The sequence below is a fragment of the Phaethon aethereus genome, assembly GCF_964289735.1.
Source record: "Phaethon aethereus genome assembly, chromosome: 1".
Taxonomy (NCBI): Eukaryota; Metazoa; Chordata; class Aves; order Phaethontiformes; family Phaethontidae; genus Phaethon; species Phaethon aethereus.
The window spans coordinates 117,865,574-117,934,278 of NC_138575.1; the positions used below are offsets into that span (position 1 = coordinate 117,865,574).

A 68,705-nucleotide genomic window follows, 5' to 3' on the forward strand; every position below is an offset into this window, starting at 1 on the left:
TATATATAGTGTAATTTTATTTTGTTGATATTAGGTTAAGACATCTTAACACTGTCTCAGGACCTTGAAACATGATTATTGATTTATCACAGTTCTATGAACAGCTTTTCTGACATATTATACCTCAATGTCACCATTTAGCTTCTGCTTGCCTTCGGAAGCTATGTAACGAACTCAAACCAATGGTAATGATTTCTTGGGAAACGTCTCCTGATGTGTTGCTTGGAAAGCTGTTGTTTTATTACCTATTTCCTGGGTAAGGACTGGTTTATGCCATTAGCGTCTTCCTTAAAGGTCATGTTCTGGGGTGTTTTTTCTTTCTGACATTTGTCCACATTCAGCACATATGGAAAAATTAAGTTTGCAGATGTGACCTATGTTGAGTATGATAATATTTCTGAAATAAATCAAAACTAATTTGCCTAGAAATATTATTGAGGAACTGTTTTAAATGTCAGCGTGCTAGTGAAATTAACAGTTGTTCTTTTATTGAGCATGCTGTTCTGCTGAAGTTACCCTCTTAGCAATTGTCGAAGTATAAAATCTGTTCTGAAAACCATCTTTGCCATTTATTACTGAGGATGTTTACACTCATAAAAGTTCCTAGATTGACCACAGTGTTCAATTGGAAATATATTATGTTAAAGTTACCTTGAGCATTTGTATGAAATTTTCTGTCCTGTCCTGTGTAGTTGTGCAAAGGACTTGATGAGACCTAGTCATGACAAGATTATTTCAGCCTGGATACTTAAGAGAGGAAATCTTGACTGTGCTGAAACAAGTGGAAAAAATTTTGAGTTATTTCATTGTTGTCAGTATTTAAACCAAATGTGAATGATGCATCTACCCAGCAACGCTACTGGTACAGTCACTTTGTTCAGATGTCTTACAGATACCTTTCTAAAATGAACTGGATTGATATTACTTACCAATTACAAGTGAGTGATATAATTTATATATTTTTACGTGGGCTTGTGAAATAAATAGATAGTACTATATATGTTGTTTCTGTGTTTGCACAGGTTAATGGCTGATCGAGTGCTCGTGATTGGCAGTGGAGGGAGAGAGCATGCGCTGGCCTGGAAGTTGGCCCAGTCTCCACATGTGAAACATGTGTTTGTTGCTCCAGGAAATGCAGGAACAGCTGACAATGGGAAAATTTCCAATTCAGGTAAAAAGGGGGGAAAGATAGAATATTGTGCCAAGTAATCAGTAATATGGGTGTTGGAATTGAAATAAAACTGACCACATTTGGGTTGAGTCGGTAGGAGATAACAATTATTCTTTTCTTTTACAGGTACCACAGATTTTTTAAGGCATAGACGTGTTTTTTTTATGTATGTTTTGTTTCTGAATTTTAGACCTGCCTAGTAAGTCATCATACTGTATCTATTTTTAGCCTAGCTTCTTAAGAGTGAGGCTTATATGAGACTGTGTATTTCTACACCTCATGTCTTTCCTCCCACTGTTATGCTTGAATTCACTTACCAATTTCATCAAAATGTAGCAGAGGTATAGAAAACTCAAAGTTATTAACTTCTGCGTAGAAACTTCATTGGTGTCTGCCCAGGCTGCTCAGCTAAATTTAGCTACAACATGCACTGCCATTGAGGAATCTTTGCTCAGCTGTTGAAATTGAGTTTCCTTATGAACTTACAGTTTTATGTTTTAAAGTTTTTATTCTCTTATGATAAGCAGCTTTTAAAAGTTTATATTGATTACATATAGCAAATAAAATATATTTAATAAGTTATCAGACGTATTAAAAACAGTAGTGCAAATTGGAAATGTTCACTGTTCCTTCTGGACTCTGTTATTAGTATATTGTTTGTTTCACTTTGCTCTTCATGGGCTGTTTCATTATTTTAATCATACTTCTTAGGGAGATAGAACAATGACATTCTCATCTCCCCTCTCTTATTTAGGCTTTACAGTGGTAACAATTAAATTTCCTTTTCCTTTTCAGCTGTATTAGTGAGCAATCACACTATTGTTACCCAGTTCTGTAAAGATCATAACATTGGACTTGTGTTAGTTGGACAAGAAGCTCTTTTGGCAGCTGGTAAGGCTGAAATAAATTAACTTGGCAGTAAAAATGAGTACCTTGAATTCTGCTTTTGAAATGATGTCTTCCGGATCTTAGGATACACACGACTTAACTAAACTGAAGAGCAAGAAAATTTGGGTTATCTTGTAAATGTAAATTGTAGTTACTGAAAACAGTTGGCTTCATAGCTATATGCTGCTTTTTGCATGTTAGAGATCAGCAGGGGAAATAATTCAGGATCAAGAATCAGTAATGGCTACAAGTACTCTTGTTTCTTCTGCTCTGCTTTCCTTTATATAAAGAATTTTCTTGCAATAGTCCTAACATTGTTGCTGTAGGCAACAGTACCCAGACTGTCACGTGCATTTATTGTAATGTGCATCTCCATGTCTTCAATAGTGAACAGAAGTACCAGACAGTCCTAACTGTGACAGTTCTAAGTAATGTAAGGAGCTAAAGACCTCTTAAGACTAAATGATAAAGCAGGTCATTGGATATGCAGAACCTTATTTTAAAGGATGAATTAGCTGTTTGAGACAAGGAAAAATGTAACAGACTGCCGGAATGGTTATGTGGTTTTCCTTTTGTCAAAATGACTTGATGTTTCCAAAGAGATTACTTTGTTCTTTTGCTCAATTTGATAATTAGGGATTGTTGATGACTTGAGAGCAGCAGGAGTTAGGTGTTTTGGACCATCTGCAAAAGCAGCCCAGCTGGCATCCAACACTAGTTTTGCCAAAGCCTTTCTGGATCGACATGGGATCCCAACAGCAAGATGGAAAGCCTTCACCAATCCCCAGGAAGCTTGTAGGTTTATTATCAGGTAACTGTTTTGATACTGGAAACTCCTCTGTCAGGTTTTCTATGCATTTGGCCTTCACCCATGATAGTTACCTAGAACTAGGTAACTTTTCAACTGTTGTCGTTCTTCTCAAATAGCTGCTGAATGAATTAGTTTTGAAGAGACAGATGGTGAAGGTGCAGGGAACTTAGGTTGATTTTTCTGTTCACAGATCACAGCTCTTCTTTGATCAGCTTCTTCAGGATGCTAGTTAGCCATTTAAAAGACAAAAAATGGTGGCAGAAAAAAATATTTCAATAGATCTTTCTCTAAGGGTAAGAATAATTTCTACACAGATACCAGCAAAATGCTATCTGTGGAGTGCTTTGGGAGGGACTGGTCAAACACTCATAACTTAAGGAGGATACTCTTATTTCTTCAAGGCTAGGCAGCATCTCTCTTACACGGAGAGAGAAATGTAACTGCATATGTCTGTAGTTGCTTTGAGTGGTAATGCCTCTGAAGTCAGGGGATCCTTTGGGAGTGTAACTTACCACTGTGACTATTTTGGTCCAGTCCCACAGCAGCTGCTCTGTTCAGCTACGCTGGACTGTGGCTGTGTGTCGGTTTCATGGACTTCTTGTCTTTGCTGTCACATGCTACATGTGGTATAATCTAGTGGAACTTTTTTTTTTTTAAATAAAAACAACCTTTTCACTGACTTTGCTCTGTAACAGCATTTAGTCTCTATTACTGCCGTGTAAAGAAACAGGCCAACAACTTGTATGTCTGTAAGCGTGCATAAGACTCACGTCAGCACACTGCGATATGGAGAAAGGGAGCTTTGTGTGAGCCTGCTTTGGCTGCTTGTATAAATCTAGGGTTGAGATTTGTCCTAATATAAATCATAATGTAGAAAGGAGGAATGAGGTGTTATTTCAGAAAACAGGCTAGTAGTGTGTAGAATCAGCTCTTCAAAAGGGACATTTTATTTGACCGTCCACAAGCCGAGGAGAGGTGAATGGATAAAGTGTAGTTATGTTGTTTTGTTCTTTTTTTTTTCTTTTAGATTGAGTTTGCATTTAAGAGTAAGTGGAGCAATTCTGAGGATACAGTGTTAATACACTAGTTCTAACATCCTTTACATGCAAGACCTAACTTAGCCTTAACTTTGTAACTCTGAAGAGAACTTCCATAGTGGTTTATAAGATTATGTACTGTAATCCGGTGTTATGAAACTGTAAATCATCAATGAGTTCATCTTTCCAAACCTATGACAGGAATAAAACAGTAAGCCAACTCAGGGAAAAGAGGAAGAAACTGCAAGGTGTTAAAGCTCAGCAACTTGTCCAAGGATATACATTGAGTTGGTGTCACAACCAACACCAGAATTAATGGATTTCTGGTTCACAGTCCTGTGCTGAGGGCTGTAGGAGCCCATTCACCTCCATGACAGGATGGGCTAGCAGGGAATGTATTTCTCTGAAGTGTTATTCTTCAGCTGTTCAGAAAGAAGGAAAGAATATGAGAGGCATTCAGCTTAAAAATGATAATTTCACTGGATGCAGTAGGGATACCTGAATCTCACTTTTGCTTTCATTTAAAGCACAGACTTTCCTGCACGAGTTGTACGAGCGAGGGGCCCTGCTGCTAGAAAAGAAGTGACTATTGCAGCCAGCAAAGAGGAAGCCTGCAGAGCTGTCCAAGAGATTATGCAGGTGGATAAATCTTCAGTTAATCAGCAGGAATCCAATTCTTGATGTTCTATAGCCCATGAATTTGTAATTTCAGCCACAGGAAGAAAGTATTTTCAGGAGAAACTTGCCCATTTGACTAAGGAATTTCTCTGGGTATCATCCTCAAATTCCTCATGTTTGCCCCAGACAGTGGGCAGTGAGCAGGGCTTTGTAGAATTTGTGACTGAACTCTCATTCCAGCACTGAGTCCTGCTGCCCTGCCCCTCCAACTGTTTCATGTTTCTTTGGCTCCCGAGGTCTGATAAGGTGCATTTCAATGTCCCTTCCTTATCTCCATATGAGAGTCTATTAGCTTTGCTCAACATACCAGAATTCAAGAAAGCTGCTACTTTTCATCTACATTGTTATTTTTCTGTTAAAAGAAAATAAAGACAGGATTTAGCTAGTAGATGCCATGTTTGCTAACTGGAGAAATTTATTATTTTTGTACAGGACAGAATGTTTGGAGAGATGGTTGTTATTGAAGAACTTCTTCAAGGGGAAGAACTTTCTGTATGTGATCGACGGTGTGGTTGTGTGCTTTTATTCTTTGGCATTAGTGCTATGCTCTGTGCATAAACATACAAGTTTATTGTTTCAAATAGTTTTTTTGTTTTATTTGCACTTACATAAATAAATATGCAATCTAAGCAATTTGATGTCATACTAATGTCATAGTAATCAATGTATGTTATCAATAGAATTTTCTCCTACATTAGCCATAAAATTGCAATTATGGTGATCTTTTTAGGTAGAAAGTGATCTTTTTTTCCTAAAGTGACCTAAAACATGTTTCTATGGACTTTGTCTTTGTAATTCTTGTTACATCAATAATCTCTGCTAATATTTAGTGCCTATTTTAGCACTTTCCTTATCGTGGATTGCTACTCAGTGGCAGGATAAAACTTAAGCAAGCATATTATATGCCACATGCAAAACTGCCAACAAGTTCTCTGTGCAAGATCTGTCCTGTAACTGAGAATACCTCACACTCATTCAGGCCCCTGATCTGCAAACACAGATGTTTAACTTGAAACGTATGAATAATCTGTCAAGTCAATGAAGATTATTCACATGTCTGAAGGTAAGCCTATGTCCACGTGACTAATAGGTCAAAATCTAATTCATCAGAATGGAATTGTTGTGAGGGCTGCCATTCCTGTTGATTATTTAAAAATGAGAAAGCAAGCTCAGTGAATCCTTCAGGTCAGTGGGCTTGCAGCAGAATAAGTGGGACCTACTGCTTTCTGTCTTTGATTCCTAAATTTTCCTGGCAGAACTGAGCCTCAGCCTGTGACCAGCAGTCTTAACTTTCTTTTAGGACAGGACATTGTCACTGTTTCTGTGTTGTGTGTGTCTCTTAATAGTGCTTGTGCTTCACGGATGGTGTCACTGTTGCCTCAATGCCCCCAGTCCAGGCCCACAAACGATTATTGGATGGTGACCAGGGTCCAAACACTGGAGGGATGGGAGCCTATTGCCCAGTTCCTCAGGTATGCAGTCCTCCTTTTCAACCTGCAACAAGGCTGATCACATCTGTGGTTAAAATATATGTCCTTTAGTGCCCAATCTTGTTTCTATCACATAGGCCAGATTTCTTCCTGAATTGATTGATGCTTTGCTTGTGTAAGGGCAATACAGTGCTCAAACTTTAGTAGTCATTCTTTAGGATTTAATGAGCTAGTGTTCTGAGGAATGTTGTCTCTTTCACCTTTTCCATTATTCCTAAACTTGGTGTTTCTCTGCTCCGATTAGCATAACTTGAAATGTCCCTGGAAAACTCCATGCATGCCTGGAGTCTTTGTGTCTTGAACATAACCTTGCATTTCTTGTTGTTGATTCTTAATGCTGACTGCATTGTTCTAAATATGCTGCTGAAGTACATTATTAGTGTGTTTTTCTCTAAGCACAGAAACAATCTTACTGTGTACAGCCCAGGTTTCCAGTGTCTCAAACCTCCTTAAAATTTCTAAAGAAAGAACCAAACAAAAAAATCTTGGGAGACAGAGGATCAGTGCATCTGTCCTTCAGGTAGCAGCACCCTGATGGAAAGAGTGCACTGGCTGGGGGGAGAGCAGAAAACATAGCTGAGGCATTTACTTACCCCAGTCCTTCAAGGTCCTATGAGCTAGCCCAGCAAATGTCATCACTGTCTCAATCAGTTTGATGTTGATCGTCAGGTTCCAGAAGTACTTCTGGAGAAAATCAATGATGCTATCCTTCAACATGTTGTTGAGAGTATGAGACAAGAAGGAACAGCATATGTAGGTAAGTAAGCATTCAACTGAAAAACAAGGTAAAGTCATACCAAGATTAGTTTCATTGTTAGGGATTGATTTTGAATCCCAAATAGTATTTGTTTAAAAAAATAATTATTTTTTCATGCAGTATTAAGCCTCACTGGTTTGGCTTTTAGCTCTTCCTTTGGAGAGAAGAACTTTCATCTTTTCTCCACAAAACATACTGTATTTTTATTAAATGTTTTGTATTTAAACAGTTGCAACCAGACGTTCTGTAGTTCAAGGTATAACACATACTTAAGTACAGTTGTATTGTTCACTTCTATATACAGCAATTTAAGGGGTTTTTTTCTTAAGATCTTTGTCTTAAGGCTGTTTTGAAAATGGAGGGTGAAGCTCACAGCTGTCTTTTAATGCCAATGGCTGCTTTTGGTACTGAAGAGTGTCAGATCACATACATGTAAAGAGTTGGGTTCCAGTCTGCAATGTATTCTCTGCTATTTGGTAACTTTTTTAGAAAGTCCAAGTCCACAGTAAGAATATAGTGGGTGTTGAGCATTTTTAGGATGATGCTGGAGGACCTGATGCTTTATGGCGTTTAAATTTTCACACTTCTTATTCTCTGGGGATTGGTTGTCTGATTATACAGTGAAAGGCCTGCTTTAGATCACCACATGCATATATGTGTGTTGAGTAGAAATCACAGCATGCCATCCTCAATAAGTTTTTGTTTGTTCTTGTTTGTTAGTAGCAGTAATGAATTTTGGTTTGTTATTTTTGCCTGAAATACAGAATTACACATCTATATTTATGCATAACAGGAGTGCAGTTAATGGTAAGAAAACTGCGACATCTGCTTAATGAGTGGGATTTTATGTGACCTGTTTTTTTCATCCTGTCAGTTCCTTCTGATCTCTGATGACCTGCAATTAAAGGGCTGTAGCAGCAGGCGGAACTCAACTTTGTGATGCAGAGAGGTTGCTTTCCATTGTATTCGGTCTAAAATGTGATGTGATGTTCCTCAGGTTGTTGCTAGCCACTTTGTTGGTTATTTTGGAATTATTTGATTTGTGTGTAACTGCTTGCAGAATCCCTGCTCCTAATTCTTTACGGGTTGCAGAAATGCTTCCCACATTCCAAAATACTATGTTGCATTTAAAGGAGTTCTTGAAAAATAAACATTTACATTCATTTGCTTGGCTGTGTTCTTTCTGTTCAGGTGTGCTGCAGACAGGTTTAATGCTTACCAAAGATGGTGTGAAAATTTTAAACTTTAAATGTCAGTTTGGTGACCCTCAGTGCCAGGTGAGTGAAAGATACTGGAAACTTAAATATGCTTAGGGAAATGTATGTGATATATTTGGATCTATGTCTTATTTTATTTTAACTAATCAGCTTCTGTGAATTATTAATTAAAGAATTTAAGTTAAAGAGCTGTTGCTCAGATTGTATTTTTCTGGAGAGAAGTGGACTGGGAGGGGCCTAAATTCATGTTCCTTCTACATAATCTCACATGTCCTGTTGTAAATTTCTGCCTGTTACAAAGAGATACTGCAAATTAATGCTCACCTATAGTTTCCAAATCTACTCGTATAGGAAAATACAGTATTTTCCATTTGGCAGGTACAGATTTTACTCTATTAATTGAATTTTCCCTAAATTGAATTTCAACAAGTCAGCAAAATAAGAATTAACTTCTATCACTATGAAAATTTTCTGCAGGTAATTCTTCCATTGCTTAGAAATGATTTTTATGAAGTGATTCAAGCAACAATCGATGGCAAACTCTGCAGCTTCATGCCAGCCTGGTCAGAAAATAGTACAGCTGTGTGTGTGGTCATGGCAAGTCCAGGATACCCAGGAGACTATGACAAAGGCATGGAGGTAACAGGTAACTTCAGTAGGTTGTTTACTCTTTAATTTTAGCCTAGTACTTCAGTAAGTTTGCATTTACATTTTCTCCCAGGGAGCTGTACTGCTTTCCTCCACCCTACTCATCCGAATCTGCCTTCATCCATTATTCCTTGTCCTTGTGGAAAGGATCAGTAAGATCGTTTAACTGGAATGCATGCCTGTCCAGAGTAGCACAGGGGCTAAATGATTAAAATTACATCATTCTATAAAGCTCTGTAACTTGTTGCTGAGATAAGAAGGTGATGAGACATTATGTCCTTCTGAAACAACTCTGGTGCGTCCATGTGTAGTACTTCCACAAACTATACTGGAAACACGGACCACAGTGTTGTCAGCTCATGACTGCTTATTGCTAGTTTTGCTCCCTTGCTGGGAGGTTACTTGATCTTAGCTAATGCCTGACCAAGTGATAAGGATGAGACTTGAGGACCTGTGGCCCTTAAAATAGGAGCGGTTTATGCCTCCACCATCAGCTTGGTTCCATTCCTTGTGCCAGCCAGCCAGGTCATTACTGTGTAATACTAGTAAGAACTTCTTCTTCACAGGGCTTAAAGGGTTTTTGGGAAATTGGGCATGTGGGCTTTAGATCAATACTAATTGTCTGTGTTAAAATTCTTGAGGTTTAATATTAAGATTAAAATTTTTTTAAATGTTTTGAATCAGAAGGAACTGTTGCAGAACTATTTCTTTCCCCTCAGCTACTGCTTTGCCAGTACAACACTATGCCTTGTGTAAAGCAACCCAGACAGCTGACCTTATTTCAAGGCCACCTTATTTTTGTCAGAACTCCAGTTACCCTATATCGCCCAGGGAGGAGGTCATGTTATATTGCTTTTTCTCTTGTCAAGATTTCTGCTGTCATGTTCTCCTTGCCCACCATCCTCTTCCGGTTCACTCACTGTATTTATTTTGTTTTGTCAGTGATATTCTGCAAAACTGCATTTCTGTAACTGTAAAAATCCAAACCAAGTAACTGAATTAATACCTCTGCTAATGAGCTGTCTTTCATTAGACATACTCAGGAACTTTTTTTAGGTTGGTATTCATACTTTTAGGAGTGAGGTTGTATGACCATCCTGCTTATTAATCACAAAAGAGGGCAGTCAAAGCAATGAAATTCAATTCATTCCTTTTATTATTATACTCCAACCCCTGGAATTTTGTGGGGTTTATTCATTTTTTTCCTATTTTCCACATTGGTTCCCACATTTTAATGTCTTTAATAAACATTTTATTCTGGAGTATTTGCTAAAACGGTGGGAAGGAGTTAGGTTTCCGTTGCAGCAAGGCCAGCTGGGGCTCAGCTTTGACCTTGTCAGGGCAGTGCTGTGGCAACGTAACACACTGTACTTTCAGCGAGTATAAAGGTCTCTTCGACTTGTTTATAAAAATCTGTCTAGCTGACAGCAAGGGGAAAACTGTGTTTTGTTTCACTTTTTCCAAATGATGACGGTAGTTCCTCCTCTTCCCTTATCTTCTCCTCAAAATATGAATCTAAAAAAACCCTGAGCAATTTTGCTTTCCTCTAACAGGAAAATACTTGTAAACAAATTAAAAGAACAAAATATGTCATTTGTTTTAGCTATTGGGCAGCCACCTGCAAGTGTTTATGGAGTACTGATTCCAGGTATGGTAGGGAATTTTGTGGAGTGGGCACAGCAGAACAGCAAGGGGAGTGCTGAGGTAACATTAACGCTAATGGTTTAATATCAGGGAGAGGAGAGAATCCAAGCAGTAAACTGCTATGAATTGTGATTTTGTACAGGAAAGCCCTGCACAAATTACTCACAATTACAATACTCAGCACAGTTTTGCCCTGGCACAGGCTATTTATATGTCCTGTTGTGGCTCCTGGATCCCTTATTTCTGTTCCTGTGTCATCTGTGTCCTCACTGGATGTCTCAGAAGGGAGTCTTAGGGACAGTGAAGTGGGATACCCTTCAATGGTAATGCTGTTTCTTGGAAGAAAGGTAAGGTAGGAAGCTTTATTGTTATTCTCCCTTGCCTGAAGAAAGGACTTCAATCTTCACTGCTTTGCCAACATAGTATGTGATTTAAGATACTCACGGAGTTCCTTTTGCTTTTGTAGGGCTGCTGCAAGCCAAAGAGTTAGGGCTGGAGGTGTTCCATGCTGGCACAACGCTGAAGGATGGAAGAGTGGTGACAAGTGGTGGCAGAGTCCTGTCCATTACTGCTGTTAAGGAGGACCTGATGAAAGCACTGGGAGAAGCCAACAGGGGTGTAGCAGCCATACGTTTCAAGGGTGCCACTTACAGGAAGGATATTGGCCATCGTGGTATACGGCTTCTCAAACAGTCTCTGTATGTAAGCAAAGGCACGAGCAGAAATAGATGCTAGTCCAAAGTTTTATATCTGTTGTTCCCATTTGTGTGATGAATGATGGTCTATGCATAAAGTGTCACTACTGCTGCTAGCATGTCCTTTACTTTCCCTTTACAGGGGTCTAATATACAAAGAGAGACACGTGGAAGCTGTAACCAGTGATGTTTTATTTCATCAGCCGGAAACATCAATTGTAAGTGGTACTAGATCAGGTAAGATGGGGAACAATCTTTGAATTTCTTCGGTATATTGAATGCAACAGAACTCTTTTTTCCACAGGAGGTGAGCAATGCATTCTTGGCATTGAAATTGTGCTTGAGAAACTGGGCTGAGGTCACCACGAAGAAAGAAAATTCCCATTTCTTTCTCATCACTCCTCTTTTGCTTAATTAAAAATAGTTTGCTTAACATGGGGATGATTTCACTTCTTCAAGGTTAGTCTAGTGAACAGAATAACTCCTGGATTAATGGATTAATGGAATAGTTTTGTATGTCACTGGACAGAAATGATCCTACCAGGATCCAGTATATAGGAGTACAACATCCAAACAGTTATTAGGGTGTGGCTAACAATCACTGAACTTGTTATTTGCTCTTCAGAATATGTTCTTACTCTTAGCAGTGATCTGCTGAGGAAAATTTCTTGATTTTTCTCCCCTTAGAAAAAAGTAGTTGCATAAAGAAAAAAAGGCGAGCTGTTAAAAGTTTGGTAAAATGTTTAACCTTTGCTATACACAATTCATAGGTCACATATACAGAATAATAAAGATCTATTTACACCATGAAATATTTTACTTTGGGGTCGATGCTTCATAAAGCTGTGCATGTTTCTGTCAGTGGACACAGTGCTGTCTTCTCCAAGAAATCATAATTTGCAGTACTTGCCATGATGAGTGTTTTGGGTCTTTTTATTTCCCTTAAAAATGATCCTTGACATGTTTGTACTTGGCAGGCAGTCATTCAGAAGTAGGAGGCTTTGCTGGTTTCTTTGACTTAAAAGCGTCTGGTTATGATGATCCTATCCTGGTATCTCAAACTAAAGGCCTTGGACCTAAACTGCAGGTAACTGCAACTTGACTGTAGCAAAGCTTATGTTATGTCCCAAGACTGTTTTAAATGCCACAGCCAATTGCACCATCTGCACCTTTCTGAGCATTTTAACTACATCTCAAGGCCACTGCAGTGGTCATTTGAACTTTGTAGATGATCTTTTGAGCAGGGCCTGTGCATATGTCATCGAGAATCTGGAAGTTCTGGGTATTTTGTGATGAAATGATAATAAACCAAAACATTTAGCTGGGCACTTGAGGAACTAAGAACCAGAATTTCTACTGTAAAATAGATGATCCATTGGCTTTGAGAAAGATCAGTTCAGAGAGGAATTGGTTCAGTGAAGTGCTGAAATGGAACTGTCAGACTTAGCTTAATAAATTGTATGCAGAGACATAGTATAATTACTGCTGTCTGGGCACTGGGAAAAGAAGGATAGAGGAGATGAGAATAAACATTAAAGAGGAAAAGAAGCCAATAGATAAAGAATGCTAATTACACCAGAACACATAGGATAAGTTGGGCCAGGAATATATTTATATATTGAATCAGAAGAAGGCTTTCAGCCTTCAGAGGAGTGGAGGTCTGAAGCTGCCTTTCACTGATCAAACACAGCGACTTAACTTGTTTCAAGTCGGTGTTTATACCTTTAGTAACGGGATGATATGACGTGGCTTCCTGCAACAGCAGGAGACTAAGCATAATAATCCAGAAGGTCTTTTGCAGTCTTGCATCCTTGGACACCTCTGAGCATGAAAAAGTGATTGGTGCTGGCTCTTGTGAGTCTTTGTTCCAACTGCTTGGCAGAGAGACATTCCAACTGTGTTTACACAGACTACTCCCAAGACTCTTCCTTGGCCAAAAAAAGTTGGCCAATGCCTATACAAATTATTACTATATCAGTGGGAGGGAGATGTTATAATGCAACAAAAGACATGGGTTGACTGGTTTCCATAGCACTTCTAAATCCACCAGCCAGTGAAAGATTCAGGCTTGTAATCCAAACTCAGACTTTGTTTAAGTGCTGATCTGTTACCATTTTGAAGCCAGTGATAGTATTTATCTGCACTTTTCCTTTGCCCGTCTTTCTGTACTGAGCTTTTTTGCACTGATATGACTACACTGATAGAGCTGTGCCAGTAAAAGATAGTTACCTTGAAAATTTATCCCTACATATGCAGCCTTTGTCCTATTTCAGACCCTGATATGATAACTGCCAGAGGTGAACTGCACTGTGTGATCTGATGCTGTGCATCTACATCAGCAGTTGGCACAAGTGGAACCGCTCTGGTGTATCCCTGACAGTGTAGAAACCTCTGCTTGTAATACAGTAGTGTAAATGTCGCCACTTTATAGAAGCCATGATGTCTGATTCAGGTTTCATTACTTGTAGGATGCAAACACTGTGATAACTTTTTTGAAACCAAATAACAGCCTTCACAAGGGAAATATTATTGCTTTGTGAAAGACCTGTCTTTAAAGGGAGCCTACAGACCAGGCCCACATTGTTGTATATGACATGAGATAGCTGAGATCAAAAGACTTCTTGGGGAGGGTGGGAGTGGAGCATCTCATTCCCTGTGGACTTGGAGAAGAAGAAGAAAACTGCTTAATAAATTGTTTCAGTTTTGCTGCATGGGCCAGTGAAATTAGTAGGCAAAAGTACTACAGAACACACAGTGATGTTTGAACAACCTGATTTTGGTTTTGGAAATTACTAGGGTGTTCTATAGGTTGAAAATCCTGGGAATTTGTAAGTGCTTTTAGACACCTCTTATTCTGGATTTGACATAATATTTCAAAAAGCAACCAACCAACCAACCCAAAATGATAATTTCTGGGTAGCTGGAGCTAGACTTTGAATTAATGTTTCAAAAAACAAACTAGATTTTTCTTTTCTCTACAAGAAAATGGGCTGGTTTCTCTTGATTTAAACTAGATGATGTACCAGGTTATCTTCTGCATGTATGTTCTATTGTGATTCTTTTCAGGGAAAAGAAGATTTCTGCTTATTTATCTGAGTAATATCTGAGTTTTGTGTATATCTTGTCACTGCTGCTGGTTCCCACCATGTTTTGCAGATCGCACAAGTATGTAAGAGACACGACACCATAGGTCAGGACCTGGTTGCCCTGTGTGTCAATGCCATCCTGGCTCAAGGAGCAGAGCCTCTGTTCTTCCTCAGTTATTTTTCCTGTGGCAAACTTGATGTTGAAGTGACTGAAACAATCAAAGAAGGAATAGCTGAAGCTTGCAGAAATGCAGCATGTGCTTTCCTGGGTATGAACACTCCCCTCCTTTGAGATTTGAAGGTTCTGATGTTGGAAGGATTAGTAGTGCAATAGACTTTGTAGGCAGAGGCAGTATGTGGCATTAGAATGGTTAGTTTCTGTTTGGTGGAAAAAACAGTCAAGCATTGGGCTTAAACTCGTCCTTATCTCTAAAATGGGTCAGCACAGAGGCATGATTTTTGCTGTTCACGCATTTGGCTGTTGATTCTTGCTTATTTATCATTGTACAAAGGAGAGCAAAACCGGATGCCTCACATTCTTGACGTGTTAATATGTTTTCATTCCCTCTCTGATATTTAGTCGTAGCAGGGAGGTGCCAGATAAGTAGCATGAAATGGAAAAAACCCTCACATTTCTTCTTTCATTAACTTCTTGAAGCTTTGTTTTGTTGAAGTCTTTGAGGTAAGATAAGAAACCAAGAAGGATTTTTAAAATATATCTGAATGTGCTGCTTAGGCTTCATGTCTCTGCAGCCATCCTGGATACGTTGCTTATTTTTGGAGATGCTATAGATTTAAAGTTAACAATAAAAACTGTTTACAGCTAGTGCTGACTGCTTTCTCTCCCCACTTAGGCAGGGAGATGGCTGAGGTGACTGGCATGTATTCTTCTGGAGAGTATGACCTGGCTGGCTTTGTGGTTGGTGCAATGGAGCGAGGCCAGATGCTTCTGGGGCTGCAGAGAGCTGATGAGGAGGATGTGCTTATTGGACTGTCCTCTTCTGGGATTCATGGCCGTGGCTTTAGCATCATAAGGAAGATTCTCTTAATGTCCTCCTTACACTACTCCTCACCAGCGCCTGGCAGTTGTGGTGACAAGACTCTAGGTACAGTATCTTTCTTCTCAAAAACAAACCTGCAAATGAATTGTGTTCAGACATTTTCATAACTAGGTGCTGCCAAAGGTTGTTCACTTCAGGATGGGTTAGGGTTAATCAGTTATTGTGGTAGGTATGTGGGGTTGCATCCACAGTTTTGGAAGAGTGGGCCAGCACTATTTCCCAAGGTTGTCTGCCACAAGGAGCAGAAGTGAACCTGTTCAGAGGAGCATTCCCACTAAACACCTAATGACCTTTTAAACAAATTGATTGAATTGACACTTTTGTTTGCAGGAGATATATTGCTGACCCCAGCAAAAATGTACAGTCCATCTTTGCTGCCTGTCCTTCGCTCAGGGCATGTGAAGACTTTTGCCTTCATTGCTGAGGAGGGGTTGCTGGAAGGCATCTCCAGAATCCTGCCAGAACATGTCAGCGCTGCCCTAGGTAAATATCAAAGATGACTGTTTCTGTTTGACAAAATTTACATACAGCATGGACTTGACTTTTCAGCTTTGGGTATCACCTGGTCAGTGCTTTTCCAAAAAGCCTACCAAAAACATTCCTATTTCAAGTAAGCATCAGCTGATGAGCACCACTCTCTCATTGGAGAAGGGAAATTTAAGGAGAGTTTGAAGGCGGCTCATCTCTAGGAGAAAAGGGATTTGAGAAGATTGTGTGTTCTGCAAGACACCTCTCCATACTAAATATTTTGACCAAACTTTGAAGCTTGTTGAGAGAACTAATTTGCATTATTTGCTCCACAGTATGTGTACACACACACATGTTTAATGCAATTTTGTGGTAGGTGGTAGCTTCCTCATAACAGATTAGCATTTGACATCTGTAAGTAAGGTAGAACTTCTTCTGTGTAAGCCAAAATTGAGTTACATTTTTATGTATTAATAAATTCAAAATATTAAAGAAAACCATATTAACGTGAGTCCAAAAATATTGTGAGGGTGGGGAGGGGGGAAGATGGCTGTCTGTCTGTATTTCTCTAGAATGAAATTAGAAAGGAAAGAAATAAACCCAGCTTACTAATGTGGTCCCCAACTTGCTTGCTAGTGCCTGGAACCACAGACAAGATAACAAGCCCAAGGGATTGTTAGTTTTCTAAAGTGAAGTCGAGATGACAAGTCTGCACCATCAAGCTTTCCAGAGACAGCCTAAGGCCATGCTTACATGAGTAGGGTCACTGTGAAAGACCATCCATGCTTCTCATCTGTGTGTAGACTGCTCAGCCCTGTTCCAGTCTGCCCATCCACACACCTAAGTATACACTCTTATACCAATTATTGATTCTTTGAAACATAAAACCAGTATCTGCTTAAGTAGTCTAAAAAAGCCAAAAGATGATTTGTCCCATGGCTCTTTTATCTCTTACAGAAGAGATATAAGTCATCTGTAGCTTTGTTCTTCTGGCTGATGAGGGATGAATACATTTTAATTTGCTGTCATTTCCTACATGTTCTCATTAGAAAGCCTAGAGAAGACTTGGCTTGCACAAATGATGACTAGAAACCTCTGGTCATGCAGCACACATAAATTTGACTGGAAGTTGGGTCAGTGTCCTCCTTGGACAGTATTCTTAAAATAGCAAGAATTAGTCTCTATCAGCTCTTGTAATATACCACTCTCATTGTATATAATAAAAGGTGAGTAGCAAACATTTGTGCTGACCATATACAAATTTCAATCATTTTCAGATGCTCTCACCTGGAAGATTCCTGAAATCTTCTGCTGGCTTTACAAAGAGGGAAACCTTTCTGAGGAGGAGATGGCTCAGACCTTTAATTGTGGGATCGGTGCAGTCTTGGTTGTGCCGAAGGACCTGGCTCAGCATGTTCTCAAGGACATACAGAGACATGAGGAAGCTTGGCTGATTGGCAAGGTTGTTACCCCTTGTCACACAGGTTAGCAGGAGTCCTAACAGGAAATGGAGATACAAAAATTAAACAGAGTATGGTTTGATTCCAAGTGTAACAGATTCATTGTCTCACTTCAGAGGGGTGGCGGCTCACTTTAGGATGCACTATTTAATTTTTAAGTTGATACAAGGTAAGTTGTCTTAGAGTGTGATTCTGTGAGGCACTGAGTATCTCCTGGGAGGTACAAGTTATACCCAGGTCTGCAGGCACTGAGGAGACTCCTTACTGCGAAGTTTGTGTAGTTCATGTCTTTTTTTCTGTCATTTCACTAGGCTGGAGGCTGCTTAACACCTTCACATCTAGATTTCATTATTAAATACATAGAGAAGTGAATGACTTGTTTTCAGAGTGACAATACTTGAATAGTGTCTTACCTAGGTACCTGGTTGAGACTCAAGTAAATCCCTCTGATGACAGTCTGCAAGGACTCACATTATTTAATTGATTATATTTTGCCACAATCATGGTAATCAACCCACCTCCTTTCCAACCCCTTCCCAACTCACATGGATCCTGTGTAAAGATTGAGGATAGGCCACAGCTGTGTACAGTCATATGTGATGGTAAGTCTTCATTCTGGTATGTCCATTGCTTGACATACAGCAAGACACGAGCCAAAATCCCTCTGGAAGCCAAACAGCTTGGGGAGGAGTTTGGGCAGCCAAAATGCAACCTCAGCTCTGTCGACATCATCTTCAGTTTAATTTTGCAGCATGAGAGAAAGAGGAAGACAGATGTAAAAGACAGGGATAATCCTTGAAAAGATTATGCCATACCTAGGCCTTTGGAGACAATTCTGCAATTGAGTAACACAAAAGAGATCAGCACAACTAGCATGAGTTGGTTTGTTCAAGTAATGTACATTTTTGTAGTTCAGTTAGTGCTAGCAGAAATTATTTGCTGATAGGTTTTTTTTTTAATTGAAACTTATGATTAGTAAACTATACAAAGTAAATTTAAATGGGAACATAAAATCTAGGGTATTTTAACTTTTTCCTCACATATTTGGAGGAGGTTCTCACATCAAAGTCAAGAATCTTCTTGAAGCCCTGCAGCCCAGCAGCCCCCAGCATCTGATGAATAATCCTGCTGTTGAGAGTCAACACCAACCCAGAAAGAACAAAGTTAAAGTGGCTGTTCTCATCTCTGGAACAGGTGAGCTTTCATTTCTTGTGTGATGATAATCCCACAGAGAAATGTCCTTACAAAAGGGAGGCTGAATTCAGCCCTGATAACAGTGCATCCACCTTGCTTTTTTTTTTTTTTGGTGGAGTCTATGGAGCCTTCTAAAACCAAGGCTGCATTTTGATTGGAAGTCAAGAAGGTGTACTCATTTGTACTGCTTAACAAATGAGCTTTATTAGTGCACAAATTCCTTAGTCCTCTTCTATTTGTGCAGTTGTTGAAAACAAGATTTTTGGTAGATAAACGGGACTGAGAGCCAATTCTGAGTGACGTAGGTGCTCATCTATTTCATGAATGTTTGCTCTCTCTTTATTTGAGGCACAAACCTTGCTGCGCTCATCAGTTACGCAAAAGAGCCAGGCAGTTGTGCTCAAGTTGTCCTTGTCATCTCCAACAAGTCTGGTGTGGAAGAACTACGAAATGCAGCCCGGGCTGGAATTCCCACCAGGGTAAAGATACCTGTTTCCTTTCCTTTTTATCACCAGTTCACAGCTACTGAATTTGTAGGTCTTCATGAAATGCTTGGTAAGCATTCATGTTTCACTTTTCTTTAAAACTTTTACATGGATAAGTGGATGTAGCACAAAGCACAAAGAGTTATCAGTAGAGGCAGAGCTGAAAGCTGCATGGACAGTGCTCACTGGAGGCTGTGAGTGTCTTCCCCATCTCTTCAGTGAGTGCTACAGTCCAGAGTTAGGAAGGGACTTAAAATTGCACATGCTGTGATGATTTGAGCCTGAGACTGTAGCCCATGCAGCTTCGAGCTTTAACTGAAATCAGGAAGACTTTAGGCTCTGTGAAACACATAAAATCATAGAATCATTTAGGTTGGAAAAGACCCTTAATATCATCAAGTCCAACATCAACCTAACACTTCAAGTCCACCACAAAACCATGGAATCATAGAATAATAGAATAGTTTGGGTTGCAAGGGACCTTTAAAGGTCAAACCATGTCCCTAAGTGCCACATCTACATGTCTTTTAAATACCTCCAGGCATGATGACTCAACCCCTTCCCTGGGCAGCCTGTTCCAATGCTTGACAACCCTTTTGGTGAAGAAATATTTCCTAATATCCAATCTAAACGTCCCCTGGTGCAACTTGAGGCCATTTCCTCTTGTCCTATTGCTAGTTACTTGGGAGAAGAGACTGACACCCACCTCTCTACAACCCCCTTTCAGGTAGCTGTAGAGAGCAACAAGGTCTCCCTTCAGCCTCCTTCTCTGCAGGCTAAATAATTCCAGTTCCCTCAGCCGCTCCTCATAAGACTTGTGCTCTAGACCCTTCACCAGCTTTGTTGCTCTTCTTTGGATGTGCTCCAGCACGAACATAAGCATGTTGTCTCCTTGACTCATCCCTTCTTAGAAAGACCTTTGTCTCATGTTGTGCTCAGTCAGTTTCACCGGCACCATACAAGTCTCTTCTCCTATCTGTGGTCAGTAGACTAGTACTGTGTTATGGAAACTTTTATTAGTTTGTTTCATAAAATAAAAAAAATACAGAAAGAGAGTAGTGTCATGTCATCATACTTGTCAAAGTATAGAACATGGCTTTTGAAAACATTCAACAACTTGGGATTTCAAATGCAGCCCACCAGGAGCTCTGCCTTCTAACCTTTAATGATTTTGAACAGTTACCATACTTGTACACCTACACACAGATGGAAATAAATACTGTTAGAGGGTTTCCATGCATTAAAAAGTTTTCAGCAAGCTTCCTCAACAGCTGAGTTGGATCCATGTTACTTTTTTTCTGGCAATATAAAGGCTCATCTCTGAGGAAAAAAGTTGCGTCAAAATTAATTCACATTTTCATAGGCAAGAGCATGACAGCTTTGTTAACCCCTTATTTGAATGTCTTCATGAACAGAGTCAGGAATCAACACTTGGGTGCTGGAGCTGAGAGGTGGAGTAGAAATAGAACAAGACTTGACTTCTCCCCTTACGCAGAATGGCTGGCTGGTGTGCTCTCTTTTAGATAAGTTCATTATTTTTAGTAAGCAACTATAGACTAACTGGTGGTGATGTTGTTGATGAGTCATCATTACTTTTACTTTAGTCTTTGGCTAGACATTCTCGAGTAAGAGGTCAGTATCTTCCGGTATGTTCCCCCTTATTTCCCTCTACACCACATTACTCACATGTTTCTCTTTTCATACTTGGCTTCTCTTTGTGCAGATTTTCTACACATCCTAGAAAGTATCCTGTGTGAAAGCTAGTGTTAACTAGCAAGTGATTGGGGTGTTCCTAGGAATGTTTGTATGAATGTGAAAAATCACAAATATCCTGAATAATATACAAACTTTTAAGGCCTCTAATGTCCTGGAATTAATCCATTTTGCTTTCTCTTTGTTGCCCAGGTAGCTGCTCTCATTCACGCACAGTTATTTCCTTGATACGGCTTTTGATCTGTTTTAATGTTTTAGGTGATCGATCACAAGTTATATGGAAGCCGCTCTGAATTTGACAGCACAATTGACCGAGTTCTTGAAGAATTCGCTGTTGAACTAATATGTCTGTCAGGATTTATGAGAATTTTGTCCAGTCCTTTTCTCAGAAAATGGAAAGGTAAGAAATTGTAACTGTAAAAGAGAAAGTAAAATATGGATGCTTGGTCTCACCAGAATTACACATAATTCTTCGTCTTTTGGTTAAATCTCCCACAGCCTTGCTGACACTGAGGAGTACATGTACATCCGTGGGGCTGCCCTGTGCTTCCATTCATTCCAGCCAGTGGGACTGTGCTGCGATTCTGACTGTGCATTGGCAGAGAAATGCCTTGTGCTGGCATAATGAGTACCAGAGGGGCAAAATCAGGGTCACAGAGTTGGTGTGTCTGCCTTCCTGCTGGGCAGGAGAAACACGTGTGGAGCAGGCAGCAGTTTGGTTCTGTCTGCAGTAGCGGACAGGTAGCATAGCTGTGTCATTTCTCAAGGAGCTGTGCTGGGGACTTGTGCTGAATTTACTCCTTGCAGCTGTTACTCAGAAAAAAATGGGAGGGAGATTGATTTCTCAATGCCTCTCCCTCCTGTGCTGCCCTGAGGGCTGCACAGCATAGCAGCACTCTGTACTCTGTGCTGGAAATACAGCCATTGCAGACCCTCGAGTGAATGTGGCTCTGCTGTGGGGCAGAGCATTCTTTAGATTTGCTCCAGGCCGGCGGAGAGGGGAACGCACACTCCTCTTGCCTCTTGCTCTGGGCGCCAAGTGCCAGCTCCTGAAGCCTTGCTCAGAAGTTACTCACTATGCAGATTGCATTTGGACAGGCTTCTTTGGGAATGATGTTTCCTATGAAAACCACTTCTCTCTGCACAGTGGCTCTGCATGAAGCTGCAGTGTGAAGTCCACTTCCAAGGCTCTCATCTGCAGCATGAGGGCTGGTCACCTGGGAGGGGAGAGACTTAAACTCCATCTGTCCATCCACAGATGCAAAAGCAAATGAGGTCCTTGGCCTTAACTGAAACATGCTTGCCTGGCTACTGCCAAAGCCAGCACACCATCACCTGTGTTCCTGAAAGCTCACTATTTCCTCAGAGCAGAGCAGCACCTCCTTAGGTTTCCTTAGAGATCATAACACCATGTGCATTTTTTGGTTTTGAACTTGAATCTGAACACGCCCTGTTACGTTCTGACTGCAGTTGGGACCATTTAAGCTCCTGAGTGGTACTCAATGCTGCTGTTTTGAACTGATGATCACATCTCGCTTCTATTTTTAAAGGAAATTAATTTGAAATTGATTTTTTTTTTCTTTTTTTTCTCCTCTCACTCTGATGCCCAGGGAAGATTTTGAATGCTTCCCCATCACTTTTCCCACCAATCAAGGATGGACATGCCCATCAGCAAGCCCTGCAAAGCAGATTCAAAGTCACAGGCTGCACCGTGCATTTTGTCCTGGTAAGTGTCCTCTTGCCTAACATTGAGTAAGTTATGAAAAGGAATTTGCTTTTTTTTTTTTCCTTTCTGAAGGCAGAAGCAGGAAGAGATAACAGGAATGTGTGGAAATCTTGGGACTGTTATCGGTAAAAACAGGAAGAGGTGGGGGTTACATTGCATTTGTGGTTTCTTGAGGTCCTGTCTTCTTCCTTGGTATCTGGGGAGTGTGTGTGTTCAGTTTGTCCTACTCTCAGGAAACTGCCCTCTGAATCTTCTAGTCCATGTCTCTCTTCCTGCTCTGCCCCCTAATGTAATGTAAGACTTTCTCCGCCCCATCCATAACCTTGCTGAGACTGTTCACCAGCCTCTTCTAAAAGACTCCCAATATTCCCATTTTAGGAGGAATCTAGTCCAAAAGCAGTGATATACCAGGAGCCGGTATCCGTGAAGGCAGACGATACTGAGGAGACACTGTCAGAAAGGGTGAAAGAAGCTGAGTGCCGGGCTTTTCCCATCGCCCTGCAGCTGGTGGCCAGTGGAGCAGTGCAGTTAGGAGCTGATGGTAAAACCTACTGGAAACAGGAGAGCCAAAGTCTCCATCTTCAAGAGGAGATGTGCACACCCTCACTCATGGCTCTGGAGCCTCAAAAAAATGATCTGGTGTAGCCAGGTTAATGAGCGGCTTGCTCTCTGCTCATCTTTCCTTTCTCCTCCCTCTTCCTCCTCCCTGCCCTCAATGTGCATCTCTTTGGCTGCAGGCATATCGGTGTCATGGGTTTCCATTCTGAGCTGTGACCCTTTTCCCTTAGCTTGCAGCTTTAGTTACACTCCTTTTGCAAAACTGGCGGTGGAAGCCAAGCTATCTTTTCAGATTTCAGATTTCTTTGTTCTGTTCTTTCATCTGTAAAGGAGAGAGATGCCGTGTTACAAATCAAAGAGGGGGCTTAAGCTGTAAATATGGTCTAATGCTTCAGAGGGAAATTAATTCTTCTGAGGGATCAATTTTTCTTGGCCACATCACATTGCAGAGCACCAAGAGCTTCACAAAGCAACCACAAACAGGAACCATGCTGCTGCAAGAGGGTGACCAGCTCCTGTTGGATGGAAGAGGCCAAACATGTCGGGGCAGATCAGAATTGCGGCCCAGCCTGGCATGGTGTAGACTTGGGAGGTGAAAAAAACATTAGGGACGAATGCATCATTCTGTGGGAGGAGGTGGGAGCCTACAAAGACCTCATCTTTGCGAGCCCCACCACCGTGGAAGTGCCTCACGGTATAGAGGAGAGGAGGGGCATGTAAACATGTGCCCCAGCATGGGAGCCAGAGTCTAGTGAGCTGCCAAGCAGGAGGTCAAAAGGCCAAAAAGGCAGGGAACCTTTAGAAAGCAAAACAAAATGAAACAAACTCCCCTTCACAGGTTATTTGTCAATATGATGTAACATTGCATACTGAACGTACTTGAAAGGGAGCAGCGCATAGACATTCCCAGAATTTCATATTAAAACATTTGGATCTTGAGGGATGAAAATTGGATTAGAAACACCAGATTTCAGGCATTTTTCTTCCTTCATCCTTGAAATCAGCAGAACAAGAACATCCTCAGCTTAATTTGGGAGTGGCAGGAAAATCTCAATTTTCTTTGCTGACTGAATGATTGGCGTGGTCCAGAGGGTTGCTGCTGTTAAATAAAACCTTTTTCTGTGGAAGCTTATATTGTATCTGCCAGAATAATGACTTGCATGCAAGTAACAAATCAGAGGAAGAAAGCTAGCTAAGAAGCTACTTGAACAAACTAGAAAAGAAATAGCCAAAGCTGAAGTTTCCAGCAGAGGGATCAGTAATAGCCATTAGATGCAGTGAAAAAAATGTATTCTTGTTTTGGTATTACCTTTGGTATTGTGCTAGTAAGGGAGATACATAGTATCTCGCTCTTGGCTGTATCAGGCTGTTTGAGAGCATGAGTCAGCTCCAATTAAAAAGTCTCGATTCTTCTTCCCCCCCCCCCCCCCCACTGTGTAGCTAGTCGAGTTTCAGTAGTTGAGGGGGGGAGAAAAATTCAATTCCCTTCTGTAAGCTCTGTCATTTACGTACAGAAATCTGTATTTGTCTCTTGCACTCCAACAAGTGGAGCAAGGAACATGTATTTTTTCATGATCTGGGAGAAATAAGAACTGTAACAAGGCAAGATTAACACATTTGGTATATAGAGATTATTTTTTATGAGAAACACATTGCTTAGTTTGCTTTTGGTCTTTTGTAACCATGTAGTAACTTCATGTTTTATTTTGTTTGAACTGCATAACATGTGTGACTGAATGTTTCAGACCTAACAAATAAAACGTTAAAAAAGAACAGGGTGCTAGTTATTGTGCTCTGATAGGTCTCCAGTCTGTCACCATGGTATTTAACAACTGTCTCTAATTGTGTTCCTGGCATCCCACTGAGATTGGGTGTCGGTGAAAGGCTGTTAACCTATTTATTCTTTTTTACAGACTGGTAATTGAAGCAAAGCCATCTAAGATTCAGTTCACAATGAAATTTCTTTTTCTGCATTTGTAGAAATACAGATGGGTGCTTAAATCCCATTTGTCATCAGTTTTAGATGGCAAAATACCCAAGTCTTGCCCAAGATGTCTGTGATGGAATGGACTGTTGGGATTTGGGGCTCCCAGGTCTTCTGCTATTTGCCTTCCTGGCAGTGATCACATATTAACTGTACAGGTAGTGATTTCACTCCTAGTAATCTTACTTCTTCTAAATGTGTGTCAATTGAAGTACAATTTCTTTTGATGTGTAAAAGGTTTGCTGTGTCACGGGTAAGGCCTTGAACTTGTGCAGGCTGAAGCCCTGCCAGAGCTGGACGCTCCCTGCATCTTTTACATTCTCACCGAGGCAGGCTGGATTTCCAGCCTCAGCGGGCAGTTTGCCTGCGAGGGAGGCCCTTCCGTGGGAGGGCAGGTTTGTCAAGAAAAACGCCAGGCTGGAGACTCAGCTTTTATTCTTTGCCCTTTCCAAGCAAATTAAACTTGACCATGTAATTTTCCTCTGTATTTGCTTGAGCTTTATCCTCGGTGACAAATGATGACAGGAATATTTTGTCAGCAAATTTCTTCATCACAGACCATCTGGCCACTGAAACAGTAAGGTCACCACACTCGGCGGATCATTACTAAGTTATGCAGAACTGCACATGTCTATAACCTCACAAACTGATTTACAGTCGCTGTACTGTAGACTGAGTTAGATTCTGTTTCACAAACTTCTCCTCCTTATAGCCCTAGGAAAGGAAATCCAAGGAAAGGTTTTGCTATTTCGCTTTTCAACTTTATTAGACTTTATTTCAAATCCAAATTGAGATTACGTCAACACAGAAGTACCATAAGGACATCAGTGCACAGAATACAAATCAGCTTTCTCTGTATTAAAGGGGAGCTCTAAAACATACATAATCAGCTTCAGTCAGATGCTTCTGGCTTGTATGAGGGAAAATTGATTATTTTACTAAATACATCAAAATGTTTTCACAGCTGTGCGAAGGCATTAAAAGAAAACCAGGTGCTTTTTCACAAGAGTTCCGCTGTGCAAAAAACCTTATTGTTTTCAGAATGATAACATCTACTGGGTTTCCATCAGTATTATTCCAGGTGAAAATACTGTTCCAAGAATAAAGGCACTTAACTTCAGCAGAATTTCTGATGAATGTCTCACAAGCCAAGAACACATTTTGTATCTAGTCCTAACGCCCTTTCTGCTCATTCAAAAAAAAACCCCAAACCAACTCTCTTGTCTCTGAAGAAATCTCTGAGGGGAATTCATATATGGATTCACATTGGGATGCCTGAAGGCAAATGGTCAGCAGACATTCAGTTCTGCATTTAGCATCTGATTGATAGCAGGTCCAATGTTTGAAATTATGGGAAATGCCCAGAGAATCTGGGCCAGACAACATCTACCAACATTAAAACAGAAACTATATGGAAAAAAATCCATTTAATTATCTGCAGGAATAGTTAGTGTTTTGGGAGGCCAGTTTCTCTTGTTTTGGCTAGAGATTTTTATGAGTAAAGTTTCTTGCTTTAGCTGTCTCTTCCATTGAACTAGTTCCAGTACTTTTCCTCACAAACACTTCACAGCACGTGACAAGAGAATACCCTGTTACCGCCTGTATGATCTGTTAGAGAGTAATATTGATGTTCGTAAGTCGATCTCAGAGATGCTCAGATCCCTCTCTAGCCAAGTGAATATTTTTTTGTTTGTTAAGAAAGTGATTTGGAACCAAAATGTTGGCCAAGGAAGTGATTATAATTAGGAAACATGTATCAGAGCCATTGCTGAAACTACTGAGAACAGCCCCCTGCCTTAATATTCCCATTTGTGGCTTTCTCTGGATTTTACTTCAAATCTTTAAGAATTTGAATGAGAACATGATGTGGTAAACTCTATGTCGAAAACACTTTGTGAAGAGAATATGGCGTGTGTGTTATTAGGCTGTGACCTCTGTTTTGACCAATTAAGGCACCCCAGCTCTCCCGTGTGTGGACCTTCACGGACGTGCTGCTCCTATTTCCAGTAGATCTTGCCGGCTTCCCCCACCTGTACGGCCCCGCTGGCGACGAGCTGCAGGGCAGCTGGGAAGGCTCGGTGCTCGGCCTCCTTCACCCTTTCAGACAGGGTTTCCACCGTGTCACCAATCTTAACAGGAACGGCCTCCTGGAAAATGATGGCTCCAGCGTCAACTTCCTCCTATAAGAGCAATAGCCAGAAAGTCTGTACGGTTGAAAGAGGAGGGAGTGGGGAGCCCAGCTGTACGACAACAGATGTAATGCCTCGGGGATCTGTTTGTCTTTACATGATTACAGCAAACATGAATTTCAGCTAATGTGAGGAGTGCAGAAAAGATGCTGGCGCTCACGCTGGCCTGCGAGGAACTAACAGAAGCGTAGGGTTCAAAGTAAAAGCAGGGGCAGGCAGAACACCAGCGAGTAACATTTCTGCTACAGAAAACAACAAAAGCCATATTAACTAGGGACATGATAGGCTAAATTGGACAAAATGATGACATTTCAAGTCAAAAGAGTGAATTAGCCAAGCCTTGGCACAGAGCAGGACTAGAGGACCTGGCAGATCTCTCTTTTGCATGTTAATGAGGCAGATCCCTGCTGTTTAGTTATTGTTTCTCAGTACATTGCCACACAGAGAAGAAACCCTAAGTCATATCATGGGGAAAGGAACACAATTTTTCCTTCTATGTGGAAAAATAGGTTTTGTCTCTTTTTCCAAGAGAAAGCAAAAATCAAGAAAACAGATTTCAAGAGCAGTGGAAAAGGGAAGGATAATTTGAAGAATGCAATAGAGGAGGGGAGACTAGTTACCGTCAACCCTGAGAACTGAACAAGATGGAAAAAACGCTCCCTGAACTGATAAAAATGTGCATCTTCCAAGTTGAGTGATCTCTGGCTTTTGTTTTCGTAGTTTTTGACTTACATAAATTTCCAAGTTTCTCCTCTGTTCCCACAAACATTGGATTACTTCTCAACAAATCTAAGCTTCTTGTGCCATTTCCAGTGTCGCTTTTTTTTTCTTGAAAGCAAGAAATAAGGAAGGTTGTATGATAAAATCATACAGAAGAAGTTGGTGCTATGTAGTAATAAAGATTTTGGGCTAGCCAAAGCCTTTTATGAACTAGTACCCCTACCACAACTGGTGGAAGGCAGCAGTGGGATGCTTAGGGAAGAAATTCATAGAATCACAGAATCATTGAGGTTGGAAAAGACCTTTAAGATTGTCAAGCCCAACCATCAACCCAACACCACCATGCCCACTAAACCACATCCTGAAGTGCCACGTCTACATGTTTTTTGAACACTTCCAGGGATGGTGACTCCACCACCTCCCTGGGCAGCCTGTTCCAATGTTTGACCACTCTCTCCGTAAAGAGATTTTTCCTCATATCCAATCTAAACCTCCCCTGGCGCAACTTGAGGCCATTTCCTCTTGTCCTATCACTAGTTACTTGGGAGAAGAGACCAACACCCACCTCGCCACTACCCCCTTTCAGGTAGTTGTAAAGATCGATAAGGTCTCCCCTCAGCCTCCTCTTCTCCAGACTGAACCACCCCAGCTCCCTCAGCCGCTCCTCATAAGACTTGTGCTCCAGACCCCTCACCAGCTTTGTTGCCCTTCTCTGGACACACTCTAGCACCTCAATGTCCTTCTTGTAGTGAGGGGCCCAAAACTGAACACAGGATTCGAGGTGCGGCCTCACCAGTGCCGAGTACAGGGGCACGATCACTTCCCTGCTCCTGCTGGCCACACTATTCCTGATACAGGCCAGGATGCTGTTGGCCTTCTTGGCCACCTGGGCACACTGCTGGCTCATGTTCAGCCAGCTGTCGACCAGCACCCCCAGGTCCTTTTCCACCGGGCAGCTCTCCAGCCACTCCTCCCCAAGCCTGTAGGGGTTAACTTAGGTAAAGCTTAAACTCCTGTATAGACTATTCATTTCCAGTTCCTTCTCCAGGGACAGCAAACTAAAGCACTATATCATCTAATAACGTTATGAATGAACAAAGGAGAGAAGGTAATCAAACATGACAGTATAAGGGTCTTCCAAGGAAGCTCTTAGGTGAAAGTCTTAAGATTAATGAATTAGAGTGGTAAAGGAAGGGAGAAGGAAGTACTTACGGCTACAAAGTGTACGGTACAGCCTGTGACTCGGACCCCAGCTTGTAACACCAATTTGTGGGCATTTGCTCCCTTAAAAGAAGGCAGTAGAGATGGGTGGATGTTCAGTATTTTTCCTGGAAAATGATAAGTGAGGTCATTGTCTTTTAGCATTCAGCCTTACCAGAGTGTTCAAAGTACTATAATCAACAGCGGAACAAAATACATTTGTGAAAAAGATTTTTCACGACTTTTGCGCATGCTTGTTTTTTGATGAGACTGACAGATAACCAGCCCAAAGCATTTCAGAAGATCTCACTATTTCAGAAAAATCAAAGACAGCAATATCAGTTACAATTAATTGCATGGCTAAAGCATATTTCTCCAGTGACTAATACTGATGAATTTTTTGATGTAGCTGTCCTCAGCATCTTGTTCTTCTCTTCTTTGATCACAAGAACAATCCTCTTTCTTACAAACTCAGCACCCAAAACAAACTCAGTGCAGTTTCAAAGGACGTAACTGACCTGCCATGACAAGGCAAAAATTCTTTACCCTGGACTTTTCCTCCACACCTGTTTTGGCTTAAGAAAAAGACAACAGCTACTCATATAGGAGCCCTTCTCTCTGCACTCCAAAAAGCACCTGTCTACCACTACAACTTTCCATGTGGAAAGTTGGCTGGGGGAATCTGAAATTGATAATGTAACCTTTAATGCTCAACTAGGTGTGACCACGGTTATAACCCTGGGAAGCCTGTACCTTACATTTCCGTTAAAAGAGAAAGCATATGCCCGAGTTTCTACCTAGCTGTGAAGTAGGAGAGAGTGGGGGCCTGTGACCTCAGGTCTCACTGCTACAGCAATGCAACGGTTAAACCATGAGAAAACCTTCTTTCTTCTGACAGACTTCCCCTTCTGCTCCTAATATAGCCTGTGACAACCCTTCCTGCCCATTTGGGACCAGAGTGAAGACAAAAGGTGCTTGACAGCCCTAGATCTTAGATTCAGTACAAATCCTTACAGGATTAAAAAAAAAAAAAGTGGTCATCGATACTATTTATATCACAGTATGCTACGCCCACGCCGTCTCTGCATGCCTCCTGTTTAGGAAGACTGTATGTCACCAGGATTCATTGAACACCACCTAAATGCCAAGCAGCGAGACTCAGCTGGCATATGCTGGCGGAGGCAGCAGTGTACCGAAATAGAGGCTTATGATGTTGTAACGTGAAGTGAAGGCCATTTCTGGTAGCACGATATGAAACCTGCACTCTCACCGCAAGAACTCGTGCAGACACTGACCTGCACAACTTAAAAGAGGCAAACGTATCGACTGATCTTTAACAGTATCTCAAATGTCTTTTGTATCTCAAAAGTACCCCTTTCTAAGCATCAGCATCTCCCTGCTTGCTGCTTGAGCAAAAAAGTATCCAGGACAGTGAGCTGAAAACAACACTCTGCACTTCTGCCTGAGTTCCCCCAGTTTCTCATTACAGTACCATCAGAAACTGCTCTAAAGGAAAGTGGTTTTCTGTTTGCTTGGTTTTGTTTGGGTTTTTGTTTGTTTGTTTGTTTTTAATCTGTATTTTGTGTTAACATTCAAAATGAACATTTTGGGGCCATTAAACAAGATAGTTTCACAAGTAACTTCACACTGTATGTCCTTGTGACTACAGGAGAAAGGAAAGGTAACAGCGTTTATTTAAGAGAGCAGCAACAAGAATTGAGTGCTCCTGGACAATGTAGGCTAGCCAGTATATGACTGGGCCACAGTTTTACAGTAGGCTCCTGTTAGCTGGCACAGATGCCTGAGCTGAACTGAATGTTTGAGCTCATATCTAAGACCTAACTGATGGACACTCTTGGTCAGACCTCAGGTAGGTATCTGTTTTCAAGCTCAATTCAGCGCTGTACATTTAGAAAACATCAATTCACCAGCGTAGCCATCCTGTACCGAAGAGAGTCTCTTCTTTTGCTCTCAGGCCAGTCCTATGTTGTAACACAAGTCCTGCACTGTGCACGGCCTTCATCAGCACTGGAAGGGCTCTGTCCCTAAATCAGAGGAAGCTAAGCTCATCCTTTATTTGCACAAGATCTCTGCACTAGCGAAAGTTCTTTTCCATCCTCTACACAGATACTCTACTCAAAACACATCTCTCATAGTGAGGGATTCCTCTCTCCCGACTACAGCTGTCTACAGCACAGACATTTACATCTTCATCTTCTGGAGTCTGTAGGAGAGAAACAAAAACAATTCATCTGACTTACTTCAGCTGACAGCTTTAGCATAAGATTAATTGCCTCCTAGGAATGCCTGTTGTGCTCCACTGGCTTTTCAGAGAGGTTTGAAAAGTCATTCAGGTAAAGGGAAAACCGTGAAAGGTCTGTGTCATAGACACACCCAGAGTAACACAAAAGTCACCATGTGAACAACAAAGGCTGCCCGGAGAGGTGCAACGTACAGGCTGACCAGCCTGTAACTGGTATGAGCAAGAACTAGATTAAGTAACCATGACTGAACCCAAAGCAGAGCAAACAGTGAGAGGAGGAGCTACCTCTGTGTGATTCAGGACTCCCTAAAAGAAACAGAGACAAAAAGAGGAATGTAACAGCTGGGGGAGGGAGAACAACCACTGAAGTAGGCAGTAGCAGGCCTCTAACAAAGACCTGGAAAAATTGTAAGAGATGACCAGAATGGAGACCCTGTGAACACTTTGGACAAACAAAAGCTGAATCTGCCTGTTAAACATGCCACCCTCAGATTCAGGCAGCTGGGACTGCCAGAAGACTGGCAAGATCTTGTTAACAGGAACTGCATATCACTGCCTAGATTTCCAGTTTTATATGCAGCCGAAGCAGCTCATCTGTGAGGGGAAGGAATTCTCAGTGGCTGGATGCTCACCTCCCCCCAATCAACACTTACTGCCTAGGTAACAATTTGCTCTGCACCTCATGTTTGCAGGGGTCTAAAGTTTTCACAGCCTTATTTTAAAATATCTTCTAATAAATCAAAAACTACAAGATCTGCATTTGCCCTTGGCTTCCTTAAATCTCTGTGGAAATGATAGAGGGAAGGGGAAAAATACTGCCTTTCTTTTTCTCTTCCTTACAAGATGGGAAGAGTGTATAGTTTCCTGCAAACCCAGAATACAGTCCCTTTCCTATATTTTTCCCATTTTCTTTTCCTGAGGCTAAGCTATAAAATTACTATTTTTTTTTAAAATGCATGCACTACTATGCTGTGCTTACCTTCCCATTTTTTGACAAAAGGACCTGACAGTATTCGCATAAATCCAGCCAGACAGATCAGTTCAACTGAGAATTCTTCAAGGACTTTGTCAACTGCACTGTCAAATTCAGTGCGACTTTCATACAATTTATGGTCAATAACCTGTGACAATCCAAAAGATGAAGAAATATGGACATGGTGTTAATTAAATACCTTAAGAGCACAATGAAATGGTACCCTGGAGTAATAAACAAAAACCAAGTAAATCTCCATGTGTAGTTCAAGTTGGGTGCCATATAGAGCAAGAGGAGCAGTTCATAAATGCATGCAGCTAACAGACAAACATGCAGTCTTTATTCCTATTCACAGAGAGCAATCATCAGAATAAATAAGGGGGTTGTTTTATTAGGCCCACAGCTGTAGGTCCCAGCATTTGGACACAATTTAACAACCTACAAATGTTGGTCATTAAGATAATTAAAGTCTTAGAACAATTTCACTCAATTTAAGGCCTCTGATAGTTTTAAGCAGTTGAGCCTTGACAAAAATTGTGTCGCAAAACCTTGAAGGAAAAGCTAATCACAAGCTGGTAGAACAGCCCCTACTGCAAAAGGTCAATATAACTGAGTTCAGTATTTTCCATCCAGGATAGATCCCCTATTTAGAAAGGAAGAAGGCAGTGCTACGTAACTTAAAACATCCACAGCCTTTTAAATAAAAATACCTGTTAAACCCTACCAGATTTACCACGGTGGCACATTTAAATATCACAAAGTAGTTTTGAAAAACCAGAACTGGTTAGCTGAAAAGGTGGCAAAAGGCACTAGAAGTAGAGGCCAGCTCAATGCTGGGCTGAACTCTGCTATGAACTACCAGGTAGTAGCTGGCAAGGCATGCACTCCTCAGTGTCTCCGTTTCACCACTCACTCTCGATCTTAACCAAAGACCATCATCTCTACAAGGCTATATTTTTTTTCCTTGTTAATGTTTGTTCTTCATCCACATACCATAGACATGTTTTACTTGTGATCTTTGTATACTCCCAAGTAAGAGACAGCAGCACTAACGATCAGATCCTGCTGCTGTTCAAGTTAATAAAAAAGCTTGCACGGGGCCCAAATCTTCCACGTGTCTGTAGTTATCAGTGAAAAGCGACTGTAAAATGCTCCTAAGTCAGAACAGTAGCATTTCACATCTGTAAGGCAAATGGCTGCACAAAGGGCACAGCAATGCAACACTGGATCCAGTGACACTAAGGGAAATGCAGTTTGCTTTGAATGAATCCTGGATAGCCTGAAGCAATGCCCAGGGAGTCAGTGGAAGGTCCCATTGAGTTTATCCTCTCTACTTCATTCAAATGAACTCCTGTGTCTGTTTAGCATGTAATTTTAAGATTAAATTCAGATAAAAAAGCTTGTTGCTTTAGCGCAAATGCATTGCAGTTAAATAAATGGCAAAGTTTCAGCTGTAACTGGGAAAGTTTTGTGCTGGTTTAATACAATGACTGTTTTCAAGACCATCAGGATTGCTAGCAACATCTCTGAGAAGGAGAAAAGTAAGTATTTAGCTTCCCATGTTAGGTAGCTTGCCCAAGGGCACAAGTTCCTGACAGACCAAAAAATGAAAGCTAAAGGCTTCCTGTCAAACCATCTCTTACCCTAGTAAAACTTGTTATCTCACAGTACCTTCCTGCTGTAGTCAGAGCTAATGATGCCTAATTTTAAAAAGATGAGAAATACTCACCCTTGTAGAAATACCAGCTCTTTCAGCTTTTCTTAACCCCTCCACACCAGCTTTGTTAGAAACAACAAGAACTATTTGTGCGAAACTGGTGGGCTTCTTTGTGCTATTTATGAGGGCTTCCAGATTTGTGCCTATGAGTGAAAAAATAATTAATGAATATCAAGTCATTCCTGGAAAATAAATATAGTTAACAGCTAGAAGAGGTTTTAAATAAGCAGCAGTATGGGCGAGACCCAACCCAAAAAACACAGATGTGAACAGTAATCCTTTTTTCACTGATTTTACTGGGAACTGAATTTGACAGCTGGAGCTACAGGGCTTATACTAGCAATTAAATTTGTAAACTGTAATTTTTGGAACTGGAATGATGGTCTACTTCTTAGCAAATGAGAACCCTGTAAACCCTGGGAGTGCCTATATGGCAAGAAGAAATTCTGATCTAAGAAATTCTGATCTATTTGTGAAATAATGCTGCTGTCCCTATAGTGCAATGCAATGGTTGCCTGAACCTAGAGACAGCAGAAATTTGTAGATAAAATGAACACAGATGCAATTCACAGTCAGTTTGCAGCAGAGGTTAAAGATCATTCTGTCTGTGACTGAAATTAATCCAAGGGCAAAATATATTCTGCCTGTTACTGAAAGCCTGTTAGAAGCCTGTCAGAGCTTCCATGGAGAATGGCAAGGACTTCAAGAGACCTGAATCTGAGCTGAAATTCCTTTTTCAATAGTCTGTTTTACACTGTAGTAAAGAATATAAACTCTCACCTGTTCCAGAGATAAGGACAGCAACCTTCACTTTGTTTGTCTGGATTTTGCCTTGGATATGGCTGTGCACAGACAGTGACCTATTTGCTTGCAAGGCTCGAAGCATATTATGGACTTTAACATGGGCAGAGCCTGAACACGTGCAAGAAAAAAAAAACAAACACAACACCACATAAATAAAGGGAGAAACAGAGAGAGGAGAAAAGTACACATGAAAAGAGATTAGTGGCACTGCTTTACTTCTTGTTATTTATTTATAGCTCTGGTGACATCTGACATTGCTAAGCACATGTTCTATGTACTAAGACTGAAGTCGTGAGGACTGTCATTCTAATACCCTGTGCAAAAAAGCCATGGAGGTGCCAATTAAGAGATTTTCAGCTAACTTCCATGGAGACTCACCAGCTAAGGAATTTAGATCTGCTTTTTTTTTTTTTCTTTTTAAAGGGAAATAAAAATCTAATAACCTTTTTGTAGGGGGACAACTTTCCCGATCAGCCAGGCTGCCTCATGTCTCTGTATGTCCTTGAGGACCTGCTGAGCCAGCTCCCTCTGAACTACCAAGACAGCACCGATCCCACAATTAAATGTCCGAGTCATCTCCTCCTCAGAGATGTTCCCTTCTTTATGGAGCCAGCAAAAGATTTCAGGAATCTTCCAGGTAAGAGCATCTAAAAAGAATTGAAAATACAAATGAAGAGTGGAAATCGCTACCAATGGAAAAATACTAAAATTATTAGAGCATTAAGAGGCAAGATCTGGATGAAGAGCACAAACAAAGACCCACAGCAGCATTAGCTTGAGTGAAATCAGCTTCCATGCATGGAAATAGGATTTTTTCCTTCCTTACTGAACAAGACTTGGGCCTAGAAAGAAGTGTCACTCTGGGAGGAAATTAATCATATTGCTCCACTGCAATTCGTTAATCACTAATTCAAAATGGGCTCTGAGGAAGTCTTTGGAAAATCCTTGTCTTGAAGATGACAACTCTGCTTCTAGAGAAACTACTGTACCAAAATTATATTAAAAACTGTCACAGAAGTCTCACACTGCCCCCAATTCCAACAAGGTAAGGATGATTTACAGCAGCATAAGAAATGCTTCTGGACGAGCCACTGTAAAGGAACTCCAAAGACAGAAGTCTCCTTCTCGCCATGTTATATTTAAAATGGTATTAACCCCATTTATATATACTAATGTCCACTGTGGACTACTGTTTAAGTGACAAGTGGAAGAATTATTTACATGCAGTTCTGGAGTGCAAACCTCAATATTAATTCCCTTATTTTATTCTACAACCCAATGAACACTGCATAACCTATAGTCAGTCATTTACTTTTCCATACTACACTTTATCCGTAAGCGAAATATTACTTCCAGCATACCAGACAATATTGTGGTGAGGATTAATTAAAGTTATGTCAAATAGCATGAGATGTACTTGAGTTAGTAAGCATATCTGAATTCTAATCAAAGGCTTCATGAGTGTCATGTTATTAGTAATAATTTTGTAGCTTAGTGCAAATGGTGACAGCTCATTTTGTTCCCTCATTCACTGAGGGAACAAAAAAAAAGGGGTTTTTTTGTTTTTGCAAGTATGGATAGCTTCCTAAAAAATACAATCCAAAACACCATCAGGGGAGGTGAACTCAATGAGCAGTAATCTTAAGACTACAAAGTGTTTTGACTGGTTATGTTTCAAGAACAAGGAGAAATTCAGCAACAATGAAGAAAAAGGCAAACATTTCTAGACAGGCAAATCTAGCTCTTGCAGTGCAAGTCAGTTGACATGGCCCCATGTACACAGCTTCCCCCAACCCAAATTAACATGCAGATATTTCTACAGCTTTTCTCTTTATCTCACCTAGAACGACACCAAACGACTCTGGGAGAACTCTGGGGATGTTTTCCAGCAAGCCCCCTCCAGTGATGTGGGCATAGGCTTTCACATGGCCTGAGCGAAGGACAGGCAACAGAGTCTTACTGTAGATCTTAGTTGGGGTTAACAATAGATCTCCTGCAGATGAAAGAGGATGAAAGAAAACCAGTTACAACTCAGAAAGACATTTTAATCGATATAAAACTGAGGAAAACTCAACATATTAATGTGCTGGATACTAATAAGCATTGTACTACAGAGAAAAACACAATGTTCTACCCTTTTTAGTATACAATTAGTTATTTATCCCCATCCCTTAACTTCTTTCCTGCATGTGATTCAGAGGAAAAAAGAAGACAAGAACACATTCAAGAACCGAATAATTTTTCCAGTGCCTTAGACAAGTTACAAAAGCAAAGGCACAGACAAAACAATTGTGTGACATTTGCCTGTTCAAAAGTTCAAATTGTAATGCAAGAAACTGCATCTTATAATGGTACCTAATGTCTGATCCCCAGAGACACCAACTGGAGAAGAGAAATCGAACGATGACTTTTCCACAATCTTCCTTACAAGGCTGTACCCATTGCTGTGAACCCCAGAAGAAGCTACACCAATAACCATGTCTCCATCAGCAATTCTCTCCAGCTGGGGCAGCATCTGCCCTCGCTCCACTGCACCAACAGCAAAGCCAGCCAGGTCATACTCTCCAGGTGGATACATGCCTGGCATTTCAGCAGTTTCACCTCCTGTGGGAACCAAAAAAAGAGAAAGGGGATGTTGGAAAACCATTGGAACCAGTAGGCATACAATTTTTCAAAGTTTTAAACTCATAAGGCATTAACAGACTGATTTTTTTAATTAGATAAACAAACATTAAAAAGAATTAAAAACATGTTTGTACAGGCCTTTCAATTGAACAAGCAATAAAAAACTGGGAAAGAACATTTCCTCCCTCACTCTGACAACCAGTATCAAATTGCTGTGCATTCATATTTTAAAATCAAAGCATATATTTAGTACTTCATATTTCCAAATTTCTGCCAAGTTTAATATTCTCCATGAAAAACATCCAAGATACAAGAGACACAAGAAATTCATACACGGACATCAAAGAAATGACATAGCTATTAGTCTCACTTGCCTTAATGAAGATTTTGTATCTAGCACTATCCTGCCAGCCATTCCTGCCCACAACCAGGCCATCATTACCACACCAACTCTGAACACCTAAGGTTTACAGACTCTTTTGGGAGCACTCCTCTAAAAGAGGGCCTTTCTGACCCATCCACGCAGATGAACTGTTGTCTAGGCTATTATCTTATATCCCAATGAGCAGAACATCCTCTTGTTTTGCCCTGAAAACTATGTTTTAGCCGGCTGACTTCATTCAGAGTGCAGTCTGAAAAGGTAATTTTCCCAGCTTGCACAGAAATGCACAGCACTGCTCAGACAGCATTCTCTCTCTCTATATACATATACATACCCCACTGGCTCTCCTACTGCCCTTCAAGTATAAACCGATGGTCTTCACTGCTGAAGACCTGTGTTCTGCCTGCCACGGTCTCATTCAGTCTAGAGAGGGGAACTTGCTGTGTTTGGTACGTGAAACGAGCATTTACTCCTTAGGTTCAGAGTTACTGCAACAGCATCATCTCTGTCCCTTCTTTTCTGAGAGTGACAGAAATGTGGGGAGGAAATCATGGTTGTTTTATTTATGAGTTTGGACTCATTTTTACATTAGCACAAAAAGATACTTACTAATCCATTTACAATTTTAAGAAATTATTCTCTGATAATTAATTTACAACATCGAAAGCCCTTTGTAGTTTTAAAGTTTTCCAATTGGAAGTAAAATCTTGAAATTCCAGTAAGTAATTTTATAGCAAGATTTCACACAACATATACTTATGCTGAAGCATGAATGGTTTGATTATGTTTCATAAACTGAGGGAACACCTTAAGACAAATATAAAACAGACTAACAGTTCATGCAGAAAAAAAAATCCAGAACATAAATAGCCTCTTGTTCAAAGCTTGTAAACTACCCCAAAATTACTCACTCCCACTTAGAAAAGACTTTCGTTACTAACTTTCTTAAAGAATTGGAAAAAAGAGCTACAGTATTACCAATTATAAAGTGGCACCTAAAGTAAGACATGTGAACTATCATTTTTAGGCTCAAATTTTTAGGCTTTTTTGAACAATCATAGTAATTCTCCATGTCTGTTTTTATAAAAAAAGAAGGAAAAATAAAAACTATGTGAGAAAGCTGAACTTTCTGGGCTTCATTGCTTTAAAATTTAACCCTGTGTAGCACTCCTTTTATAAACTAAAGACTTATACAAAAGAATGTATTTTTGACTGACCTAGAAATATTTTTATTGAGTTATTCAGCTTTAAATATGTATTTTTTAAGATTCAAGAAGAGAAATATTGTATAATTTTTATGAATAACTAGGTTACTGTATACCACAATACATACATAATATGTTAGTAAAACATATTATGTACTTGAATTATAGGGCTGAAAAGGAAAACGGTTAAATTTGAGTCTTAACATCTTGGAACATACAGATCTTGGTGAAATAAATCTTCAGCAAGTCTTCAGTAGACAAATAGTTTTGTTATTAGTTTTGTAACTAATGAAACCTGATTTCTTTTATGTTTCTGCCTTGTGTGGCAGACATTTCTGTGTCTTAAGTAGTGAGCTCCAGCTGAAGCTTTTGTTGCATTCACAAGGACGTTCCCTGCCTTTCTGTTTTTTTTGAAGCTTGTGGGAACACAATAGCTGTGAGATCTCTACCTTTCTTGTCAAATTTACTTAAAATCAGCCAAGAGGTGCAAAAGAGAATACGTACGCACACAGGGACATGTGCATGCACAGTAACACATATAAATCTTGTTTCCAGAGGAAAACTTGAGGATTTACTTTAGGATAAAGGATAATAAACAAATGTATTTTGTACATTTTAAAATTTACTTAAAAAATACAAAGAATTAAAAAACGTGAATTGATAGTTTTCTAGGTAGCTCTTACAGTTACAAAGTTAAATGAAAAGATATAGATAAGACAAATTATATGCAACTTCCTGAGCTAATGGCAACATTTGTAGAGTACTGTCTCCTTCCAGTGGGTAGAGATTATGTTCTCTGAAAGCAAAGACATGTGATGCTTTGTTGTTTTTTTTTCACTCCTCTAAGATTCTTCCATAGAGTAGGAAAACAAACACATTAAAACGAGTTATAAAGAGATTGCATAAGATTTTTCATATCCTTCAAAGAAGAGTGTTCATACCCAAAAGAGCACATCCTGCCTTTTTGCAAGCTTCAGCTATTCCTGCAATGACACCCTGAGCCACTTCAACATCAAGTTTGCCACAGGCAAAATAGTCAAGGAAGAAGAGGGGCTCCGCTCCTTGAGCCAAGATGTCATTGACACACATGGCAACCAGGTCCTGACCTATGGTGTCGTGTCTCTTACATACTTGTGCAATCTGCAAAACACAGTGAAAGAACCCGTTGGTTAGCTTTGACAAACTGAAACACAAGCAGAGAGTCTGCAAGGGAAGAAGGGGATCAAAATCACACTGTTCCTCTTAGGTGCTTTTTGAGGAGCAACTTCAGTTATTATCATCTCTGTGAGCCTCTCCTAGCATTTTATTTTAGGAGTTGTTACTTTCTTAATTGGCAAGTACAAAAGCACTTTACGGAAGGAGACTGAACTGGAAGGGGTTTCATTGCAGGTGGCGTAAACACAACAGCAACCGTATAACTAAATGTTTTTCCCCATGAGTAATGTTTTTGAGGGTGGAGAAGCCACCTTAATGAAACGGAGTCTCTGATTACATACTTAATATTAAAAATAAGTTATTTTAAGCATCATTTCAAGTATGGCTATTTATATACCAGAAGTTAAACATATATTTAATTCTTTTGCCTGAAGGAGGGCAATTTCATTTTTTATTCCCTTTTTAAAAATACCTACCTGTATTTCTAAAAGACAACTGATATTTTCTGTTAAAGCATTAATGATGTGATTAAGCATTTTCCTTTCTGTGCTATTTTCCTTCCTTTACATGGATTTTCACATTACCTTGAGTTTTGTGCCAACACCATCAGTTCCAGATACCAAGATAGGATCTTTGTAACCAGCTGCTTTCAAATCAAAAAGGCCAGCAAAACCTCCAAGTTCCGCATTGCAGCCTGCCAGCCAGAAAACAGGAAAAAATAGTAAACTTTTATTTTCGTGGGTTTCTCCAGGATCTCCGACACAAATTCTCTCTGGTATCTGTCAACATGACTTTTCTTTGTCACCAGGAAACTTTCCTCTGACATTTAGAGCCTCTTCACGGGGGCACGGGAGCTCCTAATCCTCTTAAGTTTGCTTTGCCTTATTTCTTCATTATTACCTCAGGCTAAAAGTCCAAAACTTTGTGATATTTGTGTGTGTCTATATATAGTTTTCTCTCTATGTCTATATGACGTCTGTAGGTTCTCAGTTAATTTGAAGATAAAGGGTTATTATATATATGACTGGTATTTTAAATCTATCAAATTAATTACAAGGACTTGCTAGAGCAAGATGTGCCTAAGATCACAACAAAAAAAAGGACCAATTTTATTCTGTTTTAACCAAGCAAAAAGCGTGTCTTCCATATCTATCTCAAGTAACAGACAGTATCTCTGAGGAATTCTACATCTTGTACACCTTTCTAAACATTTATCTACAAAAATTGTATAGTTCACTGTGCAAGAAATAATAATCCATGTAATCAAAAATAGCACTAAATGGTAGGATTTTTACTTGCATTTAACCTTTTAGAGCGCTGAACTGTATTCTCTAGCATCCTTAACACCCGACATTCACGACATATAGAGTCATTTTCAGAAGAAAATTTGTGAACTTAACGCAGTACATTTTTAAGAAATCACAGGCATTTGCTTACCACAGATACTTCTTGTGTAATCTAGAAGCACGCAGAACACATAAATATGAGCGTTTGTATCAAGATCAAATGATAAGCCTCATTGCCATGAACTGACTGAAACAGGAACAGAAGGTACAAGTCTTACCTGACCTTGATGTAGCTGCAGCTAGGGGTTTAATTTTCTGAACTAAAGTATTCCCTGCTGCGATGTCCACCCCACTGTTTTTGTAAGTCAAGCCTCTGAAAGATAGTTAAAAAAATGTTATGGCAATTGATTACCGAGTGCACAAAATATATTTTAAAATAATATTTACTTCTTTACATCATTGCATCACTAAGAGGATTAACCATTCCGAATCCTATTCTGCTGACAAATACAGCTGTTTTCCTCCTTGTACAGTAACTTTGCTCATATAAAAGGAGTTCTAAGTATTGTAGTATTCGTTTCAGGCAGGCTCAATGGCTCAAAGGTTAATCTTACTGTTTGGAACCTGACCTCACACATACACCTGAAGATAGGGAGTATTACACCAAAGAAACAACACTTTATGGATTTGCACCACAGAGAGTTTGCCATAAGAAGTACTCAAATAGTTCCAGATACCTTGAAGACAACATCGGAGCATCAGCATCATGCACTATCCAGTCAAATATCAAGATAAAAAACAAACAAAAAAGAAAATCCAACACCAAGGCAAAACCGGTGGAACAATGGAATCTGATTTTGCAAGGTCTGAATACCTAGTCTGGATATTGAGGCATCAATAGTATAGTGTCTATGCTCAAAACAAAATGTATACAAAAATGCACTGCTAAGTCAGACCACCTCACCACCTTGCAGGATCAAGCTCAAGTTAGCTTTTCAAAACAGAAGTATCACATAAATCAACAGTCCTCTGTGATACTTTGAGAGTTTTACAACTGTAGTTTAAAGGTTGCCTCTCCTTATCACCTGGAATGATACCACCACAAAACCAACCGCACTTCTTTTTTTATTTAATGGGACTTTCTATTAAAGTATATATTTTTAAGTTTATTTCAAAATAATTAAGTTCCTAAGGTCCATTTTAGCAATCTAGAAAGAAATGCCCATAAGCTCTGGGATTTTCTTTTATATACAGCCATACAATTCAGAAAATACCCTTACTACAAACTGGTGTATGTAACTTCTCCGTCCATTTCACTGACTGGAGACATTAAGTATTATATCATATTTATAGAGGAACCTTTTAATTTTGGACATAGTGAGTTTAATGACTCTTAGTTACCAGTTGTACCAAACATCTCTCACTCCAGTTAAGGAATTGTTGTTTCTACATTGCCCATGGCATGAACCAGGCTACCTGCTGCACCCCTATTTTAGGTTCATACCTGTTTTAGCTCTCTTACTGATGTGATTCAGTATGAAGTTTAAATTCTAAGGGTGAAACACACTATTGATTAACAAGGACATGTACAACAAAACATGTGGCCAAAGAGCTGTGGTACCAGGAAAATACAGAGACATCTGCACTCACATTATATCACTGCTCAGAAATTTGCAAGAGGAAAATAATTATAAAAAGCAGCTGTTCAGCCTGTGAATAAGAGTCAAGGAAATATTAGCCTGCAATAACAAAAGACCAGTCAGGCCCTTTCAGTCTGAATGTGATGAATATTCAACATATTTTCACCTTATTTTTAAAAGTATAGTATCTACTTTGACTCCTTAAAAGGAGAGTATTGTTCTAAAATATTTTTTATTAAATATTCTGGATATTTTCACAAAGTGAAATGCATAGGACTTAATCTTGAAAAGCTGCCAAGAAGACGCGTGTCCCCAACTTTACTGAGCCAACCATCACCCTTCCTTAACTGTGTGCAACACACAGTCCAAAGTGAAGTGTGCCTGACTCTCTGTTCTTCCAATTTTAGGATGTCTTGAGCAAAAGTTGGTGCAGAATCAAAGACAGAAAAACAGGCGCTATTCTAAACAGTTCCCAGGAGTCTCCTTAACAAGCTAGGGATGCTCCCAGCATACAGGCATTTCAGTCAAGAAACTTGCTGGCCATGGCCCATGAACTCAGTTATTTAGAGCACTGTTCATTAAAGTACCTTCTTCTCTTGACTTATACAATGACTTTTTTCTACTACAATACAAACAGAAATTACACGTTTTCACATAAATTTCTCAAAAGATGCACAGCAGTTGAGAGAGAAAGAAAACTGGATCCAAATGCCCTTGTTCATTTAGTAAGTTTATTGGTCATAATTTTACAATATACTAGTTGGTATACACTGTCAGGAAAAATGAAACTCTACTAATATACTTCCTAGACTACAAAATAACCTATTATCTGAAGTTACGTTTTGCACTAATCGGAGACTAGGTAGGCAGATACGCTTCGTATTATGTAAAATCATGTAAAAGTGAGTCTAAAAACCTGCTCTCAATAACGTCAGAGAGACAATAGGACACACTGCTTTAAAAAACCTGCGTACCCACACCATCTCAAGAGTGTTAAACCAAATACTGTGAAAATAAAAGGAATAATAATAAAAAGGAGGGGTAAATTCTACCCATGTTGTTAGCCAACTATTCCATTAAAATGCATACCCCAACAAGGTAGGTGTTTCAAGACCATTTTAACCGTTTCTAAACACTCTAAAATGAACCAATAAAATAGCTCAAACCTTGAACATACATACATTTAATGGTATTAATATTAGACATACGGACAACAGAAATCTTAGAGCAAAAGCTATGATTTAGAGCCCAGGAACCAGAAGGTCACCTTCCCTAAAACAGACATAACAAAGTCAGCAACACCACAAGTTACTCCTGTGTGCTGGTCACTGTAGTTTAACTCAGACTTGGGAGAATAAGAACATGGATGAGAGAGCCATCAAAAAGCCTGTTCCTTCATTGCCTGGTCTTGCTTAGATTGCTCACAAGGATGCTAGTTAAAACTTGTCTAGAGTTATGCATAATATCAACATCAGTTTATTAATGTAAACTAGTGATATCTTTAAGTCCCTTTTACACCAGTATTTCCATTTCAAGTATTTCAAATATCTACCTGGATTGTCTCAGGAAAGCTATAGCCCGATAACCAATGTCCTTTCTATAAATGGCACCCTTGAAGTGTATGGCTGCTACTCCCTTGTTGGCTTCTTGCAGTGCTGTCATTAGATCCTCTTTAATAGCAGTTACTGTAAGGACTCTTCCACCACTAGTCACCACTTTGCCATCCTTTAGGGACGTGCCTGCATGGAACACCTCCAATCCTAGTTGCTTAGCCTTGGAAAGTCCTATGATTGCGTTCAATAAAATAAATGCAGAAAAATCAGTTGATTAGAACGTTCTCTAATAAATTACACATGAATAGATATTCAGCACTTATTGACTTGTGTCTAGAAATCACAATCGAATTCAGTGTGATCATGCTGGGAAATAGGAGTAAATTTGTGCAAACTACATTTTGAGGAGACATAAGTCTGTTGTTTTTAGGCTCAGAGACACAGAAAGAGGTATTTTGCTGAAACATCTGCATACAACATTTAACTCAAGCTGGATATACTTCACTGACAAAGAGACCACAAAACATATCAGCATCAATGTTATGTAACAATCAGTGATCAACCCAGAACTACTTTACTGTAACGCATATTAAAAAAATGCTACAGAACTTAACAATATAGCGTAGAGATTTGAAAATGCTACGGGTGCATTACCAATAAACTTTGATGTGTGAAAATTCATGTGTCTCTTGCTGACCCATTACCACAAGACCTAAAGTTTCTGTAAGTCTGAGTTACTTTGATTCACCTTCAACAGGCAAAAGAGAAAATGGAGAGAGGGCAGGAGAGGAATCAGACTTCTGTGGTTTCTCCTGCTATATTTACCTGTTATTTCCAAACCCTTGGGATATGTTCCTGGATACCCTTCGCTAGCCATGACCACCGTCACAGCTGCACTGTCTTCAAACCAAACTGGCATGGCACTAGACAACTTTTTATTGATAACCGCTTGCATAACTTCATACAAATCACTTTTCAACAGTGGAAGAATTACCTACAAAAAATACAGATTAGCAAATTACAGTAAACAACATACATTGTTACATTTTCTTCACTGAGCTTTTAAATACTAATGCAACTGTAAAAATAACATTAAATAAGTATTTTCACACATATATACATAACCTATGTACCTTTAAAAATACTCTTCCTTGAAGATACCTTCTATGGGTAAAAGAACTGCTACATATGGAGGGCAAAACGTAAAGGCCAAAGAAACCTATCGGTTCTGAAGAACAGAAATGAAGGGGTTTGTTCCACTTGTCAACAGGGAGTGGGGAAAAGAAGTGTTCACTTCTTTAATAAAGTAAAAAAAAAAAAAAAAAAAAATCCAATCCATTCCAGAAAAGATAGGAAAGAGCTGAGTTTCACTCAAGCTTACCCTTGTAAAGCCCATATTTGAGTATAACGTGCTGAAATCTTCTCTGGAATGGAACAATTTCATACCAGACCTTCTGTCTTGAATAAGCAAACCAAGTAATTTAAATCTCAGTGCAATTAGCTAATTATTCATCCAAAAGTTAGTTAAGAATAATGGGAGATGCTAACAGACTTTCTCCTCCCATAATGGCAAACTGTATCTACCTACAAAATAACTCACCTGACATTCTGGGTCACCAAACCTGCAGTTAAACTCTAGAACTTTAGGTCCATCTTTGGTAAGCATTAACCCAGCATAAAGCACACCTGGAATAAAAAATTATATAAAAAGCTATCTAAGCAACTGCATTGGTCATTTGCTTTGAATCTATTCACAATAGTGTTAAAAAGGATGCCACCTGTGTTAATTTAAAAGTAGGATGTTACCACTTTAGAAATGTTAAAAATATGTCAGGCAGAAATAGTTGTGGTTACAATTTTGCATCTTATTTTCAAACATTATGCTTTCTGTTCTTCCTTACTTGATGATTATCCACTGCTAATTAAATTATATCCATCAATGTCAATGGACTCTAAATCAAGCCATGGATACTAAACCCAGATTCCAAATAGATCAAAGTTATCTTCCTTACCCTACAGTGTGAGTTAGGCCTATAAAGACGACAAAGTAAAAAAAATGCCTTTTTCCTTATGCTTAAAACACCCAAAATTCTGTACATACCAAAATAGGGGACACCTTCTTTCCTCATGCCATCAACAGTTTTCTGAAGAACAGTATCACTTATTTTCTGCAGTAAATCTTCAGAAATCTAATAAAACAGGTTTAGAAAACAGCATTTGTAAAAAGGGAGTGCATGATTTTTCCTACTGTGATGGTTAGTGTTTTTAAGAGCCAAGCAGAACACTTGCATGGTCTCTTGCTCACTCCAAAATGTTTCATACAACAGAAACCTAATACTGTTTTCTCCCTCCTCAGACAACATACCACAGCATTAAAACAACCGTCTGCATTTCTTCAGACACTTTTCCATGCTTAGATCTACATGTGCAAGCAATCCCACTGGCTTCACTGGAATAAACCACTTGCACAGACATACTGGCATTTAGATACGACCTCCCAAAGACAAATCATGGTTGGAAAGTACAGTGATCAATGATCAAATTTTATTCAATAAACAAGATTAATAGCTTTCTTTACAAACAAAACCTATAATTTTTTTTAACTTAAAAAAGAAAAATCTCTGGCCATGACACAGGTGAATAGAAAGAAAAGTCAATCCTTTCGCAAATAGTTCCTTGCCAAACTAAACCAAACTACCTTGAAGTACAGCAAGTGAACTAACCTCATCATTAGCTTAGTTTGGCACAAGATAAAAAAAGTGGGTTTAAGCACTTGGTTCTAACAATCAGTATTTTATAACACTTATAAACCAAATCAAAATACAAGGTTGCTGAAATGACACTTCCACCTTTATAATTAAAAGCAATTCAGCAGAAATATCCTCCTCTTCAGAGAAACAAATTTAAGTTATGAACTTTACTTGACTATGTCTGTTTTAGGCAAATCTTTCCATCCACAAGAGCGCATTCTCTTCACTCTCCTGCTCATCATGGCGGAACTAAAAATTCACACGTATTTTCAATACTAGAGCTGTACTACAGCTTTAGCGAAACACCTCCTTGTCAATACATTTTTACCTGAGGTGCTGGGGAATAAGCTCCCATCCCTCCAGTGTTAGGGCCTTCATCTCCATCCATTAATCGCTTGTGGTCCTGGGCTGGAGGCATGGGAGCAATTGTGATGCCATCAGTGAAACATAAGCACTAGAAAACAAGGAGAATAATCAAAACCCCAGTCTATGATTAAAATTAAAGTGCAAAAAGTGCAAATATGTTTGACGTTCAGTGCTGCAAATGGATATTTAAGAGCATAAATTCTGTCTCCCTGATAAAACAAACTTCTAAACATTTCCCTTGTCTCCCAGGAAGCAATGCCTCAGTTTATATGACCTTCCTACAGACATTAACTTTCATATAACATATTAAAAATTGTAACATCAGTAGTAGTGCTGAAAAGAAATACTCAAAGGTTAGAAAAACAATTAAATACTTTTATAGCAGATGCTTTTATCCTCAGTATCTTCATACTAACAAGCCTGCTGGCATCTTCTGTAACTGGATGATGATGTTCACTATCTGAACTACTGCTAGCAGTACTCATAAAAACTTTTTATAATGTTAATTAAAAAACAAGCAAGGATTCCCCAACAAAATCCAAAAATTCCAAAATAGTAATATGTTAAAAACTACAGTCATTTGCAGAAGGTGAATTATTTTGACAGGCAAGGCAAGCAGTATTTTTTCTTCACTGTTGTCTGCCACCATAGAAAAAAACCCTTTCAACTGCATGTTTATATTCTTGTACTATATTACAGTAAGTCTGATAGTATTCTAAGGACTAATTAAGAGCATTACATATTTTCCACCAGAGAATGAAGATCTGGATAACCCCTTAGTTCCTAAAAACATCAAGCCAACCACGAAAGAGTAAGGATGACCAATATGTGCACATCTAATTGCATAGCCTGGTTTCCTGCCCAATATGAAGAAAAGATTGGCAATAGTTGGAGGTGATCACATAGTTTTTAAATACCACCACCTCCAAGATGAATGTTCACAACATCCAGCAGAAGTCAGCTCCAGCTCCAGGACTCGGGAACCTGAGCTGGTACTTGGCTGTTCTACTTTGTGTGATGTAAGTGTCAAGTTCCCCTGCCACCTCGAAACCTAGGCTCTAGTTCTCCTTTTCTCCTTCACACTCCGCTAATTAAATCAGATATACGTTTTTAAACAAAGGAGCTGAATCAGCTTAAAATGAAGGAAATGTTCTCTTTACATCTGCAGAGAAAATCAACACTGTCAAATCATTCAACAGCCTTTGTCCCCAAATGCACTTCCACATTGCGATTTCTCTGGCAACGAAACTGGTTAAAGAGGATCCTGCCTGCACCTGTCTTGAGCTGATTGTTCCCTTGTTCCAAATGAGTTTACCGCTCCCTCCTGAAACAGTTCAACATATTCCCTTCATCAGCAAAACTGATTAAAGAAAGTCTCCATCCTCCCTTACTCTCAACCACTCCTTTGCCTTGCTCTGCACTTCACCATCCTGTTACTTGTACTGATTCAAATGGCACTGGGCTCTAAACCAGAACACAGAGAACATGGAAGGTGGTGGTGCTGACTTCTTCGAAAAAAGGTCTTTAGGTTGCAGCTTCATGAACAGGTAACTAGTACAACTGAATCAACAGCAAACAGCAGTGAAGAGGTAGCAACATGGAAGGGAAGGGACGGGACAACTTACACTGTTTTTGCTGTCAGAGAAATCATAACATAGAACTGCACGCTCAGTGACACTCAAAAATTTTAAGGCTTTTTTTTTTTCCCATATGGCAACAGCTGATTACTGTTTGAGTTATTTTTATTTAATTTGCATTATTTTAACAGACTGCAGGAAGTTTGGTTCTTAACACATCTGTCTTTAATTAATACAATTTTATTTATAAACAGATAACTATTTTTAATTTAAGTAATAACACCTTACACATCTCTGCTGTAGGTACTTATGTAGTGTTTCCTAAACAGTTTAGAACAGGTATAATCAAAGCATTACAGTGAGATGCACACTTACAGAAACTTCTTCTCCTTCAAGAAGTTCTTCAACAACAACAGTTTCCCCAGCTGTGCCAAAAGTCTTATCCTACAGTAAAAACAAAACCTCTTAAGTTCTGTTTCAGTAATTTTAAAATATTCAAAATGCAACAAGAAAAAATATTTTTAAAACAGCAAGAAAAACACAGCATGGTTTTGAGACTATTAATCCATTCTTCATCCTGGGTGTGTCAGCAATGGTAAAATCTTTGCTCCTCTTTTCTGTTTATTCTTAAATAAATGCAGATTTTATGCTTGAATGTATTTAAATTGCAGATTATATTTATGACTGACCGAGCAATTCCTCATGCTCTACCTTCTGAAATTTGCACCCATGATACTGAGAGTAATAGTAATGACTGTCAAGTCTACAATCTGAACTTCTACTTCATAAGAAAGTGCAGTTCTACAGAATACACTGGAAGGGGGCAATATTTTCATATTCCAATGCAATGCTTGAACACTGACTGCCTATTTAGGCCATTAAGAACTGACAACACACACTGACAAGGTAATTTTTGGGTCTATAAGACTCTCTAACGCACATTTTTTTTGTTCAAGACATCAAGTCACTTGTTAAGACATATATTTGTCCAATAACCATACACACACATACACACACAACAAAATGTGAGTGCAGACCCTATATTCTGACTCTTGAAATACAAGTGTGTCAGATAATGTCTCCTATGAGTCAGCATAGCTCCACTGAATTGTAAGATGCTGTGCTGCTGACACCAGCTGAGCACCTGACCTCTATGTGTCTTATTTTCCAGCTCTATGTACCTAACTGTTCAGATGAAATGGCTTCATTTTCCTTCTTTTCAGGTTTTGATGGTCCTAATAGATTTTTTTGCATACCCTACCTAAATATATGCTTAACTTGAAATAATTCCACTAGAATTTTACTACACATTTAAGTTCTGTGTGACTGGAGTCCTAAAGCTGATGTTGCTCGTCAAGATCCAGCTCAATCACGGTGTTAATACTACAGCATTGTAGTACCTGTTTGATTGCAGCAGACTCAAATGGTAAAAAAAAAAAAAAAAAAAAAGAGGAAATCTATATGGAAATAAGTGTGGGTTTTCATTAAGAATTATTTTATTTTAGCCTACAGAAACTATGCCGAGAAAGAGTACCCTGCCTCAAGCAGTAAATACGACAGAGCTTCTTAGCTGTCCAAGTAATGGGTAAAAGGTTTGATGTCTTTTAGCCAAATTCCTACTACACAGAATATTTTTGAGACTCTGAGATGGTTAATGACTTATTTTGTGTGAGAACTTCTCCAGTTAGTGCATGACATTTCTACTCACCTGCATGATTTCAGTAACAGCTTTGCAGGCTTCTTCCTTGTTTGAAGCCACAATTACTCCTTTGCCAGCTGCCAGGCCACTAGCTTTTACAACCAGAGCAGGGAAGTTTGCACTTCAAAGATAGAGAAGAGAGATTCTACAGTAAACACTCTGTATTGCTAATATATTTTATAGGCATTTTGAACATTTCAATAGTTGAAAGATAAAATACTTACCAGGTTTCATAGCAACCGTTTTACCTTATTGAACAACACACAAGTAAGAACCAGGCTTCTCTTGTTATGCTATGCCTGTAAAGGATTTCTGCTTCCTGTTGCCCCCCCCAATTTCATTACTGTTCTGAAAGTTTGCTTTCCTTTTAACAATAATTTCCTTTTTAATAATAATTTTAATAATTCAGGTTTTGGTTCACCTGTATTGTATTCTGATGAGTAGATCATTTGCTGAGGAAGTCTCCAATGCAGAATTTATATTTTTGGAGAAAAGGTACAAAGAAGGCAGAACATCCGACTATCAGACTGCAAGCTGGGTTTCCACAATAAGCAATTTGAAAAAAACCCCACAAACTGGTCCTATATTCTCCTGTAAACTGAACACTGAACTTTATTTTCATTGAAGAGCAGTAAATAAGAACCATTTAATTATCAGACTTATTGCAGTGTGATAGCATCATGTTAGATTATCCTTTAAAACCTTTACACGTTTTATCACAGCCAAAAGTTTTGACACATTAGTAAACATTTGATTGTTTGTTTTGGATACTTAGCACTGTAAAAAAAAAATTTCTAAAATGACAAGAATTTTACCTGTTAATAAAGCTACATGCTGCTTTAGGATCAGTAAAAGATTTCCATCTCGCAGTTGGGATTTCATGACGATCCAAAAAGGCTTTGGTAAAGCTCTTACTGGACTCCAGCTGAGCTGCTTTTGCTGTTGGACCAAAACACCTTACTCCAGCTGCTGTCAAGTCATCAACAATTCCTAAAAACGACACCACAAAAAAATACTATAAATCACCAAATGATTTATAGGAGTCATGTAGTCCAAGTCTACAGATGCACTGATTTGTTCGAACAAGTATGTCAGGAATGATAAGCCATATATATCTTTTCAGTGCTTATTTTACCAGATGGATGGCAAAAAAGATGCATTTTTCACTGTAATCAGGAGCAGGTAACCCTGAAATATCTGTGGCTAAGAAGATCTGCTGCATCTGGTAAGAGACAACAATCCCCCCTTGTTTTATTATAGCTTTTAGCTAAAAGGTTGACATCAGTCTTTTGTGAAGATGGCAATTGTTGAACATGTAAAAGGTTAAAATAGAAAAATTATCAACAGGTTTATAAATTACTTTTTACCAAGTTCCAAATTATTACTAGGTCAAGAAATGAAAACTCCATAGGAAAATCAAAACTCTAGTTAAGGTTCCTATACGGAAACACTTTGACACCTCTTTTACTAATTGCAAGCACTTAAAAAGAAACTTAACATTTAAAGACATTTTAACTGTTATATTGCTCACACAATACCTTGCAGAAATTCATTTTCATCACAGCATAACCCTGAATTTCAGGGAAACTGCCACAGAGGATCTGTTTCCATTCCTACTGAAGACACTCAGATACTGTTGAATGGTGCATAGAAGATATGGAGTAAAATTTACTTTTCTTCCTAAATTACGAAGGCTATGATTTTTAGCTTGCTTTCTCTTACCGGCAGCAAGAGGAACCTCTGGACCAACCACAACCAGCCTGATCTCCTGATCTCTGCAGAACTGGGCAAGTGCAGCATGATTGCTGACTGAAACAGCTGTCAGAGATACAAAAGGGTGGTAAGACTGCATTCATTACTGTTGCTTAGCACTTATCACATAATGCTGAAGGAGCATTTTCACCACTCACATTCTCAAACAACAGGTCACTGTGAATCTGGAACAGTGAGGCATACACTAATGTAAAGTCTTACACACGAAGCTGGGACGAAAACACACCACCAAACCCCCACGCAAAGGCTAAAGTTTGACAGGCATTGTAAACCGACCTTGCTCTTGAAGGTGAGAAAAAAAGTTTCATGTTCCCCCCCACTGTTGTACAGTAAATGGTTCTCATCTCTAGGATCATCCTGTTTGCCAGCACAAGAAGCATCGTGAAGAATACAAGTGAAAAATAACTCACAAGCCAAAAAAACCCAAAACAACCAATTTTCAGCCATTCTCCTCCCTGAGCACATTCACCACAAAACTTTACACACGTTTGTGCCAGCACGGTGTAGGCGACTGGAACAAGTGGCTGGTAGTGGGGTTGCAAACACTTACTTTTTTTTCTTTCTTTCTGTAGTGACAGCTAAAACTTGCCACACTAAACTGTGATCCCACTGAAACAAAAGGGAATCTGAACATTTTTTCTTATATTAGGCTGAACTTAATAAGGGCAGGTGCTGTAATTATGGGTAAGGATATTTGGTCTTAGGTTTTTAGGACCATTATCTTTCCATAAACAAACATTTAATATGACCACACTTGGAATGCTAAAACCTATGTAAACAAAAGAAAATGCTGGCACAAAAGACAATAATGTCAAATCTCATGATAAAAAATTTACGCAAAGGCAATGCAATTCCACTGTTTTTATCAAGAATAAATAGAGCCAAGGTCTACAGAGGACGGGAACGCGAACCCAGAGAGAGCCAAAAAAGCGGTGAGCACAGCCCAGCGTGGATTGGCTGCCCCTGTGGGGAGGAGACTAAGACATCAGGGCACGAAGCTGGCAAGGAAACACGGTACAGCACAGCAGAGACCCTCATAGAATCACAGAATCATTAAGGTTGGAAAAGACCTTTAAGATTATCAAGTCCAAGCATCAACCTGACATCATCATGCCTCCTTTGAAGCTGGACTATTTTGCTTCAAGATTTGTCTGTGATGTCTTGTTAGTGACTGTACTGGCAAGCATGCCAGAAGCTGATGGTCTCTTCCAGGTTGCTTCTAGGGAAGTGACAAGAGAGAAGGGAGAGGCAGTGATACAGCTGCTTCTGCTGGACAAACAGATGCAATTTTGTGTGGTGCCCACTGCACTCCTGCCATGCTGTATGAATAAACTGCCTGCTTCCACAAGAGAAGCAGTCATTTCTGCCCAAGAGATGGCATAAAAGCAACTATCTGAAACCTACATTTTGGTTATAGATTTGCCCTATTTGGGTGGAGTGGGGGAAAAAACCTGACTGAATACTAATAAAAATTACCTCCTTGATACCTACTTAACAGTTAAATTATTTTTTTCCACCAATATTTGTAAGTTAGGAGAAGTAAAAGCCTTTGACTTCTGTGTGCAATTTATGCCAACTGACTTTTGGCTCACAAGAGAGCAAAAGCATAATATATTGGCTTTAAAGTACTAATTAACATAAAGGTCAATATTGTCTTTCAGTCCCATGGGGCTGTTGTGAAAGCAGCTGGAGAACAGCAGATCCCCACTGAAGAGAGTGGGAGATCTGGTGAGCCACTGAAGACGGATGATCCCTGTTCCCCGTGAGATTAATCCATGTAAAGGGGAGCAAGGAAAGGAATGTGCCCATAAGGTGATTGCGCTTTTCATCTCAAATTATCTTGCCACAGGCCTGATCTACTAGTGATGTGAACAGTGAATATGGCATAAGATTTACATGATGTGGAAATGTCCTAGTAATAAGTGGAAAGGAATAAATCACATTGTTAATACGTAACTTTAACTTTCCCCCCAAACAAAATTTTCCTCAGGATGTAGACTGTAAGAGGACATTTTTGTAGCTGCGTTTCATTTCTCAAAACAACAGCTAAACATGCCTTTCAAAGCAGACAAAAGGACCTTGGACCAAAGCTAGAGCTTAAGAGTATACGTTACACTGAGAGCTAAAATGTGATGGAAGGAGGTGTCAGGATGCTAAAGTCCATTCACAGGCACACATATGTCTATCTCTGGACTCAGCAAGCCATTTTGTATGCTTCTGTCACCAAAACTGCCCTGCTAATTATATATAAATTGAATATAAAACTATATTTAGCCACTCAACCTAAATCTGTCTTTATTGTCAGAAACGATTACTGGTTCAAATTAACCAAGAAAACTTTTTTTTTCCTTAGATACAGGCAAGGTTTGAAGGATTTAAGGTTATTTGTAATTTTAAACTCACTCTTATATGTTTCAGAAATCACCTGAGAACCAGAGTTGCAACGCTAATTAAAGGCAATCTCATGAACCATGAAGGGAGGATGAACTTTCAGAGACAAATCTTCATTATACCGAAAAAACAGAAACAATGGTAGCAGTAGCCCAGGGCTCACACAATATAATAGGGTTCACATGCTTCTGTAAAGCTGTTTTCCATTTTCACCCCTGATTTAAAATCTAGGCCCCAGTGGCAGGACTAAAATGCCTGACATTTTAGTCAAGTAAGACAAATTGTTTCCTTAAAAAACAAAGAAGTTGAACTCTTCACAAATTCTAGATTCTTCCCATCTCCTGGTTGGTTGAGGATTTCTCTCCCAAAGAACACGTGAGCCCACAGTGTAGTAAAAAAGATTTTAGTACACATGGTAGATTTCATGGACCTGGCTCAAGCATTATTACACGCATGCTCAAATATTTTCCACTGCTGAGGGTGCAGTATTTTTTATGGAATAACAAGGTGAGAGAAAAACACGTCAATTTTTAAAAGAAACCACTTGCGAAAAAATACTGAAATTAACATTCTGGCATTGACTCCATTTAGCAGAAGGATAAAGATTTTTGTTTGACTTTTTGGGGTGAGAATGAAACATATGACTTTCCTGTCAGGCTCTTCCTTGGGCCCTCCCCTCAGAGACCACATAGAACAAAAAACTACTTACAATAATGTGTCTAGTCAAAGAAATTAAGGACAAAGTTATTTAAGCAGTCTGTAATTAAGCATTCCAATGGAATTAAGTATGATAATTACCTGCTGTACAAGAATCTGACAAGATTCATGTTTCCACATGAGGTGGTAACAAAAAAAGTTTTTACTCACATACAAATATGAATGCAGAAAATTGATGTATATAATTCATGTTCACATGCATATTATGTTAACTTTAATTCTGCATGTTATCACATTTTAAAGTGGAAACTTAAGTTGGTCGTTGGAAGTACCTAATTCAGGACCTGTTATATAAATGACACAAGACAGGAATCTCTGAGTAATTACCCCTGGTTTTGTACTGATGTGTGCCTCCAGGCAAGCACCTTAGACTAGTATTTTTTTTAAATGCAGCACATAATTTCAGATGCTCAATTTGAAACACTTTAAGCTTGATTTCTCAAAATTAGTAACTATGAATAGCTTCAATTACAGCCAGTCAGAGCTTAACGTGTTAAGCTAGAAGCTCAAAACAGGCGGTCAGTACAAAGAGAGAAACATTTGAAAATAACTTTAACTTCTTAAGGTCAGTAAGACAAAGGAGCGAATGTTTTTCTATGGTTGAACGTTTCAGGTGAGAAAGTATTCTCATCAAAGGTTATAGGGATCACAGGGCTTCAGTGCACTTCTGAAAATATAGTAGTGAACTTTGTACTTTAGGTGCTGGTATTTGCTTCATCATTTTTCAGCTGTTCACTAACCAGTTGTTGAACTGCAGTGCATATCAAGAGAAACCATCACTTCTTCCCTGCTAGGCTGCTGGGCAGCAGGAACCACTGCAGCTATCCCTAGCTGTATTCCCAGAGGAATGTGCATCAGACAGACGGAGTTTTGGCTGCATCCTCCACCCCCGCACCCAAAGAACTAGCCATCACAACTGAGATCATATAAAACAAGTGGTAGTTGCACAAGGTTTTGCTCAGACATTCTTATTTTTTAACTGCCACCATCTATTTCACATGTCCAGAACCTTAAAAAATAGCACTACTACTACTACTACTGCTGCTGCTGCTACTACTCCTCCTCCTCATCGTCATAATCTTTTCACATTAACAGATCCATGAACAGAGCAACTTATTTGTCGAGTTATCAAATTTTAAAACAGTATTTTTTCTTTTTACCTGAATTGGAAATTTTTCCATTGTCAGCTGTTCCTGCATTTCCTGGAGCAACAAACACATGTTTTACATGTGGGGACTGGGCCAGCTTCCAGGCCAGCGCATGCTCTCTCGCTCCACTGCCAATGACAAGCACCCGATCGGCCATTAGTCTGCATAAAACCAAAACACAAGCAAAACAGCCAGAATTAGGTGAGTGAGGTTAGGAAAGCAAGAGCTTTGCAGACCACGGTTTTAAGCGCGGAACAGAGGTGAATAATGTCACTTTGTTTCAGGCAATGATATTTCTGTATGAGTTTTGTTGGCTTTTAGAAAAAAAAAGTGCGCTATGTACATGAAAATGGGTAACTGACTTATTCAGGTATGATATAAACAAAACGTCAAAGACTGAACCGCTCCAGAACACAGAAGTAACCCGCTGGACAATCCATCCTAGTTTTCCTTTAGTCAGATTGGCAACTGCTTCAGAAGCCTGTGATATAGGAATAACCCTTATGAGTGACCAGGCTGTGATCTGTAACCTGTAGAAATTCCTGGAGAATCTGAGCCTGCAAAGGGCAAAGCCCTTCTGATGAACTAACTGTATGAACACAGTATTACAGTGTTAGCAAGCTGAACGGGATCACTCAAGATTTTTTAGACATAGTATCTGAAAGAGCTCTAAATACTTCAGGAGGAGGAAAGGTTAAGAGCAGTAAGACAGGGAAATCAACTTCCAGCTCTGGCTTTCCTTAGGAGAGAACAACCATGAGGCAAACAACAGGGAAGAGCAGGTGTCCTTTATAAAGGAGCTCGCTCTGAGAAGGTACTGCAGGACATCCACTCCTCTCTCCCATTCTGCTGAGTTTTAGAAAAACACATTAGCACCCTTGGGGCCTGGAGAAAGCAGGTGTGTGAATGAAGGTTGCAATTTCATTATAAACTGTCCAAAACCTTTTCAGCAGTTGGGAAACAAAATGGTCACAAAAATGAAACGAACTCTGTTTCACTCTCCCTATGTCCTTTTGTGTGTGTGTACACGTAACTTATGCATACTGGATTCATGTCAATATTACAATTTTTCATTTGAGCGGCTTTGAGAGTTAGGCTTTGCTTTTTAAGACGTGTTTAATTCTATGTGTATTCTCTACATATTTACTGATGTACGTCACCTCAGAATTGGTGATAATGATACCATACAACCAGCAAGGGAATGGAGGAGTTTGCTTACACTGAAAAAAAACCCACTGGAATTCAGGAAACAGTAAATAAACAAATAACTTAAGTGCATAATTTATAAAATAAGTACATCCGTCTTTATTTGGAGTTCCTTGAAAAGCAAAGGCTAGCCTCCTAAGCTATTCAAAGAATAAGCTGTTGGAGTCACATTAGTCCAACTATATATAAATTATATACACAAATGATGCCACTGCACTGGTTAAAGTGAGAGTTTTATTCACAGAAGTCAAACGGTCCCTTGAAGAATCTAGTCAGTGAGGCAGAGGGTGAGCTGCTAAAAATTGGTAGTTGGTCCTAAGCCCAAGTGCAGTGTGCATTACTTGCAGAAAATAATCTAAAAGCCTTAAATCAGAACATATGCAAAATAATGATCTAAACCTATAAAAACGGTTTAAAGTATTTCAAGTAATGAGGGTAAACAAAAAGAATTTCATGTGGAAAATTGTATGATGTATTTAAAGGACTTTGCATGGCCAGTGAAGATGTCTGATGCGTCCCTCTGCTGTATGAATGACCTCCCATTCATCGGGGGGAGGAACGCAGCCCAGATAAGAGTTTTAGTCAAAAGGAACAACCAGTCTCCCTGCTGTAATCCCAGCACACGTAACAAGGCAACCCTTGGTCACTCCCTGTGCCTCTTCCATTAAGCGGCTGGTCATTGACCTGTGCTTGCCAGTGTGTACAGTGCCTCCCAAGGCGAGCTCAGAGAAAAAACCTCGACACATGATGCAGCTTGAATGCACAGAGGTGACAGCTCTATTTCCAAGAGCAGCGAAAAGTCAGAATGCCTCCACAGTCCCCTCCTTTGCAGGAGGACAAGAGAAGATGACTAGCACAAAGCACATCTCAAAAAAAAGAAAAGAAAAAACCCAACAGATTTCTAAGGGAAAAGCAAAAAGACATGACAGTAAGCAGATTTTCAGCCAACTGATAAGGGCAGGGATGTGTCCCTCTCCCCCACGTCAGCTGCTACAGCTTGACTTGTATAAAGCTGCTCTGATAGCTCTGGCCCTGGAGAAACCCATCCTTCCCAAGGACCTGGGCTATGCAGGAAATGGTTTCTGCTCTGAGGGCAGTGTGCAACACATATGGTGAGCCTAATTTTTCAATCCAAGTCCTCTGTAATACAAACTTCAGACAGGAAGAGCCCAGACATGTTTTAGAAGGTATTCCTATGCCATTTGTATTTTAATCCATTAACGAAGGAATGATTTGTTCAGAGAGGGATACTTTTAGGCAAAACATCCAGTCAGAATAAAGACAAAACAAACAAAACCAGAAAATTAACACTGAGTTGTTCACTATGAACTAAACATACTAGAGTTAAAACTTAATTGTAGTTTCAGGTGGGGGAAGACCAATAGCTTTCTAATCACCAGTATTTGACAAAATATACATGTTGCAAAGTTGCAGAGATGTTTTAATTACAAAACTCCAGGATTACTTACAATTAAAAAAAAATATGTTAGGGTAAAAATTATCCGTTATGGTGTATCTGGGATGTCAAGTTACACTAAACCTCTCTTATATTACAATTCAAGCAAAAAGAAAAGATAAAAGGGGCTGACTACAACAAAGGGATGAATTAGATAAAGACAGTTACCTAGGACAAAAGAATGCAATATAAAATAATAAACATTTATCATGTAGCAGGCAGCCATCTCCTACACTAAAGTTAAACCGAACAAACATGTTTTCAGTGCTGTCTGTAGACAGTTGTCATTAAATAATAATTTTTAAGGCCAATTTTATCAATAATAAGTTGAACTATACTCAGTACAGTATTTTCTTACAAGTACCTCAGAACTGAGTGCAGAGATTCAAACCCGAACAGGGAACGTACTTACTCTATCCTACGTGCTGCCAGTCTGAGGAAAGTAGTACTGGAGTTCAGATGAGCAAAGAGAAAGGAGATAAGCAGCCTCCAGTTAAAATGTAGTACCCCTGTCCCAATATTACCGCCCCATTGACGACACTGTGCAGATAGCCAATGAATGGGAAAGTTCAGCCATTTCAGCTGGGAAGAGGGGACAGACACTTGCATACAAATGGTCTAGGAGCGAGGAGCAAAAACTGCGCAGAGCAGCAGCCCATCCTGTTGTTTCTAAACATGCAAAATTAAATTCTGTCCCATCCTAGGTATTTTCTGCAGTTAAAAACTGTTTACTAATCAGATTGTAAACATTCTCTTTTTACCTAAAAACTAAGCTACACATTTTTGCTATGCATAAAAATAAGGCTATGCATAGTCCTATGCATATCAACAGTATGAAAGAATAAGATGCACAATGCACATTCATGCTCCATTAAGCCTACTGCTTAAAAATAGTAGGACAGGCTTGAAGATCCAGTGACACTGTTGCCAGCTAAAGTAACTCACCATGCTGAGAATTCAAATAATCACTTCCTTTTTTCCCCAAAAGTAATGTATTCTAATACTACTGTCAGCTGAAAAAAAATTGATAATATACAGCATAAAGTTTTATACAGGAGCAGGTAAATAGAGCAAGCCATGTATCATGTGTTCAAATAAATTTTAACCATTTCATAGCAAAATGTGAGTAAAAAATAAGTTTCAGCCATTTGTTTTGAAACTCAATATTAGTTGTGCATCCCACAAGTGGTATCCTAGCAACTTTTATTTAGGGATGTAGCTTGAGAAGAACTTCTGGTGGCAATCCCAGTTTATGATGCTCAAATCTAGCACTTGCAATCTTTCTTTTTCACACTGACATAAAAAGATGCTGTGTAGGCCCTCTTCTGCACCACAATCTCTTGTATTAAAAGTGAAAATTCCAAGAGGCGACATTTCTTTTTATTTTGTCAGTAATGCAGGAGTCAAAAATTTGTTCTCAAAAGGCCAAAAGCCATTCACAAGGTAGATATTTCTTCTGTGAGGATTATCACACATTCGGTTTATTTGGAAGCAATACGTAAAATCCTTAAACTCCAAAAAGATTCCAAAACACTGTATGTAATTACCTTAAGCAACCACTGTCTGCTATTGTAAAGAAGGAAGATATGTTTGTTTAAAGATGCTTTAAAATAAAGACAAGTGGCATTTCAGGCAAGGGTCTATTACTAGGTCCTTATAGGAAATAAGAACAGCAAAGCAGAAACAAGCTAATCACTCCATGTATCCAAGGGGTGAGGACAGGAGGATAGACTGAAGACAAGTTGATTTTCAGACCCCATCCCTGAGGTTACCAGTAGTAAGTCAGCAGGGACGAGCATCAGCCTAGAGACCTTTATCCTCCAGAAAAGGTAGGGCTCACCAAGAAGCTCGGCAACTCTTCCCACTAGGTCAGGGCCTGTAGACCAGAGAAAATAGAAGTGAGGAGGGCAAAACCAACCATGTCTGATAGCACCCTCCATCCTGACTCCTCCACAAGGCACAGTGAGATTTCAAACACAGGTAGAAGGGAGATGAGGTTACTAACTCAATTGCTGCTGCTGAAGGGACATGAGCTGTTGACTCTTCCTTGAACTAAGCCTGTGCACAGACTTGGGGGTTAAACTTGGTTGTATTTATGAAGATAACTGTATAAGAAAATGTAAACTCCTTAAGCAATTTCATCCCAAGTTTCAGTTTCATATTGTAAGTGTGTGGTGCAACTTACCTAAATATCTTATCTCAACTAGGTGGAGGCTCATAATAAGCCATTGCCTTATTACCTCACCCCCAACTAAAGCAGTAAAAAGGTGCAATTAAAATAAGATCTATGCAATATAGCACAAACAGTAACAAGCATGACTGGTGACAGCTCCCTGCTTCAGACGGTGTCCTTTTTTTTTTTTTAGGTTAAGCTCCAGTGCTGTTGGCTTTCTCTGTGCTCCTTCATTGAGAGACCTGTGTGGAGTATGTTTTACTTTGGAGAGCCAAATAACACAAATCTGGGAAACCTGTTTGGAAAAGCTGCCACAAACCAAAGTAGTTTAAAAAGATACTCCTTAGTTTCAACAAATTCTGAGCTGAGGGTGGAGTGACAATGATAACACTTAGGTGTATTTAATATATTGCACTGTGCAGCATCCAAAGTGCTTCAGCCCCTCACTGAAAGGTATCTGCTGCTCAAGCAGGTTTATACTCTGCTGCGAAAACTTAACACATGCATTAATGCTGGACCCATTCATGTACCTTGTTGTCATTGAAAAGGGTGTCGTGAACACTTTCCCCTTCTTTGTACTGGCTCCAGTGCTCACCTGAGCATAGTCAACTCACTGAGATTCCATAAAACTAACCTGAGGAAAAAAACCACAACAATCCAAAACAGATTTCTGTATGATGAACTGGCTTAAAGTGCAATCAGACAAGGTCTAGAGAAACTAACAGTGAATGGATGGGACAACAGAGCTGAGCAGAACTTGAGGGCAAGATCTGCCTTTCAGGCAGCACCAATCCACTCTTACCACTGCACGTGTAACATTTAACCTTAGCTGCAGCTTATTTAAAAGCTGCAATACCTTAGCTTCCCAACACTAGGATTCAGGAAACCTGATGCAGGCATTCAAGTTGCTTTATACAAAAGATATGGTCCTTGACCAAAGCGTCTTAACTCCTACCTTTCCTAGAGCTTAGGCTACAAAATGGCCCAGCAGTGACAGCATTTACCCCAAACACAAAGAACCCAAGCACAGTGTCACTGAGAAGGTTTAAACACACACACCCCCCGCGAGTCCCTGGAGAAGAGCTCTTATCACTTTGGACTAAAGGAGAAGGTTCATTCTTCCTCTTGAAGTTAGGCCAGAGAAGGAAAAGAAATGAAGACTTACAGGACCCAGCAAGAACACAAAACGAAGAAGGCTGTGCAGTTCAGCTGCCTCTCCACCGAATGCAGTATTAGTTTCTAGCCCTAGCAGTGAGGACCATTTATGCTTTTTTTTTTTTTCCCCGTAGACCTGTAATGGGATAAAATATTTAAAGAACCACTTGGAGAAGAATCCAAAACCTAGGACTTCTTCCTCCCAACTTCAACAGCTAGGCTGCTGCCATACTCCCACCCCAGGAACCTGCCTTTACTTGGCTTCTCAACAGAAGTCGGATCGCATGGTCCCAAACCCCCTCAGGCTGAACCCTGCTCTTCTGCTTTCTCAATGAATGCTCTAATCATTAGGCTGAGTCGTTTCTTAAAAGTCTACTTCACATTATAAGTGCACATAGATCTTGGTACACACAAGGTGAGCTCCGATCTGGCCTTCTCAGTGAACCCCTGCCAACTGCTGGACCATGTTCAATCTTGGGAGACCAACCGGCGGCTGAAGTGCGCAAGCTGCGGGTTCACCTGCTGGTGTTTCACAATTGGCTCGCGCAGCCCTTTGCCAGTGCAGCTCCCCATTGGTCCCACCAACTTCTCCACCTCCAGTCTCTCCTTCCCTCTCCCACCCGTCTGTGTGCCAAGGGTGTGCAGTCACTTGGATCAGGCAGCCAATAATGCTGGAAAACTAACACTACAACAGTAACCAACACAGTAAATATATGTATATGCGCATATAAAGGAAATACTTTTCTGCCAGTTTAGTGAGCTGAACTAACTCACTGAGGGATGAAGCAATCACCACACAGTACAAGGGAAGCAGCAGAAGGTGGCAGCCAGAGAGAGTGAAAAGAGATTTGTTTTTTGCTGCAGCAAACTGCTCATCAGCCCAGCTGTCCTATACACTGCACCCTCAGATCATCTTGATTGAGAGATCATAATGCAATCAGTGACAAATGCTGCTTCACAATTTACCTTCTCACCAAACTGCTTGTTCCTCCTTCATGCCCCAGCCTGTTTATGGTCACAGGGCAAGTTGGATCAGAGAATCAAATGAGGGCTGGAAAAGGGGAGACATCCATGCCTCTCCACATTTTTTTCCCTGTATGGATCAGTTTCCTGAGGGAATTCACCATGCCAGTTGTGCAGGCAGCTCTGCTGGTGCAATGCAAGGTAGAGAAACAAACAGCCATGGCACCTAAACTGGCAAAATGCAATGACGGAACTGCAAGTTTAGCCTAGGGCAGCAGTAGGCTCATCCTGAAGGAAAACAGCACATCCTTAAAGAACTTTTAATTTCCTCAGCTTTCAATACTGTAAAGAATTGCCTAAGGACTTCAGAGGCCTCCAGAATCAGGTGGCAACTACAGTTTTTAGTTATACCTTTGAGTTTAAATAAGCTTCTTTTACTCATGTGTTTTATTTAGGACTAATTCCTGGCTCTCATCTGGCCATATAGTGTGGTGTATCAGACAGCTTTAAAAAACAAAACAAAACCACCCAAGAGAAGTCATTATTACCTGTGCTTCACTCCTGCAGAAACCAGAGCATCACACTGAAGGCCTGAACCAAAGCTGAGAATAAAACATATGCCTTTCATGACCCGAATTGAGGATCTGCAAGGCAGGCATCCCACCTCCCAGTGTGGTCCTCCAAACAGCTGATTGTGTGTTTCCTAAACAAAATGTTACTGCAAGTTTCACTACTAAAAATAAATGGACCTTAGAAGTTTTATTACCCTCCCCAAAGTACTAAATTTTGACACGTCAAACTATGTAGGCAGCTGGAAGTGCTCAGTGTCTTCCACCATCAAAGCCTCAGCAGAAGCTAGGTGAGAATCAGAATGAACGAGGGGGAGAGAAATACCCCTTCTGTGTTACTATTTCAGTTACACACACAACATAGTGAAATAGTATCAACTCTGCTCAGTAATTACAAGTATCCACTGGCTAGATTAAAAAAAAAAAAAAAAGAGGGACAATGTTAAAGTTGGTAAGCCCCCAACTTTTCAAACAGCAGGGGAAGAATCAAAGTGAGTCAAAGTCCAAAACAAGAGAGGCTAGAAGTTTAATATTTACTTTAAAGCAAATATTTCACCATTTTTCAAAGCCAAACAGAGCAGAGGGAATAAAAAATCCTAGAAATAAAAGCGTTTTAAAATACTTTAAAGTGCAGTACATTTAAAAATGCTACACACCAAGCTCCCCAGAAGTAAATATGGCCAGGGACACACAGTTAAAATAAATATATAAATTAATAAGCCCTTAGCAACCAGATCCCCACACACCCCTCCATGAGCACAGGCGCAGGGCAGAGCTGAACCCCGGCACCAAAAGCCGCCCGGGTTTTTATGCAAGGCCCGCTCTCCGCGGCGGCCTGGATGCAGCAAGCGCCAGCAGGAAGGTGCCAACCCGGGCCGGGCCGCCATTTTACCGCGCGGGCAACGGGGAGCACATGGCCCCGCCACCGCCGCCTCGCCCCTCCCGCGCCGCCGCCGAACAGCCCGGGCCGCGGGAGGCTGGCTACGGGCAGCGACACCGAGACAGAGCGGCCCACGGAGCGTGCCCTTCTCCAGAGCGAAAGAAAAACTTACTTTGCTTCAGGGGGATTTTAAGGAGCGAGAAAGCATCCTCCGCCGCGCGGCCGAAAACTACAGTACCCAGTGGGCACTGCGACATGGCGGCGGGTCGGCCCGGGGGCGGGGGCCGAGGCTGGGAAGCAGGGAAGAGTAATCCGTGTCTCATCTTGGAGACCCATTAATTGGCTTTTACACGTAAATTCTTCAAGTCTAGAAATATCTTCCGCTCGGAGCGTGCCAAGGCGGGTCGGGAAGGTGCTAGAAACGGCCGACAACCCTTGCCTACCTGTAGGTTATTGTTTTTACTTTATCTAGAAAGTGGAGTGTTGCTCCAGAGGGTAAAGATGATAGTTTATTAAGTTGGCTGGATAGGACTGTACAAAGATTGATTTTGTTTCGATGTCCTCTCAGGGTGAATGCATCTATGTATCTTTAAGTACTGCGTAGGAGCAACTCCTTCCTTTGTACCACACTGAACTTTCTACTTTATGAAACCAACGAGTATTGGGCAACATTTGGTCCAATTTAGCATTAAAATTGTGCAACAATACTGCTAATGAAAATATTTGATCTGTAGTTTTGCTTCTCCTGCTCCCCCAAAAGCTATAATGTGAAAACCTCACTGTTCTTTGTAAATCACCTTATGAAATAGAGGTTTAATAAATACTTAAGCACACCTTTGACTCTTGCTTTAAAAGGGAACAGTCACATGAATAAATGCTCTTAAGTAGTACTGACAATTGTGGCAGGACTGCTATTAGTAAAGTCCCATAATACTGTGTTTACAAATTGCATCAGCAGCAATCACTGGTCTTGACAAGATGAAAGTAAAATATTTCATTTAATTAATCTGAAAACTACCTAACACCTACCTGAACGAAGGTGTTTAACTAAAGGGTTGTGTTCTTTTATAGCAAGTCGAGATGGGGAGCGAGAGCAGGAATAGTTACTGTCCTGTGGGGCTGTGGATCTTCACTTCTATGCTTAGTGATTTTTGTAGTTATGTGCATGTTAATTTTTAGGGAACAGAGAGACATATGCAGCATGCACTAAAATCTTTCTCTGGCTTTTTTTTGTACCTTTCTTCATGGTTTTCCTTGTGTAGATGGAGGGCTACACTGGTAGGGCTATCAGTGTAGTTAAGCTACCTTGAATGAATTAACTGCAGTTGGAAAGGGGCCCTTTCCTGAAGGGGGTGTGGGTTCCCCTTGCCCTGCATTGGAGGTGCAATCCTGGCCTGGAACAGCATTTTCTCTCTGAAGCCCCTAACACAGGCTCAGAGAACAGCCAGTCATACAGCAGGTTTGACTGAGGTTTTTTTGGAAGGTGTAAGTTACGATTATATTGTGCCGAAAGCCTTTGCAGCTTTGTTGTTACGCCAAGGCTCCTACTAGTAACCTTATGCCTATGTAGAATACCACTACTTGTTTCTGGGTAAAAGCATACCTGGTCTAGACAAGGCTGTTTGCATCAGGGGAATCTAAATATGTCTGAAATTGCCTAAGTGAAACATTTTCAATCTTTAGCTCATTGACTACCAGAAATTAAATACTGTATTTTGTTGCTAAGATCTAAAATACATCAATGTTGGCATGGCATGAAAGGTACAGGTTATTTGTTAAATACAACTGCTTTCTATTATAAATGTAATAAATCCACTGTGACATAAAAGTAAACATAAATAAATTGATTCAAGTATCCAATCCATTATTTTTCCGAAGTTACTAGTAAGGCACACAGCCTCTCAGCAGTACACAGTAAGGAACAATGCTGCTTTTAAAGGGTCTTGCAAGTGATTATTAAACCACATTGATCTTGAGGCTGATGTTGCAAATAAAGACCCCCCAGCAGCAATTAAGTGGTTATACCTGGATTTGGAGGTATTTTAAATTTATTTCAGGTCAGCTAACCCCTTTCATGACACCACAAGAAACTCTTTAAGCAGCAAGAGTCTTCCAGCTGTAGGATTATTTGGTTTTAGATGACCGAGGATGACAAAGTCGTATTTATACACATATATACTTGAGAATCGGTTTGGGGGCAGCACGGAGGGGACCCCCAGGGTAGCCGTGCTCGGGACAAACTGATTTTGGTGCGTTCCAGCAAAACATCTCGCAGGAGACGTGGCTTTGCAGGTGGGCTGAGGCCGGGGCCGGCTTTCCCTCAGGTGTCATTTATTTATTTATTCATTCACGGCGGCGGCATTTTCCTTCTCTTTCTTTGTTCCTTTAATTTTTCTCCCATCTCGCGGGGCGCCCGCCCGCGCCGTCTGGCCCCGCAGACAGCCCCCGGAGCACATGTGCGTGTCACAGCCGGGCCGCCTGCTCTCACGGCGGAGGGGGAGGGCGCCTTTCGCATGGAGCCGCTCGGTAAGTGAGGGCAGCGCAGCGCCGGGCCCTGTGATGCAGCACTCGTGTGCGGGCAGGCCCCCCTGCTAGGCGCTCGCCCGCGCTCGGCACTCGGGGCGACGGAGACGCGGGGCTTGGCCCCGCTCCATGGAGACCAATGGCATCGCTCCCACCCACCCCCACCGGCCCCGAGCCCGCCGGCACGCACAGCAGCACGCTTCAGCCCACCATGGCCCCGCCGCCGCCGCCGCTCCGGCCCTCGGCGAGGTGAGTATCGGCCGCCGGGCCTCTCCGCGGAGGCCCTGACGGCTCCGGCTCCCGGTGGACGCCGGAGACGGCCACGATCGTGGGGGAGGGGGAAGGGTGGCTGGGTGGGTGTGCGGCGGAGGGGGGGTACACGACGGGCACAGGGCCGCAGGAACCGGCGGTCACTGGCCACCATGGTTGCCCTCCACCCGAGTCCCCCTTCTTTTCTTCCCCTCCCCAGTCTCCCGGAGGCTCAGGCGCAGCTTTTTCGGTGTACGGGGCGCGAGAGGGGCCGAGAACGGCGGGGGGGGGGAGGGGGGGGTCGCGTCGGTGTGGGAGTAGAACGGCGGTTAACGGTTGCATCCGTTGGCGGGGGGGGGGGGTGGGGGGGCAGGGCAGCCCGCCGGGGCTTTGCCTCTGGCGGGGGGAGGGGGAAACGGGGGGGGGGGGGCGCGCCGGTAGGCGCGCGGCCGGTGGGGTGGGGAGGGCGGGGGAGGGGGAGAGTGTGAGTGCAACAACATGGCGGCGCGGCGCGCTCCTGCCTGGGGGAGGGGGTGGGGAGCGGCGAACTTCTCCGAGACACGAGACTTCCGCCCCCGGAAGCCACACGGGGCTCGCGCTCTATGGCTTTTGCTCGGCGCTAGAGCG

The 68,705-nt window shown here is 40.4% G+C and overlaps 2 protein-coding genes across 2 annotated transcripts; one reads left to right on the plus strand and one right to left on the minus strand.

The window, feature by feature from the left end:
- Positions 1 to 1,019: 1,019 nt before the first annotated feature.
- On the plus strand, positions 1,020 to 22,874 carry LOC309414536 (trifunctional purine biosynthetic protein adenosine-3-like; the record flags this gene model as incomplete). The annotated part of the gene is made up of 21 exons (XM_082011878.1): positions 1,020 to 1,171; positions 1,967 to 2,062; positions 2,696 to 2,870; positions 4,435 to 4,546; positions 5,018 to 5,077; positions 5,932 to 6,057; positions 6,745 to 6,832; positions 8,024 to 8,109; positions 8,527 to 8,695; positions 10,808 to 11,039; positions 11,179 to 11,273; positions 12,014 to 12,123; positions 14,193 to 14,391; positions 14,977 to 15,228; positions 15,514 to 15,666; positions 16,929 to 17,135; positions 18,162 to 18,305; positions 18,654 to 18,784; positions 20,762 to 20,903; positions 22,114 to 22,229; positions 22,608 to 22,874. Exons 1-21 carry the CDS (start codon positions 1,027 to 1,029, stop codon positions 22,872 to 22,874), a joined length of 3,105 nt encoding a protein of 1,034 aa, XP_081868004.1. The 5' UTR covers positions 1,020 to 1,026.
- A 3,894-nt stretch (positions 22,875 to 26,768) lies between these two features.
- On the minus strand, positions 26,769 to 57,061 carry LOC309409900 (trifunctional purine biosynthetic protein adenosine-3; the record flags this gene model as incomplete). The annotated part of the gene is made up of 21 exons (XM_082006157.1): positions 26,769 to 26,951; positions 28,893 to 29,008; positions 32,123 to 32,264; positions 33,846 to 33,976; positions 34,614 to 34,745; positions 35,081 to 35,284; positions 36,478 to 36,630; positions 36,993 to 37,241; positions 39,791 to 39,989; positions 40,589 to 40,698; positions 41,569 to 41,663; positions 44,483 to 44,714; positions 45,309 to 45,477; positions 46,084 to 46,169; positions 46,585 to 46,672; positions 47,562 to 47,687; positions 49,552 to 49,620; positions 50,885 to 50,996; positions 51,691 to 51,865; positions 52,598 to 52,693; positions 56,917 to 57,061. The coding sequence occupies 21 exons, from the start codon at positions 57,059 to 57,061 to the stop codon at positions 26,769 to 26,771; spliced, it is 3,012 nt and encodes a 1,003-aa protein (XP_081862283.1).
- Positions 57,062 to 68,705: the final 11,644 nt, after the last annotated feature.